Raw genomic sequence first — 60,948 nt, 5'->3', positions numbered from 1 at the left:
AGAGAGGTATGTTCTTAAGAAGTATGCTCCATTTAGCCAGTAATCTCTAAACAGTTTTTCCTAATCTGGTGACAATTCCAGATGTGTGCGCTCCAATTCCTAGAATCCCCTGCCAATACAGCCATTACTGACCATTCTTGAAGCTGAAATCCCCCCATCTGAATGGGGATACCCCCACTGGAAAGGTCATTGTGTGCCCTTGATGTCTCATCCACCCACCAACTTTTTATTTCAGAGATCGGATGGGATTACCTGAGCTGATGTTTTGAGTCTGCTGAAATTGTCAATGGGCCTCTACTGAGTTTGTGTCTACCAGACTTCCTTTGAAAGGAAGTTGCAACACAACAACACACCCGCGCAGCAATCAGCAATAATTTAGCAAACAACGGGTGTGTTCATAAAACAACCTGGTTATTGAACTAATTCATTTAACTGCGGTTGCATAAGACTTTGTGAGTCAAAGTCAATGCACACATGGGGCTCTGTTACTGAAAAACGAAACCAACCAAAACAAATTGATTGTGCTTTGTGAATGCAGCCACTTAGTTTTGCCACTGACCTCGTGAACTGTGCTGTGTGAACACGGGCTCTAAGTCTTGTCATTCTTCTGCTTTGCTGGGCTTGGTCTTGCTTCTGGACCAGATGGATGTGGCTTCTACTAGGGCACAGGAGTCACATGCGAGCCCCTGTGGTTTATGCCAATGAAGACATTTCTACAAGTTGTGGTACATTTTTAATTGTTTTCCCCCACCCCAACAATCTCTCTGAAACAACAATAGAAAAGGTTAAAACCAAGTGGCGTATGAATCATCCATCAAGAGAGGAGCAGAGTTATCTTTTGTTCTAAACTCCTCCAGCCACCTGGAGGCCTTCTGGAGAAGAACCCAGAACCAGACCAGGAATGGGGTCATTCATACCAGCTCTGCAGATCCTGAATCCAGGGTCCAGCTGAACAGCCATCTTTTAAACCTGCTCAATACAAAGTACAGTGGATGTCCCCTGGAAAACCCTTCTCCCCCCTCCTCTAAGTTTATTGATAATTGTGATGTAGTTCCATGCAAGAACAAGGAGGAGATGTATTCCGTGCAGGAAGAGGGAGCAGCTCAGAGCTGTGTCTCATCTCGAGTTTCAGGGTTCGGATTTTTACTACAGCTGCTCTTTCGACTGTGACCTTCATTTTCCACATGTGCTAGGGGGTCAGGCCGTATTAAATACCTGGGGAGAAAGGAAGATGTTGCCTATGGTTTGCTATCTTAAGATGGTTGGTAGCATCAAAGTTCTTCAGTGCTGACCTGGATGATCCATGGTTCAGGATCCTCTCTCACCCAAGGCAGCCAAAATCGTGTGAAATTTTATGAGATTAAAAAGCATCAATAAAAGGGCTATAATTTAATTTTGGGGTCTCACCAAAAGCACCTGGGTGGTGGTCATACATGCCTAAGCACCTGTGGGCAAACACCACTGACTTACGCAGTAACTTTCTAAAGCTTTCAGAGGTGGCATCAGTGGTCCAGCATAAAGTAAAGGATGGGAAATAGCTTTGAGGGAGGATTTTGAATTCAAAATCACAAAGTTCCTCCATTACACTAGGAGGCTTTTTAACCTTGATGCTGGCCAACGTTTGGGAATTCAAGCAAGTGGTGTAAGACAAATCAGTAATGTGTCTGTTATCAAGGGAACAGCTCACATTTTCACTTTCTGAAATACATGAACCAGTATGCAATGACTTCAGTATACTTCTTGGATTTTTGTAGCACAATTACATTTTAAAAACAACAACAGTCAGGAAAATTTGCATGCCTTTGGGAAAACAGGGTAGAAGAAGACATATATCCTGATGGAAGGGTGGCAGAGAAAATATGAATAGGAGAAACCAACGAATGGGAAAAAGCTCAGATGTGCTCAAATAAGCTTCTAAGCAAATCAAATCAGTAAATCAGTGTGGAAAAGCATTAAATTTCAGTTTTAAAAATGTGAACAGTATAGAAAGATGGTCTGTCCTTAATTAAAGCTGGGCCCTTGGAAAAAGACATTCTAAAACCTCCCCCCAGCATTACACACTGATTTGGAAGCCAAGAAATGATTCCTTTTGTGCCAAGCTCATATGTAACCCAACTGAGCCGCCCATTCTGCAGGCCACTTTATTGGACGTAATAAGCTGAATTAATTTTATACATACACTATATCGTTGAGTTCCAGCCGGGTGTCCGGAGGAGGATTGATGAGAACGTAGGAGAGTGTATTTTGGTGGTCGTTCATTTCGTCTGGAAGAAAAGATGTGGTCAGGTGGGCATCTGGTCAGGCAAAACAGCAATAACCAGCTGAAAAGAGGCAAATCTTTGGGGCCATGGAATACCCTGAATATCTCAACCATAAGTGTGTCCTAGTTATTTCTATGCTTCTTTCTGCTCTCTCACCAGTAGTCCCAGGCTCAAGGTGAAAAGTAGCTGGTGAAAAGTAGCTGCACACTTGTTTTTCATTCAGAATGCAGCCAGTTTTGCTTTAGGGCACATCCCCTCCCCAGAGGGAAGTGGTGTGATCAGTATTGCTTGATGAATCTGAGAAATGGGTACACTGCCTGTGATAGGATACTCCACACTGAAGCTGGGGACAAAAACAGGACAATGGGATAATGAAGTAGGTGGCTGATGTATCGGAATGGCACAGTTGCTCAGGCACAGAAACAGGTCTATAAAAAAGCTTGCTGCTCACGCTCCTTAAGGTCAACCAGCTTTGTTCTTACAGGCATCTTTCAAACAGACCTCTCGGTCCCATGCAGAGCTGGACAATTAAATTCTAAATAGAATCGTGCATATACTGGCAAGGCATACTCATGCAGATGGAACCCCTTGGTTCTCTCCAGAAGTCCCTTGGGGAAGGCTATTGATAGCAATGCCTACTGCCACTTTCCCAAGATTTAAGATCAACTTGGGTTGCTATCTCCACTCCTGCACAGAGCTGTTCTGCTACGTGGTGGGTGGAGTGCGATCTTTGGAATCAGAAGCTATACTCGGGGTCTAGTAGAAATCCCCCACTACCACCCCCCAGGCAGGGTAGATTGCATTCATAAGCTTTCCATTGTCAACCTCCTTCAGGACATTCATTAGGGTCCTAACCAAATTCTTAGCCCTATTCTCCCTTGAGGCTTTATGGCTGGGTGATGCTAGAGGAAACTCTGACTAGTGAAGACAGATCTACTGAGATAAAAGCCTCACTGGATTCAAAAGAGCTTCCTCCTAAATAAGCATCACAGCCTAATTCTCCCAAATAAGAATAAGAATAATACATCTCCAAACTTTAATTTAAATGTAGAGACACGGCAAGCATAGGGCGGTAGCATTGGGAAGAAGCCAGAATGGACATATGGTGGTGCTGGGTCATGAATCCCTTTGCAGAATTTGTGCTTCCACAGACAGAACTCCATAGCTTCCTCCGAAGCTGGGCCTCTTCCTCACAAATTCTCGTTGGCGAGCATCCAATGCTAATCCAACTCTTTTCACTCCTCTGGTCTGCAGAGACATGAGGTTCATGCCAAACAGCCCTTTAGGGTTAATGGAAGTCTCTTTCGTGCCCACAACCGTTGGGCCCAGCTGTTCCTTTGTGGTTAAAGAAGTGGCTGGAAGAGTGATATGTCAACAGGAGTGGGCATCCTTTGCACTGACCAACTGGCTTCCTTTGCAGTTTCCTGAAACCCAGCCATGCCTCGACCCTCAAAGGCTTTCCAACCTGCCTTCCTGCTCTTTAGATCTAGAAAAGTTGGCTGAATTTCTCAAAGATATGACACATGGTCCTGTTATTAGGATTATGAGATTTGGGCTGCCAAAATCCAAGAAAATATTAGAGACAGAGACAGAAAACCCTCTTCTTGTGTCATCTGGGACTCTGGATTTCTCAGATTTGATAGCCCTCCTATTACTTACCATGAAGACTAGGAACTGGGACTTTGTTCAAGATGATGCATTTGACTAAATTTCCCAAATTTGACTTTACTGGGCCTGGAATAAACTGGCAATATCCCATGCTTTCCTGAAAATGAAGCCCATGGTGAAAGCCAGTTCAACAAGACTCAGGTGGGATGAGAGCTAAAAGATTTGCTACAAATGGTAAGCTTCAGGGTTTAAGATCTGTATGGAAGCCATTTGTCCTAGCAAATCTATGCATTCAGACAAGGTACAGTTAACCCCATAAGTATACTTCTGCGTTGTATTTGCCTCTTCAGGTCAATTTAGTTTATATAAACCTGACTTATACTGGACATTTCCAAAGTTAGCTATATCAGAAAAGATAGGGGTACTGGAAGCTGGATGGAGATAAGTAATCATTGACTCAGTTTTAGGAGGCTTTGATTAACGAACTACCCGCTCCACAGACCACTGAGCTTGGTGGGTGAAACTTTGCAGCAAATGCTCTTTCCATTCATTGCTCCTTGACTGCTCAGAAAATGTCTTTTCCATGGAGAGTTATTAAATTGCAGCCTTGCATTTCATTTCCAAGGTGAAGTTAATGGCTAAACTGCAACCGTCATACCAAGAGACTAATCTGAGGTGGAGGAAAGAGTATGTCATTTCATTCCCAGTCATGATGAGCTGAAGAACCTTAGCTACGCTTACAGCCATCAGAACACTGCCTTTCCCCCAGAAGGAAATAAAAATAAAAGCCATTGTTGGTTTGCTCAAATGATTTGGGTCCTGCATTAAACTAAGATGAAAAACTGTGCCATTTGCATACAGTTTTCAGCCAATTGCTATATATCTCAAGCTGTTTCAGATTCAGGATTCCTCTCCAACCCCCAATTAAACTTAAAATCTTGCAAGAACATCACTCCCAAGGATTTGGTGAGCAAACTCACCAAGTGGCAATATTTGAGCCATTTTCAACATTTAAAAATGAATTATGGAGGCCTGCCAACACCATCTAGAATACTAACTCTAGCCTTATTTATTTCTTAGATCTATACCCTTCTTTTCCTATAAGATCAAGATGATGTAAGTAGCTCTTTTTCTGTCACAATAACAACTCTAGGGAACAGATTCGGAAGAGAGAAGGACAAGCCAAAGTGAGCTTCCATGGCTGAGGATGACTCTGAACCCAGGTCTTCACAATGCTAATGCATCATCTTCACTACTACACCACACTGCCACTTTTTGTTTCCAATGAGAAGACTAAAGCAGATGTGATCCAATCCAATTCGTAGTAGGTGTGGTTACCACTATTTCCATGTCTACCTACCTATCATGGAGAAAATCAATCCATCTATGTGGCCACTAGGAGTCAAACATGACTTGATGGTACATAATCAATCAATCACTCACTCACTCAATCGATCAATCAATCAAGCTAATTTACCAGGAGCCATTTGCACCACTGGACCATTCCACTCAACACAGGTTGAATGTATTGTATGAATATTGTCAGTTGTGAACTTGGATTACATTCACTCAATGCATTCAGCCTGGTTACAGAAGTAACTCATTTTCCTGGTTTGCACAAGACGTTGCATCATAGACTAACTAAGCAGGTTGGGTTTGCCAACAAGTTAAGCCACAAAAAAGTTCACCACAGTGAACACTGGGCAAGCTAGCATATTGCAAGAATACAGCATACCTAGTAAACAAGTTTTGTCAACACAGCTGTGCTATCCATGGTGTCATGTACCTCTTAATGAAACTCCTTTAATGAGAATGTTTCTGATTATCTGTCTTGGGGGGCAGGGCAGGGTACTGTTTATCATTTCTGCATTCAAGGAGACACCTTAAATATACTGTACTCTGATGCCCGTTGCATGGATTTTATTTCTGCATTTAGCTGTTAGTGGTCCCCTTTCATGTCATGAATATTGATGGTGAGCAGGAGGGGGCCCCTATCCGGGGGAAAAATGCATGCGTAGTTTAGAGGCTTTGAACCTTCCTTCAAAGAAACTCAGAGCAGACCCCCCTTGAGTTTTGGGTTTATCTGTGTGGGTTTCCCACGGCCTTTCAGTTTGGCAGGATTTCTGTCTGCTAGAGTAGTTCAATAAACCCTAGACACCAAGATACCTCCTCATGGTGGTTCTTCACTCTAAGATAGGACATTTCATTCCTTTTTGAGCATAGTGAGGAGAGTATGATTGAGACGGAATAGGATTGGTTCAAAATTTCTCATCTTGACTCAAGCAAGTCCCCAGTTTCCTTATGGAATCTATTCCTATCCTATCCTCCGCCTTGCAACCACTGTCTCTTTGAGTATAAAGCAGATTCTTGCCCATCTCTCAAACATGCCTTATGTACAGTGGCTTAGCAACTACCCAAGACAATCAGTGCTGAGCTCATTGGAAATATGCAGCTGTTGACTTAGGGAGACACCTTGGGGCAACATCTGTAACTCTGTGTGTTCATTGAACCAGGGAGGAATAAACACACTGCAGTGTTTTAATCTTGCTAGCTACTTTGGCTGCTGTTTCAACATATCAACCCAGAATTGCATCTTCCACAGAGGTGTTTACCCCAAGGGTTTAATGGGCCACATCTTTGTTACGCTACTACACTGTGAGTCAAGCCTGACTCCGAGAGGAAAAGAGATTTTACCTTGCAAATATCCAAGGTTTACGCGATTCATCACATCACAGGCTGTTAAATTTGCTACATCCTCTATGAAACACACAGAGAAAGAAAGAAAGAAACAGAACTCAAATAGAAGAAAGGGAAGGAGGAAAAAAAGAAGACGACGACACAGCACAGACATAAACGGAGAGAAAGAGAAGAGAAAAATCAGCAAGCAGCGATTCAGAAAGTATTCAGAAACCAGATTTGGTGGTCACGTGGGCAAAATAATGTAGTCAAAAGTATATACGTACATACATGTTTAAAAAGAAGAGTAAGCAAATAAAAAGGAAGCCAGAACTTATGGTGTTGCATGAATTAGATGCTAGCAGGGGACATGGCATAAAAGTGGGTTTCAGACAACCTCACTTAGACAAGATTGTTAGAAGAACCATCTTTGATCACCCCTTCTACTGCCCTTATTAAAACCTTGATCAGATCTTGAGAGTTCAGTTTACAGGCTTTGTGCCAATGGATTTTTCAGTCCTTGTAAACATTTGGTGATTTCATTCATTTTCAGCTACAGACATCCTAGCTAAGGGGCCAATTTTCTTTTAAATTATATTTCAGTGAATTTGCCTAATCTAAGCCCCATCAAACCCTGGATGCAGACCTTGTTAAGGATCCGCTTTGCTTGCTTCTACCAACCTGTTTCCTACTTGTGAGGGGATATTGAGGAAATTCAGAAAGGAATTGCAAAGAGTCATCAACAGCTTTAGCACTACCAAACCACCAACCTTTTGCCTAACCAAGCAGATTGGCAAGAACCCCCCAAAAGTGTTAATATCCCCAGGAGCTTTTGGTGAATGGCACTTTGTTATGCATGAACCTGGGAAAAAGATTATTTGCTATGGAGCAAGCTAGTCTCACTGCAAGAAAATGTTCTTTGTTTTGTTTGAGGTGGCAATCCCTGGCATGATGCAACCTTTTCTTCAAAAAGAGTGACCCAATTTCTTCTAAGCTTCTTCTTCCTTTGGGGGACATCCAGAATATTACAAAATTCTTGGTTATCCAAGGGAAAGCCAGTGATTCAGGTCCGCATGGCCCAATTTGGGGAAAAGATCTTACAGGCAAGGGCACTTGAGTTAACATGTCTTTGATAGTGAAGGTGGAGGCATATATGTGCAGCAAAAGATGGTATAAAAGAATTCTGCAAAGGAAATGAAAAAAAGCAAACCAAAAAAAGAAAGAAAAATGGAATGGGAAGTTTTTCATCATAACAAAAAAGAAAGAGAAACTACTTCTGCTTTTCTGAGATCTCTAAGTAACAGTACTGCCATACAGTTTCACTCATGCTTATATTATATTGGCGATGTGAAGATTCAGAGGCCAAACCGCTGAAAGAGCACCTTATTTTCTTGATTTCTCTCTCTCTCTCTCTCTCTTTTTTTCCTGGATCTTCACATCTCTGTGCCACACTGATCCTACAATTTCTTTTAAGATTTTATTAGTGGATGTCGAGGAAAGTCTTAAGACTTGATAAGGTTTCCCAAACTCCCTGCCTATGGAATGTGAATGACGAAATGCACATGAAATGTAGATGATGGAATCAGACCATTGCGTTCTTTGTGTGAAAGCAGCCCTAATGCAACAAAACACAATCTCTTCTTTTAAATCCACCCATTTCTATTCTACCCACCCCAGGATTCCCTGGCTGCATTCACATACAGCATGCTTAACCTAGTTAGAAAGTAGCCCCACTTCTGAGCTTGCACAATACATTGAACTATCAACAGATAAAAAAACCCTGGATGTGTACAACCCACTAAGCGATTGACCAGGATTAACACTCACCAAGCTTAGCGTGTCTGCTAGGTTTCTATTTGATCTGAATGTTGTGTGAACACAGCCGACAAAACCCCCATGCAAACTCCATGGTGAACTTCTTCTATCTATGCATTAAATGTGTTTGATCAATGGAGCTTCAGCAAGAAGTGCCCCATTATGTTTCTCACCATCTTCTCTCTCCCTAGCTCCATAAAATGAAGCAAGGGCCAAGAGTGTCATGAAGCTTGCGATAGGTCTGTTTTAACTTTTAATTAATTAATTGAAATTATTTTAAAGACCAACGCAGGCTTTCCAGAGTAAGTCTTTTGAGCCAGGCTGTGGTCCACAACAACTGAAGTTAGGCTAAAAAGAGCCAATGAATGCTTCAGCAATGTACTGGATCATTCCCAAAGATTGCAGGAGATCCTTGCAAGATTTAAGGAACCATCTCCAAATCAAAACCCTTGCCACAGGTGACCATCCCCACTTTGCCTAGGAACCAGGCCCAAAAGGATGGCTGCTATCTTAGACCACTCCTCCCACATATGGACTGCATCAGATTCTCCTGCCACCTGGACTTTTTTTTACTTTTTTAACCCTTATTTATATTTATTTATTAGAGTAATTTTATATTTGTATATTCTATTTATATTGTATGGTTGTTGTTTTAATCGATTGTTGTAAACCACCCAGAGTCCCAAGATGGGAGGAGATTGCGGGGGGCGGGGGGTAAATTAATTAAATAAAGAAATAAGGAAATAAATAAAAGAAGTACTTCAGGTGAAGTCCTCCAAAACTGTGCACATTTTTTGCTAGAACTGTGTCCTGTTCTAAATTGATATTGCACGCTCTCCAGTCCCCCACAAATAAGGGCATTCATTGAGACTTGCCTTATGTTTCCCCCACTTAGAAATCCTTCTCTGCTTTAACTTGGACACTATTTTGTCTCCACTGTTGGAGAGCAAATTCCATTCTGAAAAATGGAAAGCATTTTTGGCTTTGGGAAATCAAAGACACATCAGCAGCTTCAGCTAGTCAGAATACAAAGGGGTAGCCTAAACGTACCCAGCAGTTGGACCTGATAAAAGTCCTTTTCTTAACTGACTGCTGTATAGTATGACACTGGAAAAGGAAAAAATTAAGAACTGGCACCTCCATTTCCCCCCCTTTCCCAGTTCCTTTATACCTCTCTCTCTCTCTCTCTCTTTTTTCCAGTAGAAGAACTGTAAATATTTATTGGGATTGGCTCTTATAGAAGCTGCTGCTGCATCTTTCAGGCTAAAGGATGGGGCATAAATGTTATAAGCCAGTGTTTTTCAAACTTGACAACTTTAACATGTGTGGGCTTCAACTCCCAGAATGTTGCCTGGGGAAACATAAACAATATATAAACAAATATATTAGTAGCAGAAGGGAGCCCTTGAAAAGGATCCCTGTTCTGAGGAGGTGAACGTTGTCCTAAAGCCGAAAGCCTTTGTTAAGGAGGACAGTCCAAGGGGAGAAATCACCTTTTTGGAAGTTTCAGGATATTGCAGAAGAATGCCAAGCTGCAACAGGTTGGACAAAAGCAGACAAGGCACCTTCTGCTGATGGCAGAAGCAAAAGGAACCACTTACCGTACCCTGTTGTGGGCAAGCCCAGGTGTTTCATGCGATTCTTCACAAGTTCAGACAGTTCCTGCCTTTCCGATCGCCGGTAGAGGTTCAGTCTTTGCTGGTTGATCCACTCAGCTGTTTTTGCTGCCTGCTTGTTGGCACCTTTTCGGCTCAGCCGTCGGGCCCACTGCATGCTTTTCCTCCGGAGAAGTGGGTGCTCCGTTTGGTCAGCAGGACACGAATTCCGGTGATGGTGGTGTGGTTTGGCATTCCAGGGGTCCTTGATGTCTTCGCAGTCTTCCACATTGATTGAAATCTGTGACTGGGAATACCAGTAGGCCATGAGAAGGGAGCCATCACCAGCTTTGGGATGATTCCCAGGAGAAGCCTGCCTGATTCCATGGAATTGTAGGGTATATAAAAAGCACTGTAATCTGTCCTAACAGAAAGGAAACTTTCTAGAAGAGGGATCATTGGTTAGCAATTAAATCCATGCTTCGTATGTTGACCAAAGGACTCAGGTTGAATCAATGAGAGTTCATCTGGATTCAAACAACATGCTAGATTAGGCTAAAACGGCACTGGGCAGGTAGAGATCCAACATATTTTGATGAGCCCAGCTGTTGCCTCATTATCTTGGATGAACCAGGTCATCACATGAAGCCAAACCAGGGTTTCCAGGTTGGAGCACAGCATGTTATCTGAACATAGCAAATGCCCAGGTTTAGGGGTAAGCATGTTGTGTGAACCTGTCCATGAGCAACCTCCATCCTGATTTTCTTTTGGCTTGAGAAACAAAATCTTGCATTTTCATCTAAACATTGAAAGGAAGTGAGTATCTGGTGACTCAAACCATACTCACCTGTGTTCTGATATCATGAGGCTGGGGTGGGGGGTGGGGGGTGAGGGGAGGTCAGAGAAAAAAAGAGAGAAAGAAAAAAAGAAAAACTTGACAAATGATCTTTAAAACAATGCAGACCACCTCTTTTTCCCTTTTTACTGAATGCTAGATTGGGAAGAGTGTTGGCTGAGTTGGTTGAGACAGACAGCTCTTTCATTTTACTGCTGTAGCACTCTATAAAAGCTACAGCTGGCTGAAAACAGAAAGGTGTGGTGTGGACCTCACACCGGGATCCGGCTTGAGGATCACTAAGGGAGCTTCCAGCACTGGTTCTAGAATTTGGCAACTGATCACAAGCCCTGCCTGCCTGCTGAGGATACTTTGGGATGCAAAGAGATCCTGTCAAAAAGAGATGTATTCTCTTAACTTCTTACATCAGTGGTGGAAAACATGTGGGATTCGGTTCTGTAAATGCCAATGGGAATCTCTGCGCTGGAAGAACATAGCTTCTGAAAGAGACGTCCGTAGGATCGGATCCAGAGATCATCTTCTGTGATTTTCATCTGTCCAGTAAAGCAATGAAAGAACGTGAAGGAGCAAAGGAGAGAAAAAAAGGAGAAGGCATGATAAATAATAGGCTTTGGACTAACACTTGCCACCTTCCATATTCAGAGGGAGACTACCCCTGCAAATTAGATTGCTGGGGATGAGGCCTAAGAGAAGGTATCCAGGACTCTTCTCACCAGCAATGCCCCCAATTAGATCCAAGATGCCTCAAGATGGGGCAAATCCATATCTCCCTGTTTTAGGGATACTTGGAAACAGAGGAACTCTCGCTTGAACCAGGCAAGATTAAAATCAAATCACCAAATTGACTATATGGACACCATGGAAAGCAGGCATTAACACCACACTTACTGCACAGAGATAACCAGACCCAGGAGTTGTGTCCAGACCAAGCAGTAATCTTGTGATGGTGATCATATAATCTTTCACAAAGGACTACAAAAGAAGAAAGACACCCATCAACCTTTCTGGAGGGACGAAGGCTAGTGCTACAACGTTGACAGGTTGGACTCAAGTCAAGTCCCTCCCCATCCACAACTCAAGAAGTCCATATTCCAGAGTTTGGAAATAGAAATAAAGAAAAATGAAGATTTGTTGATTTCATTTTGGCCCCAAGGGCAATTCCATGGGGCAAACCCTTCTTCAAAATCATGTAAATTTGAAGTCTCCCTATCTCAAGATCCTTCGTCTTCTGTTGCCATGATTCGGCATGGAACTGCTTGCAAAGGGGAACAGAAGATAGCAGCGTCCCTATGAAGGATCTGAGAAGTTTTGCTTTGGAAAGAAGGGTTTCAAAGAGATATGTGACTTATTCCTTTCTCTGACCTGGTAAAGGAGCGTATCTAACATGCTGATGCTGAAAACTCGGCCGGCGGCAAACGGGAGGCGGAACATGAAGGCCAAGTTAGAACCGTTCTCTCGCTCTTTCTGTGCAGGAGACAAGATTATAGACAGGATAAAAATAGCTATTTTTCAGATCAGGCTAGTATTCCTGTCTCCAGCAAGAGAATGATCAATAAATCTAGGAAGCTCATAAGCAAAGACTGAAGACCATGACTATCCCTGTTTACTTGGACCTTGGAGGGAGATAGCCTCTGAATGTAGGCTATCCATATAGCTGTCACTGTTGTAGGATGTCCCTATAACAGACACTGATTTACTGTACGAATTAGCTTAACCCATATTTAAAAAAAAATCCATGTCCCCTTTCTCTTCTGAAAGGGTGTCACAAGAAGTTTGGACCTTTCAGAATTCGTGGGGGGTTTTTCCCCCCTTAACCATTTTTCCTTTAGTGTTGTGACTGCAGCAGGTGAAACCTCATCAAAAGATTTCATCCTAAAAGGGAGGGCCAGAGCAAAAAGTTGCAGGATGCGCAAAGCTCAGAATCCAGGAATATTTCCACAAATACTAGCTTCTTTGAAGGGCGATCGGAAATGACCACAAAAGATCAGCCTCTGGCACAACTTCCACCCCAAACGCTTGGTGTTGCTTTAAATAACTGACCTGGAGTTACAGATTTGTATTGTTTTGTTACCTTCTCCAGTTTGGAAAGGGCCAATGAGTAGCTGTCCTTTGCCCGGAATTGCATAAATCTCATGTTGGATGGATGTGTCAATTCAGTAATGATACTCAAACTTGGAAAAAGCCTGGAAGGGGTGGGGGTGGGGGGGCGGAATAAAAAAGCGACGGTGAGCCTTTCACAAAGATCAGAAAAACAGGTTCAGCCAAACCCAGGATCTTCTTTAGCCCTCAGAAGAAACCAGCCAGGTGTTTTAGGGAGAGGTGCATATAATGGCAAGTCTGTGATTGATCTGCAGCAATTCTGGGCTGCTTTTGAGCACGGAGGATCAGTTCATCCATTGCTGGTTGGCAAGGGGGCAATTTCGGCATGCTGTAAGCAATTTCTGCCTCACCTGAACATGGTCTGGACGTTGACAATAGTCTTGGCATCTGCCATGTAATCTTCCTCTGCGCTCATGGTGCTTTCTTTATCTACCACCACCAAGTTATCGGCGTAAATAATGCCACACTGCAGCAGGCTGTCAAGGCTGGAAGAGATTTTTCCCACCGCCCAAGAAAAAGGGAGCCATTAAGATCAAGTTCTTTGATGCATCTAGGCTGAGCTAAAAAGTCCTGGGAATAATGCCCTGATTCATTTACTGATCATTTTCTATTCCACAATCCAAGGCTGCCCATGTTGGATGCACAGTGTTCCCATCAAGCGACCAACTCTTTTCAGCCGTTCCAAATAAAATCAGGAACATGGGACACCCATTTTGACCCCAGCTCATTCTTGGCCTTCTGTTTCTTTCGCAGCTCACGCTTTGTGTTTAGCTAAGCTGTTATCTGATCGCTTCCCACTAATAAAACTCAATTGTGGCTCAGTCCACTTCCTTTCAGGAATTTTAGACATTGACCCCAGAGAGAACTGTAGGCTGTATGGACATGGCAGTAACTGCATTTCATTCCTTGTAATTTGGTTTTCTTTTTTTTAAATTTTTTGTTCTGGAAATGTGTGTTGCGGTTCATTGCACAGAGGGGTGTATAACTTTAAGATATAAAGAAAAAGAGGAGGAAGTATATAAGGAAGAATGGGAAGAAGAAAACAAACACTACAGCAAAATAGCAGCAGTGAAAAACAACAACTTCTACATTCTTATCTTTCATGGCATACGGAAGATGGATTTCTTCGGGGACACACTTACTTATCAATTGTACCTTCCATATAATAAACCATTGGAAAACAACAGATGGCTTCCAAGAAGTGATGGTCAGGTCTGAAAAGACAGACAATATATATATATATATATATATATATATATATATATATATATTCAGGTTCAGTTCCACTGACGTTCCTTTCTAAATGTGCCCGTTTCTAATTGTTAAGCTCTTGGAGCAGGGATTTATTTTGCCTGCTTTTGCAAAAGCCAAGCTCATTCTTAATAATCTAAACAGACATGTTCAAACATCACTGATTTATTCCACCCAGGTGAACCCCAAGAATTAATTGCCTTCACTGTATCTCGACCGAAACAGGAGCCCCCAATGAAGACGGATTGTGAGATGTGCTTTTAATGAATCAGAGTTAGGTAAGGAAGGAAAGAGGAAATCAAAGGGACCCACATTCTTTGCCCAATTCATTTGACACAATTCCAGCCTCGTCAGCTGCAGTCTCTCTGAGCCAGAAGGGAACTCATTTGAGTTCCCTAAGCTTTCTAATTATGACTCAGACCTGATCAATTGCCATTCTTTCTTGCTGGCATTCTTGTTCCCTACTATAAATGTTGCGTGTGTGTTTACATATGGAACAGTGACCCAGCATCTTGTACATTCAAGAGAAATCATCTGGAAAAAAAGAGAACTTGCTTGTTGTCCAGCAACAGCACGATGGGATTCAACTCCTTCCGTGACCGATAATACGCCCGGAGAGGGACAATAAAATTATACAAGCCGTTGCCTGCAGTCTCAGCGGACACAATGATCAACTTGTTCTTAAAGCCATAGGCCTTGGCGTCTTCGTAACTGTTGTGCTTGCAGCCCTGGGAACACACCGCCACAAAAGTCATTGTTATTAGGAAGTTTAGAATGGACGTGGGTTTACAGTCACCCCTTACCACAAGGCTTACAGAGTGATGCATATTCATTTACCAAAAGACGTAACTCCATTCAGCAATGGCACACAGCCTTTTACCTTGTCCAGACGCAAGCAACAGAATGGTGCCTTGACGGGCAAAAGGTGGCAGAGGGTAGGAGAACTTCCAATATAAGGTGAGTTAGGAGGATACCCTTTCACATACCTTTAAAAAAAGGAGATTAAGATTTGAACCATCTTTTTCTTCCTGCAAGGAAATTCAGATAGACTTCTTGCTCTACTGGTCTTCACAAACCCCAATCAAGTCCCCCATCCCTTTTAATAGAACTGCAATTTACAGTCTACAGACCAAATCTGAAAAATTTAGAAAGGAGGAGCGGGCCGCATTTCGGCTGAGCCCTGGCTTCATTTTAAAGATCTTGAAGGAAAGGGTCAAACAGTTCCACCTTTACCCACCAGATGGTACAGCTGTTCCATCTTAGCCAAATAAATTCTCCATTGCCTCCCCCCTTTTTGACAGCTTCTGGTGGGAGCTAGGAAAATGGAGCTGAAATAGACCATTAAGGGGAGGTTAATTTATGCAAATAGGCTCTTACTAGGAGGTAAATAATAGGAAATTTGCATGGCTGCACTTGCAGGGAACTTAATGCTGGAGTCACACTGGGTCTCTTTTAATACCCAGAGCGCAATCTTGGCAGAGCCTGCATGCTCCAGTGCACATCAAAATGTATTTTGTGACACTCAGAAGCAGCATGGGAATTTCGATCACCGTAGAGTTGAGGGAGTGATTCTCAAGAATTTGACAATGCTTCTTCTCATGTGAGCAATGCAGGTGTGGCAACTTTAAAAATTAAGAGCTTAATCATCTTATTTTTTTGCAACTTTAAGAATTAAGAGCCTAATCATCTTATTTTTACGATCATTTGTTGTATCTGAGGTCTGCCAAAGTGCCAACATCAAGATGGCAATGAGCCCATCCATAGAAAGAGAGTTGGGGGAGGGCTAAGATCCCAAAATTAAGTCCCTTTAGTTGGCATGTTTCTTACGAAAAAAGCCCAATCATCAGGGACTTCAGTGTACTTGAATGCTGTCCAATTAGCTACAAAGATATTTTGTCAAGCGCCGTGTCTCTCCCTTTATGGATTTGCCCATTCCCTTAAGAAGTTCTGCCGAGGACCTTCTCTAATGTTATCTACAGAAACGAGGTCAAAGAGATGTGTATCATGACAATGTCATCATTTGGTATCAACTTCAGAGTTCCTTCTTTCAAATAATTCTTTACATTATCAGAATTCTGTCATTGCTCATTTAAATTGTGACTCCCCGTCAACAAATATTCTTTTTTCTGCCATGTGTTTGTTCCAATTAGCACTGTGTTCTATTTTATATCAATGTAATTTTAGCCGTGCCTCTCTACCCTGTCCTATCATCCCATCTGAATGAAAAGTGTCTTAGGAATACTATCAATATATAAAATTAGAGGACAATAATTCATGTTGGCAGCAAATACTGCAGAACTACACAGGGTAGAGGGATGAGTAGGGCTGATAATGGGGAGAGAAACATCTTACGATGCTTCTCTGAATGAAAAAGTTATCAGTTGGGAAGAAGTTTAGAGAAGAGATGGTCTCCCCAATGTGCTAAGCTTCAAGGGAGTGTGTGTGTGTGTGTGTGTGTGTGTGTGTCAGTCAGTCAGTCTATCTGTCTGTCTGTCTTTGGGCTACCTAATTTGATTCCCCCCAATCAAAAGAACTCACTCTGTAATGGTCAGGCCGTCATCATCTGACTGAGTCACCTCATCCTCGGACTGGTCGCTGAGCATGTCGCATGGTAAAAGAGAGGAAGTGTCGGCCACCTCCAAAACGGGGGCAATGCTAGGCCTCCTTTTTCCAGACCCATTCTCAGCTGGCAAAGTCAACTTGGAGGTGTGGATGGGGCGGCATTCGGTGTTCTGCAGGTCCATGGCCACTGTGCCTGAATCGAAGGAGAGGAGGCATCAGCTGGTGCCTGTGGCTGCCAGTCTGAAGTTCTTGTAGCTCACTTGCAGAATGAGACACATTTGAGTGGATCTATTCCCTGTATCCCGGAAGGGGTGATAAGGCTCTTAATTTCTTTTCCCAAGCATGAATCATACAGAGACTGTTTAGGAAGGTTCAGTCAGATGAAGAGAAGAATGACAAGAACTTCAGCAACCGGACTGGTTCCCACCTGCACCTATCCATCCCCAGTACACTTCTTTATTTCAATAGAAGAGACTCTCTGTAGCTCAGGATTGAGCTGTGGAGCCCTTGGTGCTCTCTGAGCTTGGTTGTTGGCTTACAGATGTTCCATGACTCAACTAGGGAACATCATCAGTCCTGGTGAGGGTGGGGTTTGCTCCCTGTTTATATGGAGTAGGTTGCCCTGCCAGTGTTGGTGGGGGTGTGGTTTTCTCCTTGGTAGTTCCTTGATTGATTTATGGCTGCCCATCTTGTAAAACACAACTCTGGGCAGCTCACAGTAGTAGTAAAATCAAAAACAAGGAAAACCAAGAAAACCAGGGGCCTTGCCAACCATCATGCCATAGAATCCCCTGACTCCAACTTTACCCCATCCCAATGCCTGGGGAAAAAGCCAGCCCTTTACAGCTTTCCAGAAGGCTAAAATGAGTGGGGGCCCACCAAATCCCATAGGGAAGTGTGTTCCGCAGGGCAGGGACTGCTATGGAAAGGGCACATTAGGGGTTGGTCTTCCTATTTTTTTATTTTTATGGCCTTTTTGGCAGGTTTTATCACTGACAATGAAGGAACTTGCAAGTGGCTGTTTATAAAATCATCTCTTGACTCCTGATCAGTTTGGGAATGGAGCAAAAAACAATGAAAAAAAGTTATTCATAGCACTGAGCGATATCATTATGAGCAGATGCTTTGTTCATGCTGATAAAACCTTGCCAACTCTATTATCCTACAGTCCTTGAATTACCAGCCAGGGAAAGCCTATCAGGGAGTGGGGGGTGGGTGGGAGAGAGAATAGCTAATCATCCCAACCCTCATCTTTTTACAGAAAAACACCCTTGTGAGGACTAGGCATTTTTTACAAACAGCCAGTGAAAATAAGGACATAATTGGCTGCATTTATAGTTTCTCAGTCAGTCTTCAACTCATAGGGGGTTTTGAAGGCCATCTTTCCATTTTCGTGGAAGGGCTTCGATGCCCTGGTTAGAATGAAAAAAGAAAAAGAAGGACAGAAACACTAGAATTTATTTTCACTCAGCTTAAATAGCTAGCCTTCATGTTTACACAAATGAGTAGCTAAAGCACTATTAGAGGCTGGGATCTTGGATAGACTGCAAACTTCAAGAGGCTTGGCTAGGACCTTCGATAGGCTAGGATAAGCGGCACAAGAACTGGTGAGAGATTAAGTCACAGCCCTAAAATACACCCATTTTTGACTCCCACCCCACCCTTTGTGGGAAATGGATGAAGGAGAAAAACTGCTTTTTAACCTTAGAACAATTTTGCAACACACCCTGGAAAAACGCTGAGATCAACTCACCCATGCTGGCAATGATGCTATGGACGGGTAGCCTTGATGGCCCATCATAGATTCCTTTGCCTAAAAAGAGTTTCTGCTTCTGCTTCTCTTCCTGCTTGAATATGAAGGCAGAGTTCTCCTCCTTGGTGATGTTGATGTAGAAGCATGTATCAGAAGCAGTCATGATGTGACGTGGTCCTGGGTTGAGAAGGATGCTCTTGTTTTCCTCCCTTTTCACACCCATCAAGCAAACACCGTACCTGAAAGAATAAAGGGTCAAGGTACAAGTTGCCATGACTTAATGCTGAACCTCAGGGCTGATGCTGGTAGCTGGGTGCAAATGCAGCAGGCAGAACTAATTTGACAGGTCTATTTCAATTTATATCCTGCATTGCTCATTGGGGCTAAAATCTGGTCTCAAAGAACACAGGGGGGTGGGGGGTGGGGAAATGACTCTATGCTCTACGCCTGGTGTCCCATTTGGGATGGATCAGCCCAATTCCCATTTGCAGAATCTGAAGTCTGAAGGGAGCTAAAGTCTTGTGGGGTTTCCAATCAGATAGAGGAGGAGTAGGCTTGGCTGGATTGTGAGTTGTGAAGGGTGGGATAACTGGGAATCGCCATGCTATGAGTGGAACTTCCCCACTCTGTCCCCCTGCATTCAAGAGGAATGTTGGGAGAAGGTTCCAGTCTATATTCCATGTGGGAATTTTGTAACATCCCAAAAGGCTTTGGGTGGGCATCGCAAAAGAGAAGATGTGAAAGGTTCTCCCGCCCATTTCCTATTCCTTTCAGATTTACCTCCCTGACCCAAGTAAGAAAGCTTTTCTGCTTACTTTTTGTGAGCATGGAAGGACGCGTAGGTAAAGCTCTTTCCATCATACTCCATGAAAAACTTGCTGTCACCCATGCGGATGTGGTAAACCTCATTGCCCGAGCAGCGCCCGTACATTCTTTGCCACTGCTCTGGTGATTCCTGGCCTTCCCTGGAAGTAGAGCCAAATCAACCAAACCACCGAGGAGCCTGGTGTATTCCAATTCAGAGTATGGAATATGCCCAGCATGCTATCCCCTTTTCAACTCATCAAGTGTCCTGGAAGAATGCATTGTTCAGAAAACAGAAAGGCATAATCACCAGGGATGGAGCTGGCGGGGAGAAATGGCAGTTGTCTCGGGCCTCATGCATGAAAGAAGCCCCATCAAATGGAGGTTCTGTACTTCTAAGCAGCAGATAGCTCAATACTTTGCCTTCCAGTGCCATAAAATGGACCAATTTCCCATATATTCCCATTTTTGGATCATCAACTTTAACAGGCCCCCAAAGCAATGGAGAACTACACTGTGTTGAGATGCAGAGAAAAGCAAGACGTATATGGATTACATCAATAATAAAAAGGCCTGCTTCACTCCAGGGCACTGCAGCTGAAATAACATGAGTAATACTACAAAGATGATTTTCAAGATGGATAATAAGAAAAGGCATGGATTAGCAAACCAGCAAAATCATGTCAGGTCACCATCAACAAGCAGATGACAAGCAGTGTCTGCTTTCTGCAGTGTGAGTGAATTCGTGATCCTTCAGTTCAAGGAAATGCACTGTCCAATTGCTAGTGCTGAAATGAAAAATCCACAAACAACCCAGTCCATTTCAGTTGAATTTGGGAGCAGGACCCATTAGACTCAGGAAGAAAAAAGTCTGCCTCATGAGGGATAGAAAAACATGACCTTTGAGATCAAATCCTGATCTGGAGGCTTTTCTGGACAAGCTACCCAAAGCCAAAGAAGTCAAATGAGACCTCAAATTCCAGCTGGCTATTTATTTACTTGGGTTGCTCCTCAGTCCAGCCAACTGAGGTTCCAAAATGGGGGAAAGAAGTTGGCCATGATGCTATTGTTCATGGTGACCAATAATGACTAATGTTTTATGGAAGTAGGGATCACGCACTGATTCTTCATACCACCAAGGAACGTAGCTCACAAGCTGCAGAAGGAGGGCCTATCCTTTAGGAAATACCCCTTTTATTCCAAGACCATCTCCCCATGAAAAATAAAACAGCTTTCCCCACATCTGGACTAAGAATGCAGCAAGGACTTGCAATCCATCATAATGAAATTTCAATGAAGAATTTAGTCTTTCTTGCATGAGGTATGACGTTCAGGGGCAATTTGCAGGGTTTGTACTTTCCAGGTTGGATTCCAAAAAGCAAGATCCTAAAGCCATTTGTCTCAACCTGGTGTCTCCTTCCAGAGGACTTGTTGACATCTCCCAGAGTTCACAGCATGCCACCCTTCATACCCTCAATATGAGGTCAGTTTGGGCCTAAGCATTAGGAATTTTGTTTTGCAGAGACCTATTAGCTTACTTTATTATCTTGTTAATTGATCATTTATTCATAGCTTATTAACTTATTTTCTGAGGGGACAACACTAACATGCTTAAACTTTGGGTATACAGTTAGTCCAAGTTTTGATGGCTACTTTTTCTTAAATAGAACAGATTCTTTAACATTTATGTGTCAGACGTTGCCCCCAGCTAGAAAACGCCCAGCACTTCACAATTATTGACTACTTACTGCCCTCTGGAAGTGTGGACAAGAAGGGTAATAAGTGTGGAGGTAGCTGGGCAGACACAGTTCAGGGCCAGCATGGCGTATTTGCACTCTTCTTCGCAAACCACGTGATCTGAAACCAGAATAGCTCCTTTCTTATTCCTGAAGCCTCATTCCGAATTTCCAGCAGAACATTTGGATCCCTTTGACACATTTGCTTTGCAATTACTTCTTTAAAAATGCCTTTGCTGCTATGGATTTCAAAGGTGTGACATGTTTAAGGGTTTGCCCTTTGTAATTTTGCTTTGTTTTGTCTTTGTAAACCACCCTATATTTCTATAATAGGCAGCAGTGGATAAATTAAAGAAATGCATCTTGCTATCACAATAAGAACAGCTTAAGAATATGGACATTAACATTTTGCCATCACAGTAAGAGCTTAAGAATATGAACATGGCATTTTGCCATCACATTAAGAGCAGCTTAAGAATATGAACATTAAGCATATGAACATTAAGGTAATATGAACACTATTACCTTCCTAATATTTTTTTCTGGAGACAACCTCTTCCAATTTCTTCCCCAAGTGTACAAATTCAGAGCTGCCAACTCAAGGCCCCTTTTCTGTCCTCCCCTCTGACCAGAAACTTCTTGTACCTAGCAATTTGCCACTCCATACATTGCATCAAACCATCTGGAATGTTTTCAAGCAAAATCTCAGGTAGCTTGCACTCCTGGAATTTCAGATATCTGTCTAAACTATAAAGTGACTTTTCTTTGCTTTATCTTAATTTTGAGAGCCAGTTTGGTGTTGTGGTTAAAGGCATCAGGCTAGAAACCAGGAGACGGTGAGTTCTAGTCCCAGCTTAGGCACAAAGCCATCTGGATGACCTTGGGCCAGTCACTTTCTCTCAGCCCTAGGAAGGAGGCAATGGCAAACCACTTCCAAAAAACCTTGCCAAGAAAACTGCAGGGACTTGTCCAAGCAGTCTCCAAGAACTGGACATGATTGAATGGGGGGGGGGGGGAATCTTAATTGTGTTAATTATATAATTATATCTTCCCTGATTCTGAAAGCTGAAAACAGATCTATGACAAATTAAAGCAGGAATGACAGACACCCAACAGGCAAACCAAGCCCATGAGCTTGTAACCAATGTGAGGTGTGCAAATGAAACTGTGTAAGGCCAATAACTGTTCCAGGAAAATCAGCTAGATGTGTCTGAGACAATGAACTCTGCTTGCTTGGTTCCAGATGCTCTGTTTTGTTCTTATATCCCAGTTGCTAATCTGCTGGCTCGTGTTGATTAGAAAAGGAGTGAAAATGCATTCATACGCCATACATGTTTTCTGCTAATAAGGACATTTTTAGGAATGAAAAACCCTTGCCAGGGAACCAATAAAGTTAGTATGGGTGTGTGCTGGGGAAAGGTGGCTAAAAACCAATCAATCCATCACAATCAAAAGATAGGGTGTGCAGGGGAAAGAAACAGAGTGAAATGGACAGCCAGTTTGCTCTGATGGGAAGAAGAGGCAAAGACTGTAAAAACCTGGATTCACATCGATACTCATCCATAAGACTCATTTGTGCGTAGTAACACTCAATCACCTTCCAGCCTTACTTACTTCACAGAGTTTGTAAGGTTTAAAGGGCAAATTTGTACCCTGAGCTCCATGGAAGGATAGAAGAACGTGTCATGCAAATTAATGTGTTTACTGATGCCAGGAAACTTTGAAGTCTAACTTTCATTGTATGCTTGCCATGCCCAAAATTATCTCAAATGTCCACTAACTCTTTCAAGAACAGCAGTGGTGCACATTTTTATGGAGGAGTGGATTGTGAAGATGGTGGAATTCATAGAAATGGCAAGACTGACCTGTTCGATCAAGGATAAAACAGTAAGTACTTTCATAAAAGAAACCTAGAAACCTCTTATGGACATTTGCTGAAAATGGGAAAAAAATGAATTGGCAATTTATGGATTTGCTGATTTAAAAGGGTTGAATACGGGAAGAAGGGAACCGTGTAATGTAATCTTAAAGAGGGAGGAGAGAGATAAGTTTGTAATTGCTGTGAAGAAGTTGCTTTTTTATATATCTTTTTCTTTTTTTCTTTTTCTATCTGTAGTTTCCTGCACTTTTTCTTTTATCATTTTTTTTTCCTAATTTTTCTTTATATATTCTCATGGTTCTCTTTTACGTAGGTTATATATATATATATAGAGAGAATGTGTGCATGAAATTGTTTAAGTTTTTGAAGCAGAAATCCAGAGGATCAGCAAAAAGGAGTAGAAGAAACAACTTAAGCTGTCTTTCCATTTTTTCTAGTAAGTGAAAGAAATACTTACTGCATTTTAAGAAGCCCCATAAAACAATTAAGTCCATAGTTAAGATCTCAACTAGATCAAGAGGTTCAAAGTATAACCCAACTGCAACATTTGAGAAATGGATTGTCTCTAGACTGTAATGGAAATTTGGGCCCTCACAATACAGCCAAAAGCAGCCTTTCCCCAGCTGGAGAAATGTGTTCCTCTGCTCTGAGGTGGGTTTCCCCATCTAACAACCAACAGACCGATGGGAGGAATAGTCCTACCTGCAAACTTGACGTGAAATTTATTCTCCGGCTTCAAAATCTGAACGTAGAGGGGACAATTAGGAGCAAAATCTTTCACTGCCCAAGCTCTTAGGATTGTTTGATGATCCTACAGAAGAACGATCACAAATGTCCTACTTAGAAATGGTCCCTGACAGTTTTCACGTTCTAAGCAGGAGAGTTTGTGTGGGAAGAAAGAGTTCTTCAAAAGCCCCAAATTCTTGGCATCCGCCATTTCCAAGGGAATGTGTAAACAATTATTGTGTCACCATTAGCTGATCTATTAATTGCTATGGCATTAATGTAACATACACATTGCATGAATATTCTTCGGAGAATCTCTTATTTCTATGCTACCCACTGACAAAAATTATTTTCAAGATCATTTAAAACTATCCATTGTAAGAGTTGAACCACGTTCAAATGAGGCAGTAAGTTAGCATAAAAGACAGACTCCACACAGAGAGCCTTGATGAGATTTGCATTTTCAATTACATTAAGACCCTTTCTTGAAGTGTTTCATCAGGAAGCCACATGGGCCCTGGTCAGATTTAGCAATCTCACCCTGAGATCTTGCATGGTCTCATCTGCAAATTTCCTTTAGAGTTATAATTTTCACAAATGTTGTCTGAGATTGGGAGGAAAGCAGGGGATGCCGTTTTATCACTTCCTTGGCTTGGTCATTCTATCAGCCAAGGGATTAATCCTGTAACTTACTGCAGCTGTGCGGTCCACCTCATTTCGGCTGCTCAGAATGAAACAAGCTTCTCCATTGTCCATCCTGCAAACATAAAGCATCCTATTAACCCAACCTGGTGGGAAGATAAACTGGAAATACGAATTCTGGGAAAGGGGAAACCACATTTAATAGACCAACAAAACTCACATCTCTTTTTTCCTTCAAACCCGTCACCCCAAATCCATATTTTCCACAACCCTTTTTGGCTCAATCCAATCTTCTTTGTGGTAGTGACTGAGCCCCTTGTCTCTTATCACCTTCCTTCTGGTGATTATTTATTTTTATTTAACTATTTAATTAACATTTAATTGGCTTTTAGATCACTCGACTGTATTTATATTTATTTTTAATTTTTGTTATTGTTTTTATTGTTTTATATCGTAACTGTTTTTATTGGTGTTAGCCACCCAGAGTCACTAGTTTGAGATGGGCAGCAATATCAGTTGAATGAATGAATGAATGAATGAATGAATAAACAAACAAACAAACAAACAAACAGACTTACATACCTGCCCATTTACCAGAAGGAACTCTGGGTGGCAGACAAAATAACCAAGCTGGTTTCCCCATATTGCCTATTTTGGATCATGACTTGTGATCAAGGAGCTGATCTATACTTGGAATGGCAAACAAATTCACTCTTCGCCTTTCAGAATTTCCGGGGGATGACTGCAACTCCCCAAATCACTAGCCGTTGGTCTTTGTTAATTGAGTTTAATGAAAACTGAAGGCCAGCTTTATCTGAAAGTTACTGGTTGGTTTATATTTGCTCTGCTCTGTCTAGGAACAGCTGGCCAGGCAAACCAAGAGAGGCTTTACCCTTAGACCTAATGAGGCAGCTGTCTCAGGTGGCAGATGTTATGGGGTGGCAAAATGGAAGGGAGGGCTGCATGTGTGTTGAAAGTGTCAATCCAGTTGCCTTGATCCAGTGAAAGGAAGATCCTATCTAGTTCCTCAGACAGGATTCCTCTCAAGCCGCTCTTAGGTTTGGCAAAGAATTGAATATCAGACATTCCACATATGCAGCTTCTCCCATCCTCAGGGATGACAGAGAAAAGAAATATTGTTAATGAACTGCTTCTGTTTTATCTCTCAAAAAAGCAAGCCCAGTGAAAGAAGACAACCTTTTTGAACCAGAATCTGCTTTCCCCTTTCCAACTCACTTTGCTCTCATGAGATCCTGATCTTTCAGGGCAGATCCCTGGAGATAGATCACCCGCTGGGACCACAAGGGAATCTGAAGCACTCGGCGGACCTGAATATCCATTTCTGTAGGGCAAAGGATGACCACATAATAATCCTGAAAGGGAAAAGCAGAATCTTTCAAGTGGCCTCAACATTCAGGTTTCTCTTAAGATCTACAAGCTAGAGAGATATGAAAAAAATGTCAAAGGTTTTGTACCAACAGACCCATTTCAGCCCCACAGAAGAATGCAAGAATGCATATACCTTTCAGATTTTTTTCAAGCTTAGAACAACTATGAAACACTGTAACATCAACAACTAGGAAGGAAGGAAGGAAGGAAGGAAGGAAGGAAGGAAGGAAGGAAGGAAGGAAGGAAGGTAGATAGATAGATAGATAGATAGATAGATAGATAGATAGATAGATAGATAGATAGATAGATAGATCATGGAAATTCTTATGAAAAATGTAACTTGCAAAAGCTGTACAAACCAAGAAAATGTACATTCCAAAATGTGCACATTTTGGGATAACACATAGACAAAGGAATAGAAACATTTCTGCAAATTGACTTTTTCCAGCCCAGGCATGACTGGAGTAGGAGGGAACTTTTTCCTAGCCCATCTCTTGCAAGCTACATTTGTGGGTTTAAAAAAAAAATTGCATACACTTTTCAAGCTTTCCAATCATATGCCTTTCTATTTTGGAATGAAATTCAGTCCATTTTTCTGGGATAAGTAAAGATAATGCCTCATGTAAGTTGAGTTTAAAGAGCCAGTTTGGTGTAGTGGTTAAGGCACCAGGCTAGAAAGCAGGATGCTGTGAATTCTGATCCCACCTTAGGCACAAAGCAATCTGGGCCAGTCACTCTCTCTCAGCCCTAGGAAGGAGGCAATGGCTATCCACTTCTGAAAAACCTTGCCAAGAAAACTGCAGGGACTCATCCTGGCAGTCTCTGAGAATTGGATATGATTGAATGGATTAAAAACAAATGTTGAGTTTGCCTTCATGGACACAAGCATTCAGGAATTCCTGACACCTTCCCATCCAAGTACAACCCAGGCCCAAACCTACTTAGCTTCCAACCCCTGGAGAAGCTCAGTTTTCTAAGCCTGCCTCCTGATAGAGACCCAGCCAAACCTTTACCTGCAGCCTAGGATGAGCATAGAACTCATTGAGGAAATCCATGAGGAGGTCTATCTTGAGGGAGCTGACGCAAAGCACAACATGCTTCTCTGTCTGTGCCCGATGGCGGCTGTAATTCCCTCCAGACTTCTGCCGTTCCATCCAAAGGTACACCAGCTCTTCAAACTGCAGGCAAAGACAAGCAAGCTGTTCCAAAAACAGATTTTCACCAAGTGTCTGGGGTTTGCGGTGACTGCCTCTGGTAGTTAAAGAAGCTGAGCTCATAGGATTAAGGCTGCAGCTATTGGCTTTCCACTCAGTCCAGACTGGGCTTCCTTAACCAGATTTGAATGGAAACTCCCAGATGTTATTCTCATCTCCATGATGTCCTTGGTGCTCTCTGAGCTTGGTCATTGGCTTGCAGACGTTTCATGACCAGACTAGGTAACATCATCACTGTGAGGGAGTGTGGGGTTTGCTCCCTGTTTATATACAGTAGCTTGCCCTGCCAGTGTTGATGGGGGTGTGTTTTCTCTTCTCCTCTACCAAGGAGAAAAATCAAGGAGAATACCAGCTTACTGATACATGGCACAAAAGGACCCAGATTGTATTTAATCTCAGAATCTACCCTGCATTATTAGAAAGGGTAGTGATGGACTGAAGTGCTGCCAGACCTGAGAATCTCCTTCTTGGGCTTTCACACCTGGTGCAAAGGCATCAACCAGACACAACTCAAGGCGTGTGTGACCATTGTGCAACTGAAATAACATACTGGATGTTCCTTACGTGATGGATGAAGAAAACCCTCGTCTGCTGCAAAAGGTCTTTCTGGACTGGGCAGCCACAGATAATCTTTCCTTGTAAACTCAGTCATCGTTTTAAAAAATCTGGGAACTTGCTCATTTATAGTGAAAAATAGATGGCTTGATTTCTCACCATTAGCAATCCCTGGGCTCTTAGCTGTGCTGTTGGGGATCAGGCTTGTAGAGAAGCTGAGCTTGTTAAATCAAAGCAGGTCATTTTGTCCCATAGCAAGGGTCATTGCCAAACAGGTCAGTTGGGTTAAAAATATGTATATTTGGATGGAATTTGAGATGTTCAGGCTGCAATGCCATACCCCATAATCTGGCATTTGGTGGACTTCCAACTTGCTTCACTTTGATCTAGCAAGTTGAACTCCTGTACGGCCTTCACTCCAAGGCCCATCTTACTTATGGCTCATCCCATCATGTTATAAACCCCAGGGAGTCATACCTTACCTGCAGAGGCAAGACCACAAGGGCCACACATATCATGATCACCACCAGGAGCTGAGAAGGCCAGATCTTGGGGGTTACATCTCCATAGCCGACTGTTGAGAACGTGACGATGCAAAAATAAAAGGACTTGAAGAGAGAGAGGTTTTCTCCAGCTCTTTCTAAATGCTGGATGCCACAGGTTCTAGATCACAGGGGAGGAAAGATAAGATGCCAGGTGCAAAACCAGGTTTTTATTGTAAAACTGAACAGGGTTTCATTTTTCCTCCCTTTACAGCACTGAATGCCACCTCCTTTGTTGAGCGGGATGGCCCACATCCACCCAAGCTTCTAGAGTCACTTTCAAAAGTGGGGAAGAGAAGCTAACTAATGCTGCTCCTCTTTGAATGCTGTAAATGAATTAACATTTGAGTAACTTTCCACTCCTTTGGCCCAGCATGCTTTTTAAAAAATAATTACATAATATTGCAAGTCAATTTAGCACAAAATGAATGGATTTCATCCCAAGCCTGTTTAAAAGGTGGTCAGATATTTCCAGGCCACCTAGGCTGGGTTGAAAAGGATGCGAGGGGAGTAGCTTTCCTAACAGACAACAATCCACTTCCCATTTTCTTACTAGGAAGCAAAAACACTGTTTCCCAAAATGGAACAGAAATTGAATGAATCAAGGTTCACAGCCAGAGCTGAAAGCTGTCAGCCCCGACTTCATGCAAAATGAAATCTGCCATGACACAAAGGTCAAAGCTAAAGAAATTATGGGTTGGTCAGATACATTTATACTCAGGAAGACTGCAGAAATATAGGGCTGACTGTCAAGAACCGTAGAGGGATACCAAATGGAAAGATCTTATTTGAGAAAAAATAATTGCCCAGCTGGGTCAGTTCAAACAGTTCAAACCCAGCATCTTGATTAGACAAAATACTACACTAAAGCCAGGACTGGAGAAGAAGCAAAGACGTCCAAAGGTTAGGCTAGAGATTTTGTTTTTTGCTTTTGTTTTAGTTTCAGAGTATTGCTGGACTGGAGAAAGCCATGAACATCTGTATTTTACTGCAATGGGATTTTTAGTGATTTTAAAAAATTGTAAGCCACCTTATGAAGTTTCATCTTAAGAGGAATCAAAGAAATGTTAGGAGTCAATCAGCATGGAGCCGTTGGCATGTGTTTCAAATCATTGGCTTGATCTGGCTCATTGATCCAATTCAGTCTGATTTGGTAAGTCAAAACAATGTGCTAAATTGGCTCAGTCTGATTTTCCTAATTGGTTGGGACACTCATTAGATCAGGTCAATTTGATTTTCTGAATCCATGCGGGAGAAACCAGTTTCTGTGCATGCAACAGATTTGATTGCATCTCCTTCAAGCCAACTCTCCTGTAGTCCAAGGCAGGAAGGGAACAGCCAAAGATCTTACCCAGTGAAAACAAGACAAAGCAGGGTACAAATTAAAATGAGCACTTGGTTGAACATGGCAGACTGGGTCCGTTGTATTGCTCGATGCAAGTCATTCTGGAAGGAAAGAAGGGAGGAAAAAGAAAAGGAAAGGGAAGAGAGAAGTTGGGTCCACACCTCACTCCAGCTTGTGGCTCAGCATGTCATAAAAACAAAGTCCTTGCCTTCACATGGTGTGTGACCCAGACCATTCTGTTAACCATAATATGATTTACTTGTTCAGATGTAGCATATTATGTTAACCCAATCATTGCATCCTGTTAATCCAGATGTAGGATTTAGCATGTTGTATAAGTCCAGTGCATGTATATCCTCACAACAGAAAAGGAGATGCGGAAATGTTCAAACTTGGGCAAGTTCTCATGCAGAAGAGGGACTCATTTCTACCATCTACTTACTATCATGTTTTCCAAAGCATACTTCGCCAACCAGCAATTCAAGAACACGGGAATAAATAAATTCCGTAAAGGTGGCCAAAATATCTTTAAAGAGAGAGAGAGAGAGAGAGAGAGAGAGAGAGAGAGAGAGAGAGAGAGAGAGAGAGAGAGAGAGAAGCCTGGTTATGCTTGCTAGAAGGTACCTTTTATCTTGAGCTAAGCTTCACACCTGCTGACTACATGGGCTCGTCTGTAGAGTTCCCACGGCAGTAGTGCAGAAATGGTTTGCCATGCTGACAGCTACACTCTTACAAAGCCCACATACCTTCTGCGTTGGCTGCTGCTAGTATATTCCCTTAACCACTGTGCTCTTGCAAAAACCATATTTCCGGAATAGGGAGGGAATTCTCTTAATGAATGGGCTCCACCATCAGAAGACGAAAGCAATCCCATTCTCATTAGGAGCGCCGGACAAACTTACTGTGGTAATAAAGGGCACCGTGTTGATCATTTCAAGGATGAAGGAAACACGAAAGATCTGCTCACAAATGTTACCCTAAAAGAAGAAAGAGAGTCGTATACAGACTAAGCTTGGAATGATTAAACCTTTCATTACCTTTCCGCAAACATCTTCTAATCAATCCACCATCAAGGCTGTCAGATGCTACAGAAAGCTAGGGGGTACTGTCAGTAGAATGTAATCTCCTCCATAGTTGCACCGAGAAAACACATCTGCCCAGATCTCAGGCCAATGTGTGGATGGTATTGGCACTGGGTACCTTTGAGGAAGTTTCATCAGTGGCATTGGACCCACTACGGCCATGCTGGAATCTTTGGGAGACCCTTGTGCATGTGTGAACGCATTCTTACTCTTGCCCTTTAAAACTGTGTCCTCTGATCCTCTTTCTTACCTTGTAGCTGAGGTAGATCAGAAGCATTGTCTCAAGAAAGCTAATGATGGCCACACTGACCTGGAAGGAGAGGAAGAGAAGAAAGAAAGAAAGGGAGGAAGCCACCAGGCTGGGAGGAACAGGATGCTATCAACTTTGCAGGTCCTGCACCACCAACCCACAATCACTTACTTGTATGGCCCACAGCGGCTTGTTTCGATCCACCCACAAAATGGGGGCCCTGTGAAAAATATTTACAGAATAAAGGCCAACAGCAACCAGAAGGATACTTAATTTGGAAACAAGGAACAGGTTGGATCCAGAAGTAGCTTCATTCAGATTTCGCAACCCTCCACATTCCTTGATTCAGGCTATAAAATATACATCAAACCATGCTCCAAAACATGTATCACTGGACTAGGCAACATGCTGCCCAAGACTGCCAGTGTGCTTATAAACATTTTCTTGCATCTGTGAGGCTCCCTCCCCTATATGATCTCCTTCTCCTTCTCCTTCTCTTAAATGAGAAAATGCTCTGCTGCAAATTAAGGCACCCTCTAGAAACATAGGGGATGTGGTGGCGCTGCGGGTTAAATCGCTGAGCTGCCGAGCTTGCCGATTGGAAGGTCAGCGGTTCGAATCCACGTGACGGGGTGAGCTCCCGTTGCTAGTCCCAGCTCCTGCCAACCTAGCAGTTCGAAAACATGCCAATGTGAGTAGATGAATAGGTACCGCTTCGGCAGGCAGGTAATGGCGTTCCGTGTAGTCATGCTGGCCACATGACCACGGAAGTGTCTACAGACAAACGCCAGCTCTTCGGCTTTGAAACGGAGATGAGCACCGCCCCCTAGAGTTGGACACGACTGGACTTCATGTCAAGGGAAACCTTTACCTTTACCTAGAAACATCTTTATTTCCAAGGTGGCCTCAAAGGGCTCCATGGGTATTAGAAAATAAAATGGGTGGGGACCACTGACCAGGAATTCCTTAGGGAGAAGCCCACCTACCCAGAAAAGAAAAAATCAGAGGTAAGGTGAGGATGGGACAGAGTGTCTTGGAGTTTAGAGGAGATGTCAAGGAGGCAACCTCATCATAAAGGGGAACACAGGTGGACAAACAATGTTGTCTGCATTATTTTGATGTTATTTTGGTTTCTACTAGATGTCTATCTCAACAGTTCCCCTTGCAGGAAATGGTTGTTTTTACTGCTTGATTTCACACAGAATATTAAACTGGCTCCTTGTTAAATCAAAGTACAGCAAAACCTTCAGAAATGCTGCCAACCCCTTTACCAGTTGATTTCTGGTGATGACTGATTGAAGGAAGTGTAGTTGTGTTTCTCACATTCCCAGCTGAGTGGAAAGAAAAAAGAAAACACACTTCAGAAGCAAAATTCAGCCTACAGGAAGCTAAAGCCAGTCAATATACCAAAAGAGGAATGTTCAACTACTAACCTTCACTTCCATTTTAAAACTTTTTAAGAAAGCGTTAGATATTGATAGAATGTTTAATCACACAGTGGAATCTAGCTGGAGCGATGCTTTATATAAATAAATGAACAGACTATTTAAATCTGACCCTCTGCAAAACCAGTATCCCAATGCCATTCTAGTCTCACTTTAGGGCTGGGTGAAGCTTTGATTAGGAGATTCCTCAGCCAGATGCTTCCCAATGGGTTCTGCACATGCAAAAGCCTCTTCCCCATTTTCTAAAAACCGATTCAACAAATGGCCTCCATTTTCCCAAATCTTTATCAATCTCTGAATCAGACTGACAATCCAAATCCGATTGATGATGCAGATCAGATGGGAGCCAACATGCCCTTCCTTAGAATGTATGAGACCAATGGAATTCTCTTGGATTGAGGCTCCTATGGATTGCAACTTAGCACACCCACAAGCTGGCTGTCATGCAGAGAAAGACCAGCTCTGGTGTAATGAAAGCTTCTCACCATCCTATCCGTCCTGGATCATCAAGCAGAACACGGACAATATAAAGAAGGCAAGTGAGAAGCTTGAGTGAGAAGTTGAACAGACGTATCCTCAGGCCTGATGCAAACAGAACAGATAAATGTTATTAGGCAAATAACATCAGCAAGAGTAACTCAAGCACCAACAAAATAAGAACAGCTCTGTGGAAAAATCCCTGCACCTAGCACTCTGTTCCAATACCATTTATCAAGCATCGCCGAGATCGATACTCCAACTTTTGCAGGCAAAGATCCAGGGACACAATTCTTTGATAAGCTAATTCATTATAGAAAGCAGAAAACCAGCAATGGTGAGCCTCAAGCTTTACATACAACAGTCCCAAAGTTCCAAACTCATGTATCTTTTTCCCACTGGTGCACCTAACCGACTGAGTGTGTGTCATTCCTCAGAGGAGGGCCAATGTCATCTGTGCATTATTGTAATGGACCTATTTGTACCTGATATAGATCCTGCTAGCCCCCCACACCAGAATAGCAACTTCAGGCTTATGGGCCACTACTTCACCAACTGTGAAGTCAAGCTTGACTCCTGGGGTCTTCATGGAAGCACATCCCAGATAATTTTCTGGGCAACAGAATGAAAGCTTTTTGCCATTGTCTTCTTCTGAGTTGTCCTAGCTTCCCAGTTTAGCTTGCTCTTCCTTCTAAGTCCTAACCAAATCCAACCCTGCTCAGCTCATACAGTTCAGGCGAGGTTGACTTGGTGCTACCACCCAACTCTAAAAACTTCCTTAATTAAAAGTGTGAAACAGCAGAACGGCTTCATTCATGGAAGAGATGGGGAACAAATAAATGAGGAAACCCCCGAATGAAAAAAGAACGTGGTTGCAAGGTGCAAAAATACTTTCTCGCAAGAACTAATGTCTATTTTACAGGGAAAAGTTGCCTCTGTTGTCCAAAGTATAGGCAGTTGTTTCAGGCTTTAAAAAGCAAGGGAAGTAATCCAGCAGGCAGAGATACAGGAGAAATAAGCACATACACATTTCATGCCAGTACTATGCAGGACTCAATTTCTAACTCAGTAAAAAACTGGAAGGGACTGAACAGAACCAAGCCTTGCAGCCGATAGATGGCTGTGTTTTCCTAGAACAGCATCCATCCATGGAAGACTGAGTGCTAGCGAAAAGAAAATGACTTAAAATCTTAAATAAGGCAACTAGGAGCAACAACCAATAGCTCAAACTCATAAGCAGGAGTGTGTGGAAATAAATGACTCACACTCAACATTAAAGGATTGATTGCTTCTTCTTCTTTTTTTAAGGTGAATTCAGCCCCTGGGCATAGTCAGGTGGTGCTTGCCTCTACTGAGGCAAGAAATAAAACATTTTTCACATTTCAAAGACAGCCAGATCTTCTTCAGCATCCCGCCCACCCCTTCCTAATTCTCCAGCAGTTTTCTCTCTTTTTTTTTTAAATCCAAATGCTGGCATTTAGAGCTGCCTTCTCATTCCTGCAAAACAGAGAGCAAGTCCTGGATTCCCACTGTTTCGTAAGCTCCAAATGTCCTGATTTAGTGGTGACTGTCAGCTCTATCTATCTGTCATCTCTCTTTGGGGAAATCTCTTTTTAAAGGCTGCAAAAATGTGTTCATTTGAAAGCTGCCATTCTTCAAGGCATCTTCTTTTTTCCAGACATTGAAAACAAAGCTGGAAATAACATGGCAGCTGCTGTTCTTATAACACGGAATGAGAAACCGTTTCACAGTGCTGTCTTCAGTCTGCCATTTCTTCCCCAGAAGTCTCAAAAAAAAGGGGGTCCATATTCCTGTGCTCTACAACACCTTTTGGGAACCAAATCCAGAAAAGTTTACATCCCAGATAAAGATAAAGCAAAAGAGAATGAAACAGAGCAGATCCAAGCATTCAAAGATACAGTGTATTATATTTTCATTCTGCCCATGTTCTGAAGAGCGAAGAATGATCGAGTTGGCCCTCTGTCCCCATTCTTATTCACAATCCTACAAAGGAGCGCCAATGGATGAGAGATTGGGTCCAACTTCACATCACCTAATGGGCGAGTGGGAAATGGAATAGATGCCTCCTGAGATGCCACTGAGTTCTATTACCAGTACTTCACCCCAGTCCAGAAATACCAATGAAATTTTAGGCGCCCTTAAGAAAACTCCACTTCTTCAATTCTTTGCAAAAAAAAGTCTGGGGTGAAAAAAAGGAAAGTCAACTTCCTATGCCCAGAACTGCATCCTATCTTCCTCATACATAAGTCACCTGTTCTGGATTGGAAGTATCAATAATGCAGTCGTCATCATCATCATCATCATCATGGTCATCCAGGTTTGCATTTATCTCTTTAACTAAGTTGGAGTGCTACACTCACTGAATAGCTTCTATTTCCCTCACAATAGATGTTCAGGTAGATCACTGAACATCCAGCATTACACATGAAACATTGCACCAAGCCACAGTTTGTTTCACTACAATGTACTTAATAAATCACATCTGGCTGAACTCATGCCACATGCCAAGCCATCAACAAGCCCACCAAAGTAAAGCTTAGCATGATGTTTAAACCAGGACAGAGACAGGGTATGGACACTGATCTATGCCATGCTTTGTTAAATGAACCACAACTTCCTGGATATAAACATGGCAGAAGACCATAACCCATATTTGGCAAATTGTGGGGGCTGGAACCCTACAGCTATTTTCGAAGTTGTTAAAAACATGGCTCCTAGGTAGAGTTGGTTGTTTCACTCTTCCAGACACACATCTTTTTATTGTTTGTACTGTAAGCTGCTTAGAGCCAGTTTGGTCTAGTGGTTAAGGCAACGGGCTAGAACCAGGAGGCTGTGAGTTCTAGTCCTGCCTTAGGCATGAAAGCCGGCTGGGTGACCTTGGGCCAGTCACTCCCTCTCAGCCCAACCCACCTCACAGGCTTGTTGTTGTGGGGAAAATAGGAGGAGGAAGGAGTATTAGGTATGTCCGCCGCCTTGAGTTATTTATAAAAATAATAAAGGCGGGATAGAAAATAAGTAAATAAGTAAATGTCTTTTGGAAGTTGCTGGTCTCCAAATCAAATAAATAAATTTTGCAAGACACCCTAAGCCATGCCCAAACGAGCCACATTAGGGCTTGGTGTGAGAAGCAAATTAAGCTGTTCACGTTTCAGTTACTGCATCATGAATTGTTCTGAAATTTGTTAGTATGGAAACTTACTTGATCGTTGGTTTTTGATGAAGAATAGCTTTAGGCGTTCTTTAAATGTGTTTTCGTTCACGTAAAACTCCACTTCAACCCTGCCAGGACAGAAGAAAGAACATAACAAGTGAGCTGTTACTTCAGAACCCAATTGTGTTATTGTGAAGAAGGTTATTGGAAAAATCCATTGTGGATTTCTTTTCAAGCGGAATATGCAAGATGATGGCATCTGCTCCGGTACAAAGGATGGGGTATATCATTCCCATGAATCTGTTAGCTTATTTCTCAAAATATTCCTGAGTTCAAACATTAATTAGAAATTGTTACATTTGGGGAAGGCAGCATGCAGAAATGAGTTAGGTTTAAAGACACTCTAAATGGCTCTATTCACACAACGCTGCCCCCCTGGAAATTTAATTAATCCACTTTCTGGGGTTGACAAGACACTGAATCATAAATGAACAAAATCACAGAAACTAAGCCTCAAAAAAAAAAAAATCTAACCAAGTTTAAAACTAACCAAGCTTAGAACATGGTGCGATTGAGGGTGCTCGATTTGGAACTGATCTCCTGACCATGTTGTGTGAACATCGCCAATGTGTGTGTGGTCAATGAATGCAGATTTTTGTGACGTTTTTAAAAAAGAAATATTGATAAGATGATGCAAAACCCTGGCAGAACACCAGTCCAGTGAATATATTTGAAACTGACACAGATCTGAAATGGATAGCTCTGTCTGTCTGTTCCAACATTGCGTTTTTGAGATGCCATCCCAACAAACTTCACCGTTATTGTGCAATCTCTATTGAGAAAATGTTGCATCGGAAGTTTAAGAAGGGGGTTCCATATATGACACTTTTTAAATTTTAGTTTTTGGGTAATCTGGAAGATAAATCATTGTTATCCTTGCTAACTGTGGTGTTCAAACAATCAAGAGAGAAAAAGAGGTCTTTGAAAAAACTACTGTTTTTTTTTAAAAACAATGCATGGTTGAGCAAAAGTGCATTAGTTATGATCAAAATGTAAACATATCACAAGACAAGGAAAATAAATCAACTTTTTTTTTTGCATGCAAATAATTGTCCTGGTCCTGAGCTGGAGTCCTGTGGTGAGCTGTTTCTTTTTCTCCCCCTGTACTGATATTCATTCATTTATCTGAACATCCCTAAATTCTGGCATTATGAATATGAGGGGGAAAGGATGTGATCCATCCCCTATTTATAGACCTTCTAATTTCCAGAAGGAACACCTGGATGCATAGTGGTAATAGTCTAGTTTTGCAACACAGCAAGACTATCTCTCCCCTCTGTTGCATGGGGCAGAGAACAAGAAATAGGTTCTTTGTATTTTAATGCCTTCCCATTTAAAAAATTGATGAACACTTCCAAGCTGAAATCCGCACTTTCCAAGGGGTGCAATGCAATTCAAAGCCTACATTCACACCACACACTCAGCCCTAGTTACTGGATTTTCTCAGTTCACTCAAAGCAATGCACTCCTAAAATGGGCTGAGTTTGTGATCACCAGAACACAACAGCTCACTAACCAAGGTTAACTCTAAGTGAACTTAGTATGTTGTAACAACATCCCTGCTGGATCTTTAAAGCAATCTTTGATTCAACTTCTGTACGCACCACCAAAAATGTGTGTAAGAATGAGTACATTAAGTCCACAACCAAATATGCACCTCAGGAGAAAGCTTGCACTCCAAACATATTATATTAGAGAAAAACTGCTGGGAGAAGCAAGGAATGTATGTTAAGAAAGCACATTTTATATAAACATTTTTTAAACTGTGCAAAACAGAATGGAAGAAGCAGAGTTTAGAGAAATGGAGACAGGAACTCAATTAGAAATGCAAAGGTGTTTTTTTTTCCTCGTTTCATCCTTTTTTAATCAACGAGGGGAATATTGCCTTGTGGCCTTTTGGAGAATTGTAACAAAGAGAATAATTATATTTGGGGTGGAGGCATGGAAGCTGCGACTCCACATTTCAGGAAACAGAACTACTGTGGTTGATGAGGTGCAATAGATTCTTGATAAAGACTGATGAATTTAGCTACAACTTTTAAAAACTTTCTGAGCATCTTCTGCCATTGCTCAATCATGTGCAGAAATCAGTTCCTTTGTTAAGCATCTCCACAAAGGACCACATGGGTAGACTTGTCCCTCCTACAGCAATTGATCAATGGTTCTCCATTTATCCGAGTCCATGCGAATGAAACGCTGCTCTATGGAACTGACATTCCTGAAACAATGCTGTTCGCCTCATTGAAAAACATTTGCATTAATAACCAAGAGACAAAACGTCAGAACCCATCCTACCTTTCGGAGGAACGGTGGCTGATGGATGGTTCTTCAGCCCTCAATAAAAACAGTAAAGGTACATTGGGGAAGAAAATTAAAAATAAAAGCTGAATAGCTAGGCTATAAACATAGGCTCAGCTGGAGCAGTCTTGTGGAGGGCACTTCTCCAAAGAATGCTGGGAACTGTAGTTTGTGAGGATACTAAGCACAGACAGCTGACAAGGTGAGATTTTTTAAGGAGGAACTGTGTCCATCCATGCCTTGGTGACCCACCTAGATTGGGTTCATACATCCTTGTTCATACATTGACAAGGGAAAGGAGATGAAGACCCATTTTCCATTTGTATCGTGTCCTTATTCTTGATAGTTTCATTGTTTGGATGCAGAGCAGAAGTGACAATGAAGAAATGTTAGCCTTCTTCAGAGAAATGAATCCTATTATAAGCCCAAGACCCTTTCCCCGCAAAGAACCCCCCTCCCCAAAGTCTAAAAAGAGGTGAGATCTTCATTAAGAATACTTGGGGATTTCATTAATCAGCATTTTCCTGCAAATTAAATGCAGCTACGTTTTCAACTGTCATTCTTCCAATTCTGCAATAATTCTCAGCTAAGGAAAATGTCAACCAAAATGAATGTTTTAGGAGAGACTCCCCATAAAAAGTCTTGTTTGTGGGAACCAAATGACTGTGAAGTTGTGTGTTTAGCTAAATATAAATCCTTGTACCTTTTTCCCATAGCAAATATATTCACAAACAGGACACAGAGGATTAGCAGTGAAAATACATGAAGCTGACACAGATTGAAATCAGAGGCAACCCATCACCCTGATGTCCTTTTCTCATGAAATCTCTGGAGAGAAGAATTATAACTAACTGAACATTATGTGTCAAGTAAATACTTCTCAGTGGAAGTCCACTGGAGCTGGGTGGCCAATAAATCTAAATAAATAGTAATAATTACAATTTAGCCTTAGGAATCAACTGCAAATTGAATTTTTAGCTTTCTCAGTAAAAGAATTCTATCTTCATGGCTTAGTTCAGGAAACTAAAGAACATGAAATCTTTAAATATACTTCATTGTGAGCAGAGAAGATTAAACTGAAGATAAAGGTGTAAACAGACTAAATTTTTATATAGTTCAAAGTATCATAATGAGAAAAATGTGACTTTTACTTTGTTTCCATACCACATGAAGCCATAATAAAGGACTTCATTTTTTGGCTTAGCATGATGTAAACCAAGCCACTATCTATGACTTCTTTGACAAACTATATTTAAAAAAACATCCTAGCTTAATACGAGAACTGAACCAGAGCATTATTTACAATCTATTTCATATAAGTTATAATTTCAGCTTCCCCCATAGGATCCTGGGAACTGTATGCAGTGGGCATGTAGAATTCTCCACAGACTTAGTGTCTGTCTTCTCGCAGAAATACATTTCCCAGAAAGAGGAAATGAACTTTTAAGCCAACTGGAGTCTGCAGCGGTGGGAAAAGTACTGAATCATTTCTCCTTTCACATAGCACCAATGCTATCGTACAGCACATGCAGTTGTTTGAAGCTAACTTACTGTGAGAGCGATGAATCCATGCTGAAATCTTCATTTTGTGGCCTAAAGACATAGGGCATAAGGAATATTAACAAAAATGCATACTGAGAAAACAGTGGGGGACTTCTGGACAGCTGCAGTGGATCTGGTTAGGGGTGAATGTACCAAAATCTAAAATTCAAAAGCACGGCAAGGTGCTCAACGTTCTACTTTAGGAGATGTACTATTAACTAACAGCAATGTACTATTAAAGGAGTAGAGAATTTGCTTTCCCTTCTGTTGAGCCTGGCTCATACTTTGAAGCAAAACACCAGGAAAGCCCAGGATTATAGGCTAGACTGGGAAATTGAGAAAGCATCCCAGAAGAAGGCAGGGGCCTACAACTTTATACTAAGAAACAACATGGATGTGACCATGAAAACACTAACGACGTCACAAGGAGTTGAGTCCAACTTGAAATTTTAATTTTTCAGACCAACCTGCAAAGGAATTGTGTGAACGGATCATGAGGTTGCATGCTCTTCATGACGGGCAATCCATGAGGGAAGGGAACTATGCCAAATGAGAAAGAACCCTTTCTTTTGGCCAATCCACCTGCTTTACCTGAAGTCATATCTTGAATGGCAGAATGGTAGCTCAAGAGGAAATTGCAACTATTCCCTATAGTGAACTATATAATTCACTCCCTGGCCTCAAAACCTTGGAGGACCAACAAGGTAAAGTGAATTTTTACTTGAATTATTGATTGATTGATTGATTACTAGCTAAATTTATAAAACATTTTTTTGTGGTCTTTATTGTGTGTGCCCAATAGAAAGAATTAGGAAGAAATCCTTTTCAGCCTAAACTTAAATGCACATTATGTCCATTATTATTTAAGGAATCTCTTCTAAATTTTCCTAAAGCTTCTACACTGTTCTTCACTTGCAATATTTGCTTCAGAAGGGGCACCCCGAGAATGGGGAACATATTGTTAAAGGAAGACACCACCTCCAAATCAGAACAACTGCTTCAGCCAGTTTAAATAAGCACCGTGTGACTGACCTGTTTGGTCAGGGACAAAACAATCAGTACTTTTGTACTGTAAAAGTCTGGAAACTTTTTATGGACTTTTTGCTGAAAATGGAAAAAAGTGAAGTGACAGTTTATGGATTTGATGATTGCAAAAGTATTAAATAAGGGGCTGAAGAGGTTTTGGCAACACCAAGAAGGAGGAGGGATAATGAGTTTGTTTATAACTGTTGAAAAGAAGGTCAGAAGTTGCTTATTCTTTCTTTCTTTCTATTTGACTTTTACTTACGTAAAAATTCTCAGCACCTGTGTGGACAAAAGGGACCAAAGATTAAGTGGGCAATCATGGAATGACCAAAATACAAGAATATGAGAAAAACAGCATTGGTGCAACATTTCCTGCTCTGGAGCTTATAAACAAAATTGCATGGTCACCATGCACTGCCAATGGATTCAGTGGTAGCATTGGCAACTGAGGGCAAAAATAAGGGCAGAAAAATAGAAGAGTCACCAGGGTTTTTTTTTGAAAAGGGACTGTAATTTTGATTTGGGAATGCAAGCCACTAGAGAACCAGTCTGGTGTAGTGGTTGAAGGCATGCATTTAGATGTTGGGAGACTCTGTGTTCTAGTCCTGCTTAGGCACAAAGCTGGTTGGGTGACTTTTGGCCAATCCTTCTCTCTCAGCCCCTGGAGGCAGAAGGCCAGGGCAAACCACTTCCAAAGTATCTTGCCAACAAAATTGCGGGGACCGTCCACACATTTGCAGGAGTCAAGACAAAAAAACCCCCAACCACTAAAATGGAAAACAGAACTAAAATATACTGTAATTCATCCAGTTGGAAGCTCTGCTCATTCTAACCGAAAACCAGATCTTAACAGCCTTTGTGAAAGCCCGCAGGGTTGCGACCGGCCATATGTCAACCACGCTGCTCTGAATGTGCTCCTTTTGAAGCAAATAGTCCAACTGGAGAGCTTCAGAGCTGATCTTTTGATGGGCATAACAAGCGTTTAGGTTCAGGCCCCCAAAGGACTGAGATGTGCTCCATTCCATTTGTGGCATTCCTTTTCCAGGTTTTCAAAGACCTCAGCCCAGAAGGCAGTCAGATTTAAGCCTTTAAAAAAATAAAGCTGAGACTAAGCCGAGAGATACATAACTAATGGTGTGCAGACTATAGCTTTGGCATTAATTCTACCTCCTAGACAATCAGAAAGGGGATCTGGGCAGTAAAAAGTTGTTCTATTTTATGTATGCATATACGGATTGATCCTTAGGTATGATCCGTTAAATTCACAGCACAGCCTGATATTCTCTGAACTGGGAATCAGCCCTATTTTATACAGTGAGACATCCTTGCAAGTAAATGAACATTTAAAACTGCTATAACTTATGGAGGTATATGTTTGTTTACTGTGCAGGGAAGTCTCACATTTGTGAGTTCCACCCGCAGAACAAGCAGCTTAGAAGCATGGAGATATACATTTTCATGTGTTTATTTTGTAACTGGGTTATTCTGCAGGCAAATCATTTAAATTGTATATGTGTAGCCCATGGAGGGTGGGAGCAGGGGGAGCAAGGAGAAGAGGAGAAAATGAGAATACAGAAAGCAGAGCAGACTTAATGGCAGAAGGTCAGTGGATGTACAGGTGAAACAACGCATTCCAGAAAACGTTATATTCCCAAATAATGCATATTTCCCAGGGTGTAAGCTAGGTGCTTGCTAATCTTTAGTACTAAGGGAGCCAGTTTGGGGTGGTGGTTACAGCACCAGGCTAGAAACTGGGAGACTGGGAGTTCTAGTCCTGCCTGAGACACGAAGCCGGCTGGGTGACTTTGGGCCAGTCCCTCTCTCTCGGCCCTAGGAAGAAATAGCCAGGGGCAAACAGCTTCCAAAAAATCTTGCCAAGAAAACTGCAGGGGCTTGTTCAGGCAATTGCTACAAGTCAACATTTACTTGAACACACACTAGAACAGGAAGAGTTGTAGCTAGATTGAGAACTCAAAAAAAAATCAGAGAAAAGCAATAGGAAACACTTTTGTATGGTTGCCCAGTGAAACTACAAGTCCACACAACCGCTAATTCCCAAGCCTGACCCCACATTTGTAATGCTGCCTTTTCCAACCAACTTTTCTGCATACAACAACACTGAAAAACAACCACCAAGGATTTCAGAAGGGTCTGTACGAGCCCTGATCTAAGACTTCCTTTCTTCTGTTACAGTCCATTACTGCTTTTTCTCCCCTCGGTGGCTCCATTAGGGAGTTATTATTTCTGCGGACAAATCCAACAGACACAGGCCACCAAGCCAGTTTCAGCCCATCACTCCCAAGACAGATAAATAGGTTGTTCAAAACCAGTTTAAGAAGCATACATCACATTAGTTCGCAGGAACATGAGAGGAAAACAAAGAGAAAGCCTCAACGAGGAGAAATCAAGATGATGAAGTACATGACAAGCACCAGGGACATGATAAAAGACTCACGCGATGCAGGAAACAGACAGACTCCCTTCCTCCCATTTTTAAAAGCAAATTATGAATGAGTATGCAATGGATGCGTGCTTCAATTCCAGGTTGGCATGCAACTTTTCTTTCATCCCTGTCAAGTGATGTAGGCCGGCAGGCAGGAACCCAGAGCAGAACAGTCCAGCTTCTCTGTTACTACTCCTGTATGAAGGTCATTTCACAGAGGAACCAGATAAGGACTCCTTTATCTGTTCAGCTGGCATCACTTGAGGGTTGGTGGATGTGTTCTAGGCCTTCCGGTTGGACATTTCTTTGGCTTCCCCATCAATTTGCACATCAGCAATCCAGAAAAGCTTGGTTGCTGCTAAGTGGCTCAGGGCAGAGTGCGTTCAAACCACAATGATGGTTATTAAATCATACTTCAGTGTCTGACCAACTAGCGGTCATCCTCAGGAGGAAGGAGATGACTGGAAATTTTAAAAAGCCTCCGAAAGATCAAGAGTGTTATGCAAGGAACTCTCTGCAAGCTGAGCTCAGTGGAAGTGAACGCTTGGGGGTGAAATTTGCTATAGTTTGATAGTTTGCTATCTCTTGCAATTCAGGAAATAGCAAACAGACCTAAGAATATCCAGTGGTGTGTGTAGGGTTAGTATATGAGAATGATAAAATCTATCCTCCTCCATCTTACTTATACAGGTTGTCCTCATTTAGCGACCATTCATCATTACAGCAGTGATGAGAAAGTAACTTTATGACCAATCCTTGCGTTTACGACCTTTGCAGGTCTGTAAAGCAAAGGAAAGTTGAAGTCAGATGATAAGCACAGCCGTGGTTTCACTTAGCAACTGCTTTGCTTAATGACTGAGCTGCCAGTCCCAATTGTCACTAAATGAGGACTACCTGTAGTAGGTTCCCAAGGGGGAAGAAGACAGAGCTTTGCTGAGTCAGAAACATTTGCCTCTACGAAGAAAACGAACTCAGCCATCTCACAAACACCCTGTTTGCTCCCAGTATCACCCATCTGAAAACTCTTCTCTGGCACTGGAACAGATATATATGTGTGTGTGTATGTGTGTGTGTATTTGTGTGTGTGTCTTCCTCAACCTCAGGTCCTCTACCAGAGGCCTGGGAGTTTAAGGGTTCTGCACAGTATCTTAGCTGTTCCTGGCACTGCTCTCTCCTGGACAGAGAGCTCTGATGTTGCTCCTGGGATCTGCTGGAGCCACCCTCCCAGCTTGGGGGTCACAGCCCCAAGTGCCCCTATCACCACTGGGACCCCTTTGGCCCTCACTTTCCACATCCTCCCTAGTTCCTCTTTCAGGCCCTGGTACTTCTCCAGCTTCTCATGCTCCTTGATGTTGCTGTCACTTGGCACCAGGTTCTCTATTCCAGACGGATGAGACAAGAGAACCTGGAATGAATGCATGCATACATACATACATACCTTCTAAAGACACAAAGACTGAAATGGCTGGAGTTCCCAGACGTTAGGTGTGATGATAAATCACGGAATTGTTAGACTGTTTTACCAAAGCATTAAATCAGCACCGAAACTTTAGGGCAGAAGTCTCAGAAAAGCCTCCTATGGAAGAAAGGTGAGAGGCAGCAGGGCCCTTCGAAGCTGTCATTAACCAAGGTTAATAGTTGGAATCTGAAGCTCAGAGCCCAAACCAACAAGGCTTGTTGGGAAAGTGGTCCTGGAGCAGTTACATACTGCACAAAACCCAGTTTTAAAGAGCTCTTCACGTTAATTGTATTAATAATTTGCTTTTAAGAACAAAAAACACAATTTCACATATGTTCTGTGCAAGGTGAAGTGGGGTTAAGAGAACGGTCTGCTTCAATTCTGAAAAGAGGCCCCTGCAAATGGGTGCGTCTCTTTCTAGCCTGGTTTCTGACCCTGAGACAGAACACGGCCTTCTAAGGGCTTCATTGATCCCACCCTGCAGCTTTGCGAAAGGAAAAGAAAGGCCCACAAAAGGAGATGACAAAACATTATCACTACCTCGCTTACCCACACAGGCCTGTATTCCAGACAATCTGTTTGCCCTGGAATTTCCTTGGGAGTAAGGGAGCAATCTAATACCCAGTTAAACATGGGTGTAGGCTGCCCTGATTTACCTTCAAGTAAAGGGAGGCAGGGATGTACTGGAAGTAGAGACACAGAATTGCAGCTGACTTTTTAGCGCACTCATCAACCCACTCCCAACTTAATAATGTCCTGTAGCACCTTTTCCAACTAGCCAACTGTATTAAGAGGCATCAGCTTTCTGAGCTGCAGCTCACTTCATCAGACGCATCACCAAAGCTTCTGCCTTTTAATAAACTTGGGTCGTCAGAAAACGTGCCATCAAACTCCTAATTTTTGGCAACGATAGGATAGCCGAACCTGGCTCTCCTGCTAAACACTCCACTGGTGTGCTTGTCACATTTTGTTAGAAGCTGCAGGAAAGACCAAGAGAACAGCTCTTTTGAAAGGGCTTTCATCCCAGAGACTCTCCAAACAATTAATTTGTTGAACTAAGTGCCTCTCTTTCGCAGATTTAATAGCACGTGGGATGTCTCTCTGGAGGACTTTTGAGTCTACATTGAGTGCCTTTACTTGATGCAACAATCCCATCACTCTCAGAGGCTCAACAGATTGAATAAAAATAGAAGTTCAGGGCAACCACAAAACAGCCAGTTATGTTCTGGTCGAGACAACGGTCCTCTTAATAACATTTTTGCATCTACCCTAGTCTTTCTTTCTCTTGGCCAATTCAGAGCTGCTTCCATGATTTTATTTCTTAGAGAGTACTAGCCTAGCAGCACTTAACCAACCTTGCTGGTCTTGAGAAACTACGTAGGGTCAGATCTGGTTAGTGTTTATATGGGAGACTACCAGAAAATTCTGGGTTTGTAGTTTAAAAAAAAAGAATCATGGAAGATTTCACTGATTCAGAAAAGATTAGTTTCTCTACCCTTTCCAGCTGAAGATGGCAAAATCTATGCTAGTTGGCACGTATGCTTTATATACCTTGCCGAGATGTACATTCTGTCAGCCCCCCTCTTCTCTCATGCCCACATTACATCACTTCAAAAGCTTCAGAAAAGGATGGCCACCTTGCCTTCAGCTTCTCTGTGTGCCCCAAGAAAGGGGGTATGGCCAGGGCAAAAACCAGTTTCTGAATCATTAACATGCCAACTAAAATTACCTTTAATTAATTAAACAGGGTTTATAGGACTGTTCCCATGTGTGGAATAAGTTCCCTTATCCATCAGGTTCAAGGCTGCAATTTACTGCCTTCCTTTTGAGGTTGCACCCAGGACTTTTGAGAACTACCAACAACCTGGGTGGTTCTGGCTGTGCCTCTCCGTTTTAGCACCTCATAATGACAGAAAGTGACCTAAAGTCAGCTGATAAACACTGAAACTAAGCAATTCTTAATTTCCTGGGCTTAACTCCAGCACTCTGGCTTCTCTTCTGTGGGAAGCAACGTGGTGTGCTCCAGAGGTCTGAGACTACATCTTCTACAGTCCTGAAACTCTGGCTGTGTTGGCTGAGCAAACCGCTGTAAGATGAAAGCAAGGAATGAAAACAGAATCTGTCCCAGGACATCCAGGCACTAACCAAGCAGCCAGATCAATTCTGCTGGGGCTGATGAGAGGTGGGGTATATAATCTCTAATAATCCCTAGTGGGGCAGATTTTCTGACCTTGCACTATGCCTGTCAGAACACCCCACATTTGGGAAAAGAGGCCAATTACGTTCTCTCAGCTCAGCCTATTCACAAAGATATTCTTTGCAAGATCCTATGACAGAAGACATTCCTTTGAATATTGCCTTGCGTTCTTGGAGGAAAGATGGGGAGAAAAAAATCACCAAAGAACCAGTTAAACTAAATTCAGCTCAACAAATTAAATTAAGTTAAAAAAATAAATTTGGTTTCAAAAGAACAACTCAGAATAAACCTCAAATAAATCAGACTTCACACAATAGCATTCCAAGGCATTGTGGGTGATGGCCAAGTGGCCATCCAGTTCTCCCCACCATTGAAAGCAAAAATAAAGAGGGGGAAGGACTCCCCCCCCATCAAACAGCCTGAATTACAGAGATGAGGGGGGTCAATAATGAGCTAATTAATCTTTCCCCACCCAATTTTGGAAGAATGTTGTTCCTTTCTGTAAAGCAACAAACTTGCCTTCTTAATTTTGCTTGTAGTGATTAAACTTTTTCATTTAAGAGAGCTCCTCTTATAAGCTGGGATGGGTTGCTTTGAGTCTTTATTTAAAAAAAAAATGCTTTACAGGATGTATTGGTTTTTCTTAATTGGTTTGCAGAGTGTTTTTATCAGCTGCTGAGTTGGTAATCTGTAGATTATTTTCTTTTTTAAGATGGATGTTTAATTACCTATTTAATAACGAATGTTCTGTTTTTTTACAGATTCTTTGGTTCCATATATTTATTGGTTTAGGGCATGTAACCATATTGGCCTCTTTAATCAGAGTATAATGTACATAGGGAGAAATCTATTAATCAGAAATAAAGGATGCCTCCCTTTCCCTTCCCCCTCCCCTCCCCCGGTCAATACATTGCAAAAAAAGGTGGATATTTCTCAAGGGTTTGAGCCTAACAATGAGAGAGCCTGTGCAACAATATCTTTCTTTTGTTCCTTTCCTCAGAGGTTATTAAAGAATTTGGAATTTGCCTTCAGGGAGTTTTACCTTGATAGAGAAGGATAACATTATGGATAAATCTGCCATGGGGTTCCTCCAAAGAGGTTTCTGCAGTTCTGTCTTGTTCTCAGGATGGTTGAGAATTTCTTTCCAATTTCATTCTTAAGGGTGTTTTGGAACTGACTTCCTCTTTAGATGGAAGAAGTTGTTTTGTTGGCTGTTTGGTTTTTTTTAACACTTTTTCCCACTACTCTGAAGCCTCGTTGATCACACTTTCTGATATGAAAAAGCCCCCTGGGATTGAACAGAAGCATCAGAAGCCATGGGAAGCTGCAGATCACTGAGAAAGGATGATGGGACAAAACACAGGACATTCACACTCCATAGCTCCATCTATAGTCTGTTGGTGGGACACTGATGTCCCACTGTGGGAGATAATTTGGTGTCTTGATAGCTTGGGGTGTGTGTAAGAGAGAGAGATTCTTTAGAAATAAGAAGCCCCATCAAGGTTTTGAGAAGGTGACACTTACCCATCTGTAATGGAACCAAGGAAGGAAGAAAAGAAGGAAGATATTCTACCTGAATGAGTGGAACACTTCTTGGAAAACTAACAACTCAGTACTGATTCTGCTTGAACCCTGCCAGTTCTAATCTTCTAATCATTGCAGAAGAGTGCTCCAGCCCCAGCAGATGCATGATTCAGCAAGCAGGGACTTGTGGCCATACAGATGTTGCTGGATTACTTCCAACAGCCTCTGCACGGAGAACAGATTTCACACTTTGCGCCATCAAGGTTAAACTATAAGGTCCCCTTTGGATAAAGAAAATAATATAATAATAATAATAATTATTATTATTATTATAATTATAATAAGTAGTCTGTTCCACAAGGGAATTTTAAACTCTCATTTGGGTAATATGCCACAAAATGTTTTTCTAGTATTCCTTAGGGACGCCCTCAGAAGTGTGGCAAGGGGAAAGTATCTCCAGCAGCTTGAGATTAATTCCCCAGGGGCTGGGGAACAAATTTCCAAACATTCACGGGAGGCAAATCCCATTCAGAGCTCCATTTGGAACCACAGTGGTATGGCGAGGGGGAGGAAAATCAGCCAGTGAGACAGATGTAGAACTCTGTTCCACGCAGAAGTGAGGCTAACAGCATACAAACCTATCTTACAGCTAGGTAAATAGGACGGGAGGTAACTGCACTGAATTCTACCTTAGGGTGACCTTCATCCTTACTACAGTACAGTAATGTTTCCACTTAGCTATCCTGAAGAATCTTCCTTAGATATAAAGTCTTCAGGATGGCTAAGCATAGTTTCTTCCCCAAGAAATTATACCATTCCAACTTTCCCCACCCTCCCCACTTTCTCCTACCATGAGTTTTGCAAATGGGCTATCCAATTATGGATTCAGATCAAATCTCTCCTGCTCTGTTCTTTGGGGGGAAAGCTGTAATATTGGATTGATGAGTTAATGAAACTCTGGTTTTCCATTAGATGCTTCTAAGTGGACCATTAAAGGTGAGATACCAGAAATAAAGGCAAATTTATTTCCTTTATTTCCTATACTTCCAGCAAACATTCTGATTTCATTATTAACAAGCAAGGAAACAAAGTAATCCATGTAAGTTGCTTGCTTGGCAAAAAGGAGGAAAGCTAACATTTTTCCTTTCCCAGCTTTTGCCACTACATCACAATTATGGGGCATTCTAGAAAGGGGATTTGTAATACAGCCTTTGCTTTTTCATGAAGACAAAATAGTGAAGCTTTACTGGTTGAGGCCCTTCTCATGTCCTACTGCAATGCTTATATCCCCCAGTGGTGAATGCACTGAGTCACCGCTCAGTTTAAGTCACAGGGGTCCGAGTTCCCCATATCTGCATTACAGAGGACATCTTCCAGAAAGCAGCATGGGACCCAGATTCCCTATTACTCTCCTCAGGAATACTCAGTGGGCCAACTGTGACTCTCAGTCTGGAACTCCAAATCCCCTCTGGACCTCACCCTCTTGCTGATCATGCTCCATTTATTAATATTTATTGATTCATAATTCCCAGTTACAAAGCTGCAGGGGAGAACCTTGGCAAGGAAGGAAATGATGTTTTAGTGCAGAAGGTTTTCTACCCAATACGTACAAAATAGAAGTCACGCCCATAATTCTGCCCGTATTGGTCTGGCCGTGCCCATCAGGGCTGACTGACAATATTTTACGGCTTAAGGAACAAGATGGTGCTTCCTCCATGTGATACATGGAAGGTGTGTATTGGATTGGTGGTTGAATACTTAATACTAACAAGTGCATTGTATCTGAAAGTATCAGGATAACTTATGGAGATGTAGGCAGCCACATAGCAAAAAATTCTGTTCTACCTACCTTGCTGCCACCTCCTATCATTTGCTACTATAGGCAATTGCTTCACGTTGCCTCAGATACCCATTGCATAAATGCAGAAAAGTATGGCAGGATTTTCACTGAGATATACACATGTGGATTTTGACTGGAACAGTATCTCCACCCATGCTCAGGGTAGATACTGTATACCTGGCCTTGCTCAGCCAAGGCCTCCTAGTACGAGTCACAGTTAATTGGAATTTAAAAGCACAGTCCTCTGCCTGCACTGAGAAATAAGAGCTATGCCAAAATTGGTCTAGGTTCTCTGGTTCTCTTTTGTTTCCCAACTAGACAGCTGTCACCATCACTACCTTGGCTGATCTCAAAAAGCGGAGCAGAATTGGGATGTCATTTTTTTAATGGGAGACTACCAGAAAAGTCTCAGGGTTATAGGGTAGATTTGGAAGGAGATGATAGCAGACTACTTCTTACTGCTATCAAGAAGAGCAGAGTGAAACTCAACTTGAGGGAGGTGTTACTCTTGTAGGCCAATTTTCTGGGCTTGCATACCAGACTGAGCCATCAACTAACCACACAGCTCACAGACAGGATTCACACAACACTCTAGGCTCAAAGGTGGTTGGCTGAGTTGTGGTCCACCATGTCCTGCACAGCCAGCCAAATCATTGGTCCCCTAGAGTAGAGCAATTTATGGAAAGGATTCAAAATGTCTATCATCAATGGACAACAGAGAAAGAAGCTGGGAAGAACCAACCCATCAACATCTGGAAAGACACGTGTTGCTTTCCATTGCATGGCACTTCAACAGCGGGTCCTACGCTCTGAATTACTCTTGGATGAAGGAGAATTATAGTGCATGGAAGCTTATGATGTTCATAACAAGTATATTATGATATGGAAATTGGGGTCATTTTGGTTGCAAGATGTTGACATAGCTATCACCCTTGTGATAACAACACTGGGTAAGAGTTCAAACAGAAGTATGTGCAGTTTTAACATGGTGTTCATTGTGCAGTTAACCCTTTTCTGGGTCATGAATATGACTCTTGCCACCCACTGAGGTGAACAGAAGGAATCTAAACAGGAAACATGCCAAGACACCCAGACAGAAGTCACCAAAAGCAGAAGAGCACATGATGGCATTGTATGGAGAAGCTGCTACTGGTGTGCAGAGCAGATGAGAACTGGAGATACAGAGAGGATCTATGACAGACAGATGGGAGTCAGCTGAAATCTGTCTCCCATAACAGAAAATTCAGGCATGCTTAGAACAAAGTCTGTGGAGCTATAAAATCAACTTTCCACCCAACTCAACTTCCTGCCCAAAATAATGCAAAACACCAACATGGTTGAGGATTGTAAAAACAACAACAACAACAACAACTCCAAAGGGCTCTTTCATCCAGTCCACTCTCTGTTCAATGGAGGAGGATGCATGTAAGGTGGTATCCAGCCTATGCTGTCACCCATCACCAAGATCACTAAAGGCCCAGATGGCTCTTGCACCTTCCTTTATTTTGCTAGGAGTACTGCTGCACCTCCCCTCCCCCAACCTTCATGGAGGAAGTGACCCCCCCACCCTCTTGCTCCAAAGGGGTTAACCCCCCCCCCTTCAAGAAAGGGAACACCAGCTGGTTAAGCAACTGTTCCCTTTTCACACCGCCTCATTTACATCCACATCGGTGCCACCTCTGGTTGGGAAACTAGCGCACCAACGTTAAGGGCCAGCAAAGCCACCGTGCCGTGTTTCAAGAAGGTGGGAGAAAGGATGGGTGGGGGTGGGGAAGCGGAGAAGAGGAAGACTGAGCAGGGTGGCGGGGGTCAGAGGGGAAAAAGGAATGGAAAGAACAAACAGAGGAAGAAAAGGGAAGCGGATGAGTATGGGCTCACTTCTTCTGTACTAGGACCACGCTGGCTGGCGTTTTTTCAAAGCAGATACAAAAACCACACGCCCCTTTCGAAGAAGAGCCTCCCCCCCCCCCTCTTTTGTCCCTGCATGTTGTGTGCTCCCAGAAGACAGCTGCAGTGGGTCTGTCCTGTTTCCCTTTTTTCTCCCTTTTGCAGGCAAGCCCTGGCAGGCACTACGAGCCAAAAGGGAAATTCTGGATCCCGGTAATTATTTTTAAGGCAGGGATCGTCTGCCTCCCTCGATCCCCATTGCAAAGATGGTGCCTCTAAGCACCAGCCGAGAGCTTAGGAGAAAGGGCTGGAGCAGTAATTTCTTCCCTTTCTCTACTGCACAGCTTAATATATGCACAGCAACTTTGGGGCTGAAGTCCTGCTCCTAGGATTCCGTTCACAAGCATTCCTCTGCTGGATGGGTTGTGTTTTTAATGTCCAAAGGACGTGGTAGGTGTTGATGTTTGCATCCTAATTTACCGATCCAAAAGAAAAAGGGAGAGAGAGAGAGAGCTGTTAAAGCAGTCCAGGGGTGGCTTACAAAAAGGACCTCCTATCCGCCAAATCTTTCATTTCTTCAGCCCATTTTTTTTCCCTTCCTGATTTGCTCCTGCTATGCTAAATTCACTTGGTATGGGGGGATTTCTCCATGCCAAGACATACACAGCTGCGGTACCTGTGTCCAGTTTCGCTCCCCAAGGATCCCAGCCTCCGGGCAGGCAACAGGGGGCTGACCCCCGGCACATCCTCTGTTGTTGCCAATGGGGGGATGGTTTTCTGATGCGCATTGCTGTCAGAGGGTGACTTCTTCAGCTTTGCTCTGGCCATCCTGGATATGTGAGACTTTCAGTGAAGTGAGGGAGGGTCCTCTTTTATTTTTCCCCCCACCAGAACTCTGGTCAGCTTTCACTCATAGCAATCCTTGGCTGTTGGGTTTAGAAATGGAGGCATGGACCATCTTCTCTCTTCCTGGCTCTCCAACACACAAACACACACACACACACACACTTACACACCCAGACACAGCTGCGCAGTGGAACAATCCTCCTCTGGTGGAGTTATCATGCTACTGGAGAAGAGATGTAAAGCTGCATCGCTGTCCGTGAATCAGGTGCCATGCAGCAGAGCGGTGAAGAGATACACGATGCTCCTGGAGGCTCAAAGGATTTATGTGCACGATCAGCAAGCAGAATGGGCGACGCTCCTGTTTCCTTCTGCAAAGTCTGATTGGAATGAGCTTCACCCAGCACCGGCTTCCACTTGCTGGCAGATGGTCATTTAACCCACGCATGCCAACATCCCACAAAGCAAACCACTTGCCTCTCCCTCTTTATGAAATATTTAGCAGAGCCCTGGTGCTTATGAATTCTTTGAAATGATTCCAAAAGGCTGAGTTAAAAGTCCTTTCCCATAAAGGGTCCTCGGGGTAGGAGCATTTATCCATTGGTCAGTACTGCCCTCGCTTTTCAGCACTCAGGAAAACCATTCCCACAATGCAAAAGCTGAACCACATGGCCCCACCATTCTATTCATAACACAACACCCAATGGGTGGGGGTCATGCATGTGACCAGAAGCAATTGCTGCTGTTGGGTAAGAGAGAACTATTACAAGTAGCAAACTGGGCTTTTCTCTTTGAAGTCAAACTTCTATGACTGTTTAATAACACTGCTACTTCTTAATCTGCTTTTGTGACAAGGTAATGTGATATCCCACTGGGGAAAAAAATGACACAGAGGTAGGAATGGGCCCTCTTTAACACCTCCACATGCTATTTTCAAAAGGAGGGAGACAAAGAGAGAGAGACATGAAAGAATACTCCAGTTCGGGCTTTGTTCATAACATGCTTTAGTTGTAGGCCAGATTTGCATCACACGTGGAACTTAGTTACTGAACTGACCTGTTTTCTGTGTTCATACAACACACTGAGCTATGCAATAAGCAAAAGATGAGGGGCACGCCACATGCAAAGTCACAAAACACTAACCAGAGTTGATCCTAATTAAGCTTAGCATGTTTTCCAAATGGAGCTGCTATCTCTTCAACAGAGTTGGAAAACATGTTGCACAAACACAACTGTACACTACAGGATTGCAGTTAAAAGACTAAGCTGTTGAACCAGAAAGTGCCCAGAGCACCATGACTCAATGCTGGGCAAAAATTCAAAGGAATAAAGAAGAAATGTTCAGCACCACGGACAGTGGTAGCACATCTGTAAAGTCTGTTCCTTTGACGTGGTAATTTAGGCTGAGGGAGAAGATTCCATCATAGGAATATCAATCAGATAACCTCAAGGGGTGATAGGTTTAGCACAGATCTAATACTGCATAAACTAACTGCAGCAAATGCTGACAGCAAGGTTGAGAAATTTTACTTCCCTCCAGATCAAGCTGGATTCCTAGAGAGGCCCTTGAAGGTATGACCTCTCTACACACGCCATATTAATGGTTGTTCAGAGTTTCACCCCTGTAATGACTACATGGGAGTGTAAAACAAGCAGAAATAGGTAGGAGCTGAGTAAGTTCTTCCACCCAAACCTTACAGGAATGGCTCTGACCTGATTGTGCCATCATGGATGTTTGTATATGTTTTTGCTACAGCTTGGTGGAAAAAATGGGGCATGAAGGGATATTTCCTGCTTCCTGGAACTAATAAAATGGCTGCTGCAACACAGACGCAGCCATCACTGATTGAGTGCTTATACAGTGGTACATCTACTAACTGGGGAAGAGGGTTATTGAATCACAGTGCCTTGAGAACAGGACCAATTAAAGGTCCATCCTTGGAATATGCTATTCACATTTGTGTTGGCATCTAAAGTGATAGCTTTTTGTCAACAAAATTCAGCACTGATTTTCTGTGACTGAATGTCACAAAGCACATGGACCTTGCTATGCTTATGGAAGCCCAGATGGTTTCCAAGTCTTCCATAAGCAAAGCAAGATCCAGCACAGCCAATGACTGGGCTTCTGGCAGAAATCAAGGTCTTCAGGGCATCAGAAGAAGAGTTGGTTCCATAACTAGAGGAGTGTAGATCACAGTAGCCCATTTCAGCATCTGAATATGTCCATGCAGGAACTTTGATCTCAGAAGTTCTTGGTCTCACCCAATCCCGGCTGGTACTGTTGAAGTTGAATGGTGGCTGCTGCATTAACTTTTGAGTAAAACATCACTCCCAGGGCATTGTTTCCAGGCACTTTCCCTCTTATCAAGTCCACTAGTGTTTATTTGGAGACAGGAACAGTCTCAAGGACTTGGTGTTCTTGGTCCAGAATTCTAAAGTCAGGGCTGGTGGAAGGCACTTGCCTTCCTCAGAGCTAGATCATGCTTCCCAGGATTGTTCTTGACAGACTTGTAATCCTTATCCAGCTCCATGATGCCCATGGACTGTGACATCATCAAGCTTTACCCTTATCTCAAAGAAGAACAGAAGTCTTCAAGACTTCCATGTAGCCCTAGACATCCTTACAGAGTAGCAATGGGATTTTCAAATTAAGAATTACTGGCAGGTAGCAGCACCTGTCAGTGATTACAGAATGAGGACTACAGTAATTAGTGCTTGATTGGGAAACCACCAGGAGTTTCCCAGATGATAAGCTGTAATGTAAAGTAGTAATAAGCAATAAATAAATGAACAAGCCCAGAAAAAGGCAATAGAAAACCACTTCTGTGCTGTTGCTAAGGAAAGTACAGGAATGTATCCATGGAATCATGAGGAGTTGAAGTGACTCAATGGAGCCTTTACTTTTTTTATTACATGGGGAAATATGACCAAGTGCAAAAAAAAAAAAAAGGGTGGTGGTGGTAGGGGGAGGTGAAGCATTTTTCCCTCTCCCCAAACATCTTCTAGAAAACAATCTACTATGTGGGTGGTTGACAAAAATATAAGCACTCATTCGGTAGCATTGGGAAAAAAATCTAAAAATCTTTGCAAAAGAGAGAGATATTTTGAGTCCCGCTCGTTAATCTATAACAAAGAGAGTACCAGCCTCAACACCAGAAGAGTTTGTTGCAGAAATCAGACAGAGTCACAGAAAAAGTGCCTCAGGTCTTGAATTAGGACCTAAAATTCAAATCTAATCTCAACCATGGAAGCTCATTGAGTGAGTTCATGCCAGTCACCCTCTCCCATCCCATCCCATCTCATCCCATCCCATCGGTTGTGATGGGAAAATTAAAGGAGGGAATGCTACGTAGAACATGCTGAGCCTCTGGAGGAAAGGCAGGATGAACCAACACAATGAACCAACAGAGAAATACATGTATCAGCATGAGTTGTCCAGATGAAGACATTTGGCAGCCTTGTCTAACAAAGAACCCTACAAAACTCTTAACCCTCTGAATCCTAGCTTGTTTCCCTGTTTCATTTCTAATCAACTACACCCTGGTTTTTTTTCACGTGGAGGCCCACAGCTTCACAGACTCAACCACAATCAGAAACATATGCACCGAGGAAGCAGAAACTTCCACCTCTCAGATCAAAGTGGGCTTATTGACGATTAACACTCCTCTTTCATCAATGTGACAAAGGCATTGGTGGCTTTGCTGATGGTAAAAATGTCCATCTTCATGTTGCCATCCAACAAACATACTGCCCAAAGAGAAAGGAGGAAAAAGTCCTAGGTTCTGCAAACGTTCAGCACTGGATACCCCTTTGGCCCAAAACCACATTGAGTAAGTACACAGGTGGACAGAAAAGAAACAGAATCCAACCTTTCACCAAGAGAGAAATGAGACCTAGTGAAGTCCCCCCAGCACTCCAGCAACCCAAACTTTCTTAGTCACCCTACAAAAATATCTTTATTCCCCACTTCTAGATGTCTGATGATGGATCCAGCAAATCCAGGAGACCAGCCCAATTCAGGTGCTCAGAGAATGTCTGGAATCAGTGGAGAATGGCAAGCCAGTTCAGGGATTAAAAATGGATGAATCCCAGCTGTCCTTTCTGAGTCAACAACCATTCAGATGCTGAGATCTATTCAAAAGCAGATGCACTCACATTGTTCCAGGACTTCTCTGGAATTCCACAGCTGGGTTGGCCCAACCAACTAAACTAGGCAGAGGGAGGTTGGGCAAGCAGTGATTCAGCTTGTGGTGGGGAAATATGTGATGTGAACTAGCCCATCCCAAAGAATCACAGTCTGGTTAGTGTATATGATCATAGATGATTATGCAAACACAGCAATTGGGTTGGATTAACTTGGATTTAGGGTTAACCATGTTGTGCGAACGCAACCAATTTGTCATGGACCAAGGAAGAGGCAGGCTGCAGCAATTTCAAAACCAGTGTGGGGAAGGCATCCTATGATCAGGAGTCACATCCCTTTTGTGATAATTCATTAAGGGCTTCATGCTGGCAGTGGATGAACCCAAATCCCAAAGGCGTAGAGGGTGATGGGATGTGGGAATGACCTTGGGAGGCAGGAGGGAGAGCCACAGTCTAAACAAGTGTCAGATAAGAGTCAGCTGAGCCCACAGAAGGAAAAGGGGTGTGGGAAGCATCTTAGAAAGGACCCTCCCTAGTTTCTTGGGTGTAAAGGCGAGGGAGGAGAGGTGTACTTTCAGACTTGCAAGATTCTGTTAACGTAACCTTACAATAAATTTAGAGCTAATACTTGCGCTTCTTGTCTGGACTACCTCGAAGGGCTAACACAGAGATGCCTTCTCCCTTTCACTTTCTCTCTTATTCTCTCTCTGCTACAGTTACCACTGGTGACCCACCTCTGTTTGTGATCGCATTGTGTTTCATCCCCAACTACCACATTTCTTAGATTTGCTGTTACCAGTTTTATACTCCAGTGGGAGGAACCCCTCCAGATCTTGCCACCCATGTCTCCAAGCTGCCAGTATCCCAGGTGGATGCTGGGAACTGCAGTTCAGCAACAGCTGGAGGTCTACAGGTTCTCCACCCCTTCGTGGAAGTAAGCCCCCTTGAAGCAGGCTTGGTGATGGCTCACAAGTAGCATTTATTTTCCTTAGTTTTCCATTCTATGTGGACAGTTCATTTTTCCTTGGTTATCAGCAATCCCATGAATCATCTACACATTGTTCAGCACTGGCTCAGGAAACAAAAGAAGCAACTTCATACTCCCAGAACCTTTGAGGTAGGCTAAACCTCACTGACAGCATGTTGGCATTTGATCCCTTGTCTTAACAGCGGGCCACCCACATCCTCCAAATGTCTGCCTCTCTGGCTGAACCTCATGCCAAGCTGCAGCATTTGTAGATCCTTCATGCTGTCAGATAAAGCAAAGCTCAGCCTTTCCTTTTGCTAGCATTTGAGGAAAAAGCCCAGGCAGAAGCTATCTCCAGGAGAAAATTATTAATGTTGTAAGTCTGCATACATCAGGAAAATTAAGTAGGGAGAAGTTGAACAGTCACCCTAGGATTATATGGTGAGCCATGATGACGGAAAGCCAATTTCCAGTTTGGAAATAGGGAGGTGAGAAGTAATTGTACAGATATGGGTCTGCTTGTTCATTTCTACCACTAAAGGTAGAAGTCATTATACATTTCAACTGGAGACACACTCCTAAATCTATCCCATCAAATTTCTGAATCTGTGATTAAAAAAAAACAAGCACAAATATTCACTTTTCTTTCCAAATGTCATGATGTTATGTTGTTATATATAACTTTCCCAATGCATGCATTTTTTTACCCAATGCTTGAGCAGGAAGCATCACACACTTTGGAAAAGGGAACAGATTGAATGAGAATTTTGTTCCCACAGATCACTCCTGGAAGTGCAAATTAAGTCACTTCTCTTCAAATGCAAACCAAAGAAAATTCTTCACTATCCTTAATTGGCCATGTAAATCCCAACCAATTTTGCTAGGCAAAAAACCCAACCCATCGCCTTTCTTGATTTGGTGGGCATTTCCATCCATTTCACAACATTCCCCAAGGGAGGAAAATCATTAAAAATGTGCTATGTTGACAAAATTGTCTGTGAAATTGTCCCAGTGGGGCAAGACAGCCCACATTGTTAATGTTGTAAAAGTCCTGCATTCAAAGCTGATTGGCTATACAGAGAGAGACAGCAAATTATGGCCTCTTGCCAGTGGCATTCTCCAAGCACTGTGGCTAAAGACTTTCTAAAAATTAGACAAACAAACAAACAAAAAGCAACTTCAGCACAGCGATCGTTTTAGCAATTAGTCTAATGAATGTCTCCCGCCAGTCTATCTCTGGCCTCTTTTCAGATTCCAGGATCAGAAGCCAGAACCTGAACTGGGCAGGAAAGTTGGAAGAAAGAGCAGAGAAGGCAAATGAGGTTGTGCGTAATGAAGGGAATGATCAGGGGCATTGAGAAGGAAATGGAGAAGAGAAAGAGAGGGAAAAACATCAAGTGCTGTGCACCAACAACATGCTACATTTTTCTGTGAGCATCAGAGGCCAGACTGGAAGAGAAATATCTTAACCATCATGAGAATGAAAAGAGTTGAAACTGTAGGCCCACATTTGGAATAATAAAGGATGAAAGCTATCATCAGGACCATGGAGTTTCACAGGTTCAGGACATCAGCAAGATAACATAGCTGGACTTCAGACAGATAAATACTGTAGGATTAGACTTTCTTCTGGGAAAGGACATGGAGAATAGCATAAGGTGTCGCCTTTGACAAGATCATTTTCTTTATCCATTTATTCATCAGCTCTGCAAGCATAAAATGGAAACCTCTCCCAACACTTCTTTAGTCCCTTAGAATAAGACCCTCCAAAACTCATATTTTTCCTCTTTTCCTTGTGGATTTTTCTTTTACCTTCATTCAACTCAAGCTAGCCATGGTCTGCTATTAGCAACCACCAGCCACCAACCGCCATTCCATATGATTCAGAAGTCCAACACTCCATTTATGGTACAGTCCTCAGAAATCAGTGCGTCAACAATAATGGGCCTTACTCCGAGGTAAGTCAGTATCAGACATTGTAACCTTAAGCATTTGATGTCCTGGGCATAGGGAAGCTCTTGGTTCCCAGATGAAGCAGTGGAAAACATCTGGGAAAGGCCGATTGCCTCACCTTGCACCCCTCTAATGTGCATTTCTGAGCTGCTCTGGAGAAATCAAAAGGCAGGGATATTTTAACAGGCTTGCTGAAAAACTGAGGATCGAGTGCCAAGCTCAAAAGCATAGTGGTTTCAAGTGAGTCAGCAACTCCCTCGTGTATTTTTGAATAAAGCCATCAGCAAAGGGAAGCCAAACAGGGAGGAGACATCTCACTGGTTTTTGAAGCTCAGGTTAGGACTCCAGGGGAAGAAAGAGGTCAACCTTAACATCATTCCAAATCATATAAAAGGAATTTTGAAGTGTTAAGAGAGTTGTGTTTCCTGTGGGAGGGAGGGAAAGAAGGGGGGGTTGTTTTGTTCTACAAGAGTTAAGCTTCAAACCTGTAAGGGGAACTAGGAGACCTGCTTCCTGATGGCCCAGAGGGGGAGAATCAACTCCTAGCACCCTTCACCATTGACCCTACTGGCTGTGGTTGCTGAGAATTGTACTGTAGTTTGGCAACATCTGGAAGGCCACAGGTTCTGCCACCTGTTCTAAATCCCTCCTTATCACAACTGTTCCTTCCTCCTTTCAGCCTCCTTCAACCTGGACCCCCTTCCATGTGTACCAAATTTAAGTTCTGACCATCTCCTGCCAATAAACCCATCCAGTTTAAGGACCCAACGTTGCAGACAGCAGATATAAATAGAACCTTGGGCAGGAATTAGGCTAGTAGAAGCTGACAGATCTCTTGATAATCTGCAGGAGATCAGTACAGGGGTTCCAGGCTCCTCCACCAGATGTGTAAGATCATGTTTCCCATCTTCCCCAGCCAGCAAAGGCAACTGAAGTGAGGAAGGAAAATGGACTGTTGATCCAAAACTGGGTCAGGTGAAAAGGAAAAGCAGGCTTGCTTGATTCCAAGTCTGGGGAATTTCTTCCTTGAC

The 60,948-nt window shown here is 42.6% G+C and overlaps 1 protein-coding gene across 1 annotated transcript; it reads right to left on the bottom strand.

Moving 5' to 3' along the window:
* Nucleotides 1-659: 659 nt before the first annotated feature.
* KCNT1 (potassium sodium-activated channel subfamily T member 1) lies at nt 660-53,117 on the bottom strand. Its single transcript, XM_063316307.1, has 30 exons — nt 52,688-53,117; nt 39,645-39,686; nt 35,784-35,863; nt 32,572-32,668; nt 31,913-31,972; nt 30,813-30,861; nt 30,642-30,701; nt 30,212-30,286; nt 29,752-29,835; nt 29,316-29,410; nt 27,905-28,085; nt 26,667-26,831; nt 25,501-25,637; nt 24,316-24,379; nt 23,599-23,707; nt 21,030-21,138; nt 19,293-19,442; nt 18,478-18,716; nt 16,701-16,917; nt 15,043-15,148; nt 14,718-14,890; nt 14,054-14,125; nt 13,262-13,396; nt 12,883-12,994; nt 12,174-12,275; nt 11,700-11,783; nt 11,216-11,344; nt 9,962-10,262; nt 2,180-2,264; nt 660-1,215 (listed from the first exon to the last, which is right to left on the bottom strand). Exons 1-30 carry the CDS (start codon nt 52,837-52,839, stop codon nt 1,104-1,106), a joined length of 3,576 nt encoding a protein of 1,191 aa, XP_063172377.1. The 5' UTR covers nt 52,840-53,117; the 3' UTR covers nt 660-1,103.
* Between the last annotated feature and the right edge of the window lie 7,831 nt (nt 53,118-60,948).

This window comes from Candoia aspera, chromosome 16 (assembly GCF_035149785.1).
Source record: "Candoia aspera isolate rCanAsp1 chromosome 16, rCanAsp1.hap2, whole genome shotgun sequence".
In the NCBI taxonomy this organism is placed as follows: Eukaryota; Metazoa; Chordata; class Lepidosauria; order Squamata; family Boidae; genus Candoia; species Candoia aspera.
The sequence above is the reverse complement of the archived record's forward strand: the minus strand, read 5'-3'. Positions and strand labels throughout refer to the sequence as shown.

What these genes read in the sequence shown, in the direction of transcription:
- KCNT1 (XM_063316307.1), bottom strand. Translation starts at nt 52,839, where the DNA reads ATGGCCAGAGCAAAGCTGAAGAAGTCACCCTCTGACAGCAATGCGCAT. An exon ending in ATGGATTCATCGCTCTCACA is followed by an intron (nt 35,864 to 39,644) that starts GTAAGTTAGCTT and finishes CTGTCCTGGCAG; the next exon opens with GGTTGAAGTGGAGTTTTACG. An exon ending in TCATCACCAGAAATCAACTG is followed by an intron (nt 30,862 to 31,912) that starts GTAAAGGGGTTG and finishes TATTTTTCACAG; the next exon opens with GGCCCCCATTTTGTGGGTGG.